Source organism: Centroberyx affinis, unplaced genomic scaffold, assembly GCF_046629955.1.
Source record: "Centroberyx affinis isolate AG114_WGS23_722 - 3 ecotype Tasmania unplaced genomic scaffold, CSIRO-AGI_Caff_v1 ptg005006l_1, whole genome shotgun sequence".
NCBI classification, from domain to species: Eukaryota; Metazoa; Chordata; class Actinopteri; order Beryciformes; family Berycidae; genus Centroberyx; species Centroberyx affinis.
Window position 1 is genome coordinate 94048 of NW_027282466.1, and position 59978 is coordinate 154025.

General features: G+C 41.3%; 2 protein-coding genes across 2 annotated transcripts; both read right to left on the reverse strand.

Moving 5' to 3' along the window:
• Positions 1–44223: 44223 nt before the first annotated feature.
• On the reverse strand, positions 44224–52588 carry LOC139666434 (alpha-N-acetylgalactosaminidase-like). Its single transcript, XM_071545648.1, has 9 exons — positions 52468–52588; positions 51933–52089; positions 50184–50324; positions 48460–48671; positions 48216–48310; positions 47825–47986; positions 47109–47306; positions 45980–46120; positions 44224–44611 (listed from the first exon to the last, which is right to left on the reverse strand). Exons 2-9 carry the CDS (start codon positions 52085–52087, stop codon positions 44384–44386), a joined length of 1332 nt encoding a protein of 443 aa, XP_071401749.1. The 5' UTR covers positions 52088–52089; positions 52468–52588; the 3' UTR covers positions 44224–44383.
• Positions 52589–53836: 1248 nt separating this feature from the next.
• Positions 53837–59671, reverse strand: LOC139666432 (uncharacterized). Its single transcript, XM_071545637.1, has 2 exons — positions 59494–59671; positions 53837–57406 (listed from the first exon to the last, which is right to left on the reverse strand). Exons 1-2 carry the CDS (start codon positions 59510–59512, stop codon positions 55905–55907), a joined length of 1521 nt encoding a protein of 506 aa, XP_071401738.1. The 5' UTR covers positions 59513–59671; the 3' UTR covers positions 53837–55904.
• Between the last annotated feature and the right edge of the window lie 307 nt (positions 59672–59978).

Sequence of the window (59978 nt, forward strand, 5' to 3'; positions counted from 1 at the left end):
GTTATTTTGATCATAGTTTCTCTATTATCTCACTTCCTACAATACAGATAGTCATGGAATTCTGGACAAAATCATCTAACAATAAAAAATATTCTCAGATTTGGGTCCAAGAGTCCAATTTGGGTCCTTGAAAAAAGTTGAGAACCACTGCACTAGACCAGTGATTCTCAACCTTTTTCATATCAAGGACCCCTAATTTAGTCCACATTAGGGCCACGGACCCCCATTTGATTGTCTTTCACACCCAAATCTGACAATATTTTTTATTGTTAGATATGATTTTGTTCAGAATTCCATGACTGTCTGTATTGCGGGTAGAGAGATAACAGTGAAACTATGATCAAAATAGTCATTCTTCTACATTCTCTAATTGTGTTCACTTCTTGTAAAGGAAATGATGGTGAAGTTTTCAATGACCCCTGGTGGTCCCCGGACCCCACGTTGAGAACCACTGCACTAGGAAGCCCAAACTGCAGTAATTTGAATTTTAAAATTGAAATGTCTCAGCTTTCAAAAAAAGTTTCAAAGTCATGCAAGGATATAATATTTATAATTGCATAACTATTATTGTCACATTTAAAGAAATAGAATATTAAGTGGAAAATAAAGTCTATTGACAGCTCCAGTCCAAAAAATATCAATATCAACTGTCAAAAACCCATATTGGTTGATCCCTCATTTCAATAATTAACTTGGTTTTCAACAATGGTTTTCCTCCAGTTTGAGACACACATAACCCATCATAGGCATTTGAACCACAGTAACATGATACTGCACAAAAGATCATATGATTGCATTTTCTAGTATGTTCCATGAAACACCTGATGATGGAACGGACACCCCGTCTAGAGGTGTAAAATGTCAGCCACTGGAGTAGTGCATGCTGCCAGACAGAGATAAACTATCCTTCTCCGATCTCACACACACACACACACACACACACACACACGTTTTGTAGAAGGGTCAACAGGCTTAGATTGCTTCTCTTACGTCTTAAGGAAGTTCAGGACTGGAGGATTCGAGGGTGGAAGTAAAGAATTACACTTATTCTCGTTACTGTGATTGAGTAGATTTTTTGTATTTCCTGATATCAATAATTTTATTTTTACTTCCACTTCTCTACATTTTAAAAATGTTAGTAAAAATTCTGTAGGCTCTCCATAAGGATTGCAGAAGACATTGCCCAACTGTAATTGTGTTGATTTGTACAGTGATGTCACAGTGGGAAAAAAATATAGGCTCAGTATCTCGTTATAACAAGATATTTTCACGTTATAATGACATCTTTCCTCGTTATTACAACATACCAACTTATCTCATAACGAGAAACATTTCTCATTACAATGACATACCAACATATCTCGTTATAACGAGAAACGTTTCTCGTTATAACGAGATATCAACTTGATTGTGTCTGAGTCAGGATGAGTTGAGTGAGTCTGATTGTTGTTGCTGAGTTGTCTCAGTCCATGAGTCTGAGTCAACTTGATTAAATTGTGTAAACGAGCCATTCTCAATGTCTCTGATGTCCATAGGCTGTTTTCTCATTAGGCTAATGGTCTTTTTCTCATTATAACAACATTTGAAAGTTTCTTGGTATCATACTATAAAGCAAGGAATCTCTGTCTGTAAGTGTGTCCTTCGCATATCTCGAGAACCGTTCGTCCGATCTACTTCACACTTGGTGGGTATATTGCTGGGGACCCAAGGATGTGCAGTGTTGCATTGGACATACTAATAAGTTCAATATTAATAAACTTTGAATAAACAAGCGAACAGTGCTCTGTGCAGCAGCGGGGCTCAAAGCAAACGGGCACTGCACTAGTTTAAATGAGAAAAGCTTCTCATTATAACGAGATATGTTGGTATGTCATAGCGAGAAACATTTCTCGTTATAATGAGATAAGTTGGTGTGTTGTAATAACAACAAAAGATGTCATTATAACGTGAAAATATCTTGTTATAACAAGAAAAAGACCTCAATATAACGAGATACTGAGCTGATTTTTTTTCACTGTGACATCAATACGCTGCCGTAGATTTGTGCTTTACTTGGTTTATAATATTTTGATAAAAAAAACAAAACAAAAAAAAAACACAAAAACTTAAAGAGTTCAAAATTTTTGTCTTTTTGGTCTTTTTTTGCATTGCAGGGGAAAAAACAGTATGTGTCTAAACTAAAAGCGAGATAAATTAATATTTGAATTTGACAATTTGAATTTGATAATTTCAATATTAGCTAAAAAGACAACAACAACAACAGTTCCAGCAATAGAAATCGCCATGGCCTTTGGAAACGATTTTGCCGACAATTAAGAGCTTATTAATAAGTGAACAAACTATGGGGTCATATTTGTCTATAAAATAAATAAATGCACAAAACAAGTTTCACAAAGTAAATAACTCATAAATAAACAAGAATGATCACAAATGTATTTTCCTGTTCACAAACAAATGCCACCCAACTTGAATAAATATCAAACAATTCGACGACAATACAGTATAATTCCAAGTTGGAAGTCAATTTTTTCAAAGTTATATATCAATATCATAAATATTGCATTTGAAGTAAAAAAAAATGTTTTTTTTTAAAATCACCACATCCCATGTGGATTCAGTTGCATTTTAATCTATTAAAGTATTACTCATTGTCTTTTCAGTAGTAAATCATTTAAATATTACGCATTGTCTTTTCACAGGTAAATCATTTAAATATTACTCATTGTCTCATTAATTTGTATATATATTATGAGAGAAAGAAGACTACTAAGGCAATACAGTGTTACATTATTTGTACATTTTATTAGTTTTATTTCTATTATAAGTATAATTAACATACTTAGGGACATTGCAAAATGGTTCAATTTCAATCAAAAAAACTGGTAAACAGAATACACTCTCACGTAATACAAATTGTGGTTTATTAAATGAAATATGTAATTATTTAGAACAAGCATTTTGAATGTAGTTTTGGTAAACATTTTACACAAATTATATTGAAATATATGTCAGAGATGCACCGTTTTGGAGGAATGACCTTCTCCAATCAATGGCTGCAGCTCCGGCTTCCAAACTACTATGCAGGAGCAGATGTTGGGCAAATGAAAGTTAATTGTGTATTGTGCTTTAGTGTTTTATTTGTTGGTGTATGTGCAGAACAGTCTCTATGGTGAGCTGCCAATCTTAAGACCTCCAGAAACAGTTATGCCCGGCGTTTCTCGTGCTTGGTGTTTGCTTACTGAAACATTATCACCCTCAAAAATATGACTGCCCTCCTGCCACTGTGAAACGGTATATTTAGCCCTGCATCTGTCTGTGTTTCTTTGTTTGCTTTCCTACCTCTATGCGTTTCCTGTTAGACATCAGTTTACTTGCTGTTCTTGAATGAAGATGTTGCTTGTGATATAATAAAGATAGTATTATATATGTGATTTTTGCATTAAAATTGCTGGCTCTGACAGAAAGTGAAATGTGGACATTCATTGTTTTTCTGAGAAAAAGAACCCTGCCACGTTATGCACTGGATATGGTGGAAGGTACAAAGTCATAAATACTGAGTGGCTATGTTTACATGCCCAAAATAATGTGGCTATTGTCAACAGTCCCATTAAGACAACAGAGCGATTAAGCCGCTTACATAATTCTGTAAAGTGATGCCTCCCCTTAATAGCCTGGTTTACAGGTGACATGTGACAAAAAAACTGACAGAACAATGTGAGCTATGCCACCAAGTACACATGAGCAACTTAATGACACTTAAAGGTATAATATGTAACATTTCCGCATTAAAATATCTAAAAGTCCTATGTTATATATTTTTTTTGAGTTGTGTACTTACATTATCCCAAATAATAATGTTCAAACAAGTTCGAACAATGTTCAAACCCAGAGAAATCGGTAATTTTATTCAAGGTAACGGTGCGTTTCATTTGGTCGCCTGTCAATGGCGTCATATCCCCTTTACCCCCTAACTTCAGGGGAAACACAGGAAACACCAGATGATACGTCAGAGAGTGAGGAAGGAAGTCGACCAAGAATGGAGAATGGAGTTGGAGTTGAGAGACGACGTCTCATATGCAGATATCTGTTTATAGAGATTAGCCGAAATGTCGTCTGGACCTAAAAAACTTGTGAAACAATCCAGTCGTAGACGTCGTCTCTCAACTCCAACTCCATTCTCGCGTCTCAAGTTGCTAATCGGACTGTAAACAATAACCGGCGGATGGAAGAGGAAGTCTTGGCCCGGATGTCCACTGGCTCCACCGGAAACCCCGAAATATTGGCCGTCGCCCCCAGAGTCTAATCGTCGTCAGACGGATAGACGATGGGTTCCAAGATTGACAGCGACCAAACGATCGGCTTTGCAAGACACCTCTGCAAACAAAGCCTAAAAAGCCTCATTCTCAAGCTAAAAAGGCCAATGACAAAGCCTGCTCCAAAACCCGAGTGAACATTCCTGCAGCATTTCAAAGGTGGAGGTAGCTTAGGACTCTGGAAAACTTCAAGACCGATGCAGAGTAAGTCTTACATTTATTGGACAGGTAAGCAACCTATGTAGCCAACGTTAGCCACACAAGCTAGCTAGTTAACGATTCTTGTTGATGCGACATAGCAAACGTTAGCTCGCCACAGCTTCACTGCGCTTAAATATCTGTCAATTAATATGCTCACAAACAACCTGTTGCTAGTAAGTGGTAAGTTCTGTAACTCTGTGGGATGTTCTTAACATTTATAACAGTTTGCAGCGGGATATGTTTCCTCTTCACTTGACATTTCTGAACTGTAACGCTACTTGGCTAGGTGGTGTCTGTTGTTTAAAGTCACAATGAAATGAATGATGAGTTTTTCCCCTTGATAACTAATTCTCCATATCATAACGTACATCTATTTAAAGGAAAATTCCACCCTGAAACACTTTAGCACTGTTAAAAAAAACAGCTATGGGCGATGTACCTTGCATCCCTGCAGGTCCATTCTGTTGTTTGGTGGTGTATTTGTATTATTCCTGTGTATAAGTGGTCAAACATAGATGACATGAGATTATGTTGCAGTGCAACTACAATGGAGTGTAATAGGAAAAAGAGAGAAAAGTTTCAAAGGTTTAAAACATCAATGGTAAACGTCAGGTTCTCACTTTTTCTCGACTGGAAAATCTCTCTTGATGTTACTAACGCTATCATTATCATTATTGCTCTCTCTACCGACACATAAAACCCACGACTGGATGCAACTAATCCAGGAGAGTTGACTTTGGGCTGTCGAAAGGCATTCTGGGAAATGTAGGAAATCACTAACTGAAGCGGAAGTAGACAAGGCAGGATGAGGGAAAGAGGATACAACATAACAAAAGTTAATTACAATACTTCATCACAAAATAACTCCTGAAATGCATTGAACATCACAGATTTACAATATATAACATATATATCATATGTCTGAGGGTGAAGTTTTCCTTTAACAATAAATGCCAAAAAAGTTACAACTGTTTTTATTTTCTCACATTTTTGAATACAAATCTTTTACTTTTACTTCCTGGAAAACCTGGAATGAAAACCTGCACACTCAAAAATCCCAAGAGCAACTTTAAAGAAATGCGATTAAGGTGTGTACATGTACGTATACCTGTACTCACTGGTGTCTATTAATGCCAGTAAATTCAAAGTACTTCACATACTGTAGTGTATGTTACTGACATTGCTCTTACTCCAACTAAGAACATTTACATGGGTCCCGCTTTACTCACATTTTTGCTTTAATCGCATTTACAATCAAATTTTTTGTGTGCATGTAAACACGGTTGTGAAAGAACACAGTAGCACCTTAAGGCCCAGTCTCTGCTGGACAGTTTATTGATCACGTGGATGATGACTGGATAGTCTGTGGCCTGAGGTTTGCTCAGGGACGTCCCGTCTCACAAATCAAACATGCTTCATTTCCACCTTATTAGGGGCTATTAGTGGCCCAGGCCATTTGTTGCCAGGGACAGCAGGAAGATCGATGTGCATCTCATGTTGATCCAGAGAGACTAATGCCTCCCATTAACATCGAGACCCGTTTGCTCCATAGGACACCACTGCCAAAGTACACAGTACTGTAGGAACAGGTGGAGGAGAGAGGCTTACTAAAATGGAAAAGGAGAATCAGATCAGATCAGGACTGAAAAGAGGTCTGCCAGTTAGGGATGCTCTTTTCAGCTGCTAATTTTAGAATAATCGCAATGTGGAGAATTTGGACAGCTTGGGGGGGGGGAAAGGTTTGATTCGAGTTACAGTACACAGACCTGCAGTGTTCATGATACAATAGCCTTCGCACAGAGATCAAATTCCCAAAGGTTGCTTGTCTGATAATTTACTGTTCACCAGAAAGCCCCACGTGAGTGATCAGGAGTTCAGTTCCTGGAAAGGATTAGCTCCATTAATAGGTAAGTGATGTAGTGATAAATGAAAAGTTGGGTGAACTCCAGTCAGTGATCACCATAAGGCAAACAATCACCAATGTGAACGAAAACTAAAGGATACATTTATGCTTTCCTCATATAACTCATATCATTGTGATACTACTTAATATGAATTTATCTCATGAGGATGTCAGCCTACAAAGTTTAACCTCTATTCCTGATAACAAAACCCATCATTGTTTTTTCTGGTCTCCTACCTCCCTCTTTTGTCTCTCCCCATGTTTGATTTGTCGAAACTAGGGCTGCAACTAACGATTATTTTCATTGTCGATTATTTTCTCTATTAATCGATTAGTTGTTTGGTCTATAAAATGTCAGAAAATGGTGAAAAATGTTGATCAGTGTTTCTTACTTACAACCCAAATATATTCAGTTTACTGTCATAGAGGAGTAAAGAAACCAGAAAATATTCACATTTAAGAAGCTGGAATTAGAGAATTTTGACTTATTTTTCTTAAAAAATTACTCAAACCGATTAATCGATTATCAAAATAGTTGCCGATTAATTTAATAGTTGACAACTAATCGATTAATTGATTAATCATTGCAGCTCTAGTCGAAACCTCTCCCAGCTCTATATAGACACACCTACCTTTCTCAGCCTGTACAAAGTTCTAGAAACCTACAATTGTTGTAATAAATAAAAAAATTTTGAAGGATTTCGGCAAGGAAAGAGGAAAATTGTAAAACCTCTGCTTATCAATATCTCTACTGTATTGATGTATGTCTTTGGTACTTTAAATCCCTGTTATCCCTAAATAAGGAATAAAAAAAAAATAACCTCTACTCCTGAAAACAGAGTAATTGAAAATTGAGTTTAAGTGGGTTTACCCTCCATTACATCCCTTGGTAAGTAAATCATAAAGCACGACCTCATGGTGCGTGCATGTTTTTGTGTCTTTGTGTGTGTGTGTGTGTGTGTGTGTGTGTGTGTGTGTGTGTGTATGGAGTGCACTGCATTTTCTCGGAACGGGCCGCCCCCTGAGGTCAAGTACGACCCCTGGATGAGACCCCGATCAAAGCGTCACTCATCGCATCCCGCGGGACCGTAAAACGCGAGCTGCGTCGTAAAGTCCCTCGTCTTCATCACTTCGCTCTTCACGTCAGTCATCAATCTTCCCGCGGAGGGGGGTTTTTCTCTCGGCGCGGTGTCGTCACTTTATCGCGGCCGCCTTGTCCTCGCGTTACAGAAGCCTTAAGAGAGAGCCTCGAGGATCATTTGCACAACCGATCTGGAGTCATTTGTAGCCGGTATGTTCTTGTGTTGCTACATCGTCATCGGGGAGGAAGGGGGGGGGGGGGGGGGGGAGAGCAGATGACACGGTTTTGTAACCGACCTGGCATCCAGCGTCCACGTGAGGCGTCACCGTGGGTGGCATGGCCGTCGGCCCTTTTAACCCATATTTCACCGAGGTTATGTAACCCCCGCCGAGGAGCGAGCGGGACGAGCTGAAGTTCTGACTGTCTGTGGCTGAAGCCTGTGTGGTCCGAAAGGGCCACGGACCAGGATGAGACTGTCTCCCTAACCAGGGATTCATTACACTGTCGCTGCAGTACAGCCCCGAGGCGGTAAAGTGGAGCCGGGCAGCAGGGCACGCACCAACTGACCTACACACCCAAACCAAGTCAAACACAAACAGTCACACGCCATTGAGTTCTGTGTGTTATTTAGTAGTGTTGGTTGCGGGCAATGTTTTAAAGGTCTGATTATTACGGAGTCATTCCTATGTTCCCAGGGTCCTATGTTCCCAGGGTCCTATGTTCCCCAGATTTATATGGCACATAATGGGAACATGAAAAAGGGTCTTATGTTCCCAGGGTCCTATGTTACCAGGGTCCTATGTTCCCCAGATTTATATGGCACATAATGGGAACATGACAAAGGGTCCTATGTTCCCCAGTTCTACATATGTGCTCTCCCAGGGTCCTATGTTCCCAGGGTCCTATGTTCCCCAGATTTATATGGCACATAATGGGAACATGACAAAGGGTCCTATGTTCCCCAGTTCTACATATATGCTCTCCCAGGGTCCTATGTTCCCAGGGTCCTATGTTCCCCAGATTTATATGGCACATAATGGGAACATGACAAAGGGTCTTATGTTCCCAGGGTCCTATGTTACCAGGGTCCTATGTTCCCCAGATTTATATGGCACATAATGGGAACATGACAAAGGGTCCTATGTTCCCCAGTTCTACATATGTGCTCTCCCAGGGTCCTATGTTCCCAGGGTCCTATGTTCCCCAGATTTATATGGCACATAATGGGAACATGACAAAGGGTCCTATGTTCCCCAGTTCTACATATGTGCTCTCCCAGGGTCCTATGTTCCCAGGGTCCTATGTTCCCAGGGTCCTATGTTACCAGGGTCCTATGTTCCCCAGCTCTATATAGCACATAATGGGAACCTGAAAAAGATGTTCCCCAGCTCTGTATTCGCTTAATATGGTTAGTTAGGGTTAGGGGTTAGGGTTAGGGTTAAACATAGGACCCTGGGAACATAGGACCCTGGGAACATAGGACCCTGGGAGAGCACATATGTAGAACAGGGGAACATAGGACCCTGGGAACATAGATATACGCTCCCGATTTTTACTGCCTCATAGCACACATGTGGGGGTTCATAGGGTTGTTTCTTACAATCAAAAATGGCCAAAGAATTGTATATTCAAGCGAACTCATTTCCGGGGGCCACACTCTGTATTAGAACCCTTTGCATTTTCAGCTGCTCAAAGATGGAGAACGGTGCTACAAGCGAGCGAGCGGCCTTGTGTTCATTGTGGTCCAGTATTTTGCATGTTGATATATTACCTCTTCACTAGATGTTGGATCTCTGTTTATAGCTAGCTTCCTCCCCTCTGTTGTGAAAATGTGACTTTGTACATTTGGGTCCAACGCAAGCCGCAGTAAACAGACCCGTCGATGTTGTTGTTGCGATTCCTCGGTCACCGATAGAGGTCGATAAAAAAGTCATAGACTGCTTGAAGCCTCGTTTTCAAGCATCTATGGTGAGTCGCAGTCACAGCTCACCCCCCCCCCCCCACCCCCCCCACCCCCCCCCAAGCGCCTCCGGGGCTAAAACAAGACCCGTGGCTATAAGCGCAAACCATGTAGTTAAAATCTAAATCCGTGGGCCTGTATTTGCGTGGGCGGCATGTTTTATAACAAGAGTGAAAAGTGAAAGCATGGATTTGAGGGGAAAAATGCCTGTGTGTTTTTTTTTTTTTTTGGTCCGCCCGGGGGGGGGAGGGGGGGGGGGGGAACGGGAACGTTAATGATAGGCCCCAGCCGGGCCTTTGGAAGAGGGGAACGCTGTCATCCACGTCGCACGCCAACCTCAGGGACGCCAGCCAGCCAGCCCAAAAAAAAAAGTGCTTGGTCAGATAAATGCGGGGGCCGTGTAACATTGCTTCGCCGTCACAAACTTTTTTTTTTTTTTTTTTTTTTTTTACATGCAATTACAGGCAAATGGGCCTCGCTCGCTTTTTTTTTTTTTAGGGCCTTATAGCGCTCGGTCGAGCGGCTGCCCCTGCTAGACTATTCTCGGGTTGGGAAATGGGCTTTTTTCCCTCACATAGAGCGTGACAAACGACCTCGTAGCGACAGGTCTGCGTGCGGGAGAGAGGAAAAGAGGAGGAAAATATATTGTGCATATATGCTGGCACGGCCGGTAATGTGCTGCGGTTAGAGAAACTTGTTTCCTGTGTCTTTTGTTCCATCAGGCTGTGGGGTTTTTTTTTTTTTTTTGGTTTTTTTTTACAACAATGTATGTCTGCAAATAGCTGCGTAATCTCCTATAGTTGGACATTTGGGCTGTAGGTTTTCCAGCAGGGGGATGTCAGCTCCTTTGGGAGGGAAAAGTAGTATATGATTGTGTAAATTATCGAGGAGTGTATGTTTTACCAGGGTTCAAATTGGTCTTTTTTTTAGGGAATTTGGTCATAGAAATGTAACTGTATCAGTCTGGCCTTGCAGCTACCAGGTGGCCTGATCTCTCAGCTGACTGAGTGTCCCTTTGGATCAGTGTTTGCCTGTTCTCATTGTACCCACTTTAATAAGGAAACATAATACAATCAAACATCGTCCCTCGGGGAGTGGACTGGATTGTTTCATTTATTTACCATTTGACCTTGGCAAAGTCCAGCACAGTTTATCTTAAGTATGAAATCATATTTATAACATAAGCTGTAATGCCAGGGAGAGAACGGGACACAGCCCGGCAAACATTTTCATGTTGAATAGATGTTGATGCAACGGCCCGCACCGGCGTTGAAAACCTGTGTAAATATAGCACCAATATGAAAGTTGAGACAACGTATTATTATTAATAATAATAATAATAAAATGTATTTGTATAGCACCTTTCATACAAGAAATGCAGCTCAGAGTGCTTTACAACAAAGAAATTACATTCACTAAGTGCTTCACATAAAACTTGATAATAATAGAATAATAGAATACATAGAATGCATCTTCACATGAAAATAGACCTAGAATGAGCATAAAAACAGGGATAGAATGCCATAATTCAGTGATTCTCAACCTTTTTCATATCAAGGACCCCTAATTGAGTCCACATTAGAGCCACGGACCCCCATTTGATGAGATTTTGTCTCTCAGACCCGAATCTGACGATATCTTTTATTGCTAGATATGATTCTGTCCAGAATTCCATGACTATCTGTATTGTAGGTAGAGAGATAACAGAGAAACTATGATCAAAACAGTCATTCTTCTACATTCTCTAATCATGTTAACTTCTTGTAAATGAAATAATGGTGAAGTTTAACAATTCATCAATTCGCTGGGGACCCCCTGGAACCCCCTCAAGGACCCCTGGTGGTCTCCGGACCCCCACGTTGAGAACCACTTCCATAATTAATGTAACATAAGATGGAGAATAAAAAAATAAATAAAGTAAAAAAATAGTACATAGAATAGTACATAGAATGCATAAAATCAAGTAAAATACAACATTTTAAAAGAAGTGCAGCAGTGCATATGTGCGAAGCAAAGTGCAAGAAAAGATTTTCAGGCCTGTATCAGGAAAGTCAGAGCTAGAGATAAGTTTTTAGCTTTCTTTTAAAAATATTTAACAAGCTGGCTTCCCTGATATCTATAGGTAGTGTGTTCCATAGCTTTGGGGCATAATTGACAAATTGTTTTATGAAACCGGGACCTCAATATCTTTCTGATAACAGTTGCCAAAGCCATTTTAATATTCATTTTTTACCCTGCCATAATGAAAATTTTGTGGTCATTTGGGTTGACGTTGAACTTGCCCACCTCCTGCACCGTCACCGTCCGTCAAATGCTTCCTGGCGGTCAATCATTATCAACGTTTCCCTCAAATGGAACATTTAGTTTAACTCGGTTAAACATTCTTTGTCCCTTTCTTGACTTCTTTCTGTATAAAGCCGTGTTCAGTTTGCCCTTTGTTTGGCGTGGGCCCGGGCTGGGATCATGGGCTCTGTCAATCACTGCTCTCATGACTGCGCTGAAATGCACCGGTTATTTTTGGTATTGAAGTTTTCATACCGTTTTGAGAGTCACCGCAATGTGGGTGTAGGCCCTGAAAGTGGATGGACAGTCGGACAATCTCCCAAAATGAACCACACCCCCTTTTCCATGGCCTTATATGACCCAACGACCTCATCTGAGCCATCTTCAGGCATGCACACACGCAGGCACACACACTTCCCCACTCTCTCTTGCTCTTCCACAATGTAACACACACCCACTGACCTCTAAGCAGTTGTCCACGTCAGTCCTTGATTGTAGCCAGGGTTCACTTCAGTTTAGCTCACAAAATACACGTAGCTGAGATTCAACTGTAAGGAGAATCTAGCAAAAGCAAGATCAAATGACTTTAATGGATATCAAATGATACAAGGAAAGTGATATCTGCAGAAATCTGTATGGCAGGAGTTGGGAGAACAGGTGTGCTGCTGAGGGTTGTTTACCATTATAGCCCCATTTACACTTGGTAGGGTATTAAAATGCGATCCAGATATGCAGAATATCACATAATGAACAATCCGATCATGGTCTTTGCATTTACCCTTCGATGATTTTGGCTGACATCTGATCGCAATGCGAGCCAGATCACCTATGGGGAGTCATTCCTATGTTCCCAGGGTCCTATGTTCCCAGGGTCCTATGTTCCCAAGGTCCTATGTTCCCAGGGTCCTATGTTCCCCAGATTTATATGGCACATAATGGGAAGATGACAAAGGGTGCTATGTTCTAAGGGTCCTATGTTCCCAGGGTCCTATGTTCCCCAGTTCTACATATGTGCTCTCCCAGGGTCCTATGTTCCCAGGGTCCTATGTTCCCAAGGTCCTATGTTCCCCAGCTCTATATAGCACATAATGGGAACCTGAAAAAGATGTTCCCCAGCTCTGCATTTGCTTAATATGTTAAGTTAGGGTTAGGGTTAGGGTTAAACATAGGACCCTGGGAACATAGGACCCTGGGAGAGCACATATGTAGAACTGAGGAACATAGGAAACCTTTGTCATTTTCCCATTATGTGCCATATAAATCTGGGGAACATAGGACCCTGGGAACATAGATACGCTCCCACCTATGGAGGTGGTTTGGCAGATACAATCAGATTCCAATCACAATGCGTACTGTGTGTTTAAACCTTACATCAACATGCGTTGTCCTTGACATAAGTTATCCAGATACAGATCACATTTCAATAACTGGTTTAAACAGGGTCTTAGTTTAACAAACGTTTCTCAGAGACAGAGCTAATAATCTTGAGTTACACCTCAGTGGCTAAGTAACGTTAGACTTAAGGCCAGTGGAAAAAGCAACAGGCAAAGAGAGGAGGAAGCTAATATTATGACACCTAGCGCTCTGCTACAAACTGAAAAAATGCAATCTAGCCATACTAAGTTATCTAGGTCAGTGGTTCTCAACATGGGGTCTGGGGACCACGAGGGGTCCTTGAGGGGATTCCAGGCGGTCCCCAGCAACTTGATGAATTGTTAAACTTCAGCATTATTTCATTTACAAGAAGTTAACACAGTTAGAGAATGTAGAAGAATGACTATTTTGATCATAGTTTCTATGTTATCTCTCTACCTACAATACAGATAGTCATGGGATTCTGGTCAAAATCATATCTAACAATAAAAATATTCTCAGATTTGGGTCCAAGGGACAAAATCTCATCAAATGGGGGTCCGTGGCCCTAATGTGGACTAAATTAGGCGTCCTCGATATGAAAAAGGTTGAGAATCACTGATCTAGGTTAGCTATTAGCCTAGCTAACCTTCCAAGTTCAAACTAGCCATACTAGCCTATAGCTAGGCTCTCTAGGTAAGCTAGTTAGCTAGCTGCTGGCCTTCCAACATCATGAATGAATGGAAAAAGATGTAATTGCCATTTTTATTTTTTATTCATATTTCTATTTTATATTTCTAGAGTTTCTTTGCCATTCAAAATTGCCAGTTAGCTAAATTGCCTCTGAAAATCGGTGGTTCTTTGGCTCCGCCCACTGAGGTGTAACTCAACCAATAAGATTATTTCAGTTCCAGAGCAACTCTGCCTCTGAGAAATGTTTGTAGCGCTAAAATTCCAACCAGCTTGAAAAGACTGGTTTTGGGGGGCACCGCAGCCACCTGCATATAGTATGATTTGTTTTCCTCAGCTGCATACAAGTTTTATCATAACACAGTCTGTATTGCAGCTGTGTGGAGACCAGACTGAGGCACAATTCTCTACATCAGCAGTGCCAGTGATCAAGGCTAACTTAGCACTGACACGATGATATTTGTTGCAGGTATTGCTTACAGCCCAGCACTAAGACAAGAGATTTCTTTGACTGAAGCCAAGCCCCATACTGTTGCTTTCTGTAACAGGGAACACTTGGATCAGCCTCATCCTCATATAGTAGCTCCAGTAGTCTCTCTGCAAGTAGACACCTCCGTGTTATTGTAGCTGAGGTGTTAATTGCATGACTTTAATTATGTGTCATGCAGCATCTAGCCATAGTCAGATGTGAGGCCCTCAGCTCCTGGGTCCCTCAGCTGTGTAGATAGCATTGGGAGCTACAATAAACAGAATGTGACATTCAGTAGGCCCACAGCTCCTCCTTCTGGTCAACACATCAACTTAGACAGGATGGAGTTGCTGTTGACAGGGATTTCATTGGATTTAATTACCCTCATGTTTACTGCAGTTAATTTAAACTGAAAGCAACAAGAGAGCTCCAGAGTCACCAACAGTTAGTTACAAAACCTCACCCATAATTAGTGCAGAGTATTCTGCTTTTATTGGCTGCTGGCCAGGGTTGGCATCTACAGAGAGTGCCCTATTCTGATCAGAGTCCTTTTGGTTGGATATGTGGCTCCAAGAGTCCAATTTAGGAGGCATGGATAACAATCCAAGGTGGAGCCTTTATGGGGAACACAGAGGCTTTGTTCACACTGCAGCTGAAAGTGTCCAAATTCAGATTTTTTTTTTTTCTCACGATGCAGATTTAATGGCTTCTAATTAAGTGTGAAGAGCAAAAAGCTGCATGGATTCATTTTTTCAATTCTGATCTGAACCAGATGGATATGTGGTACAAAACTGAATACCAATGATTGCAACCTACATGCGACTTGTGTCTGAATGCTCAAATCAGAATTTAAGTAAATCTTACATCGTTCACCTGAGACAGTTGTCAAATATTTTGTCAGCTTGGCTGAGCCAGCGTTAGCATGGAGGACAATGATACACAACAATTGGAAAAGTATTAGTATTTGGGTAGACACCACAATTCAGTCAAAACTTGACGGTAGATATGAACAGTCATCCAACAACATCAGATCTGAGCAGCAACTGGGAGTTGAGCATGAAAGCCTGCAGTGTGAACAGTGCCTTAGACTCGGTTTGCACATAATGCTCCAATCTCATTGAGAGAGATGATACAGTTACATTATGAATGACGGGACATAAGGCAGCATTATGAAGGCAGTCTCCACAGTGAGACTTGTTGGAAATGGAGCATGACTAGCGGAAACATCTTGTTGATGTTAAGGAGGTGAGGATCAGCAGGGTGGACAGTTGGTTCCAGGAGTGGCGGTGGGAAGCGAGGGGGGGCGGGAGGGTAGAATGTAATGGGATGAGAGTGTATATATGCTGGGGTCCTCTGCAGGATTACTTCAGCAAACGCACACTTTCATCAGCAAGTAATCCAGCGCTGGGTACTGTTTCTCTGAAATCCACCGCAAACAGATCCAAAGGATGTTCTGAGAGGCTACGATTTCAGAGGGATACAGAGGTATGGCGCTAGGAAGAAAGAGAAAGATCAAGAGAAAGACATGGACAGAACTTCTTCATTTGTTGGTTACTCAGTCTACCTATTCCCTTCAGAAGATTTTCAGATGTTTATCTCATCTACACCTGTGGATTCTACATCTTTATTTTCCTTAGTTATGCTAGGTGATGAATGTGTCATGCATGGAATAATTTACACAACTTACATCCCAAATCCATGAGAGATGAAAAGTTATTTAGGCAATATCTTCCCCAACCGGCATCTATAATTAGCATGGTCAGATCCCTGTAGTTCCTTTATCTAGAGATTAGAGAGAACCAACCGATGTCAATGGAAACTGAATGATCGGAAAATGATCGGAAACTTCCGCTCACGGAAATAGCAAGCAAAACTTGGAAAGGTTTCTTCTTCTTCTATTTATCATCGGATGTTTTGCGCTGAGGACAGCACTACCTGGAAAATTAGAGGTTTCCTTCTCATAATCACATGGGTTTTTGACATGAATCCAGTTTCTGGGTCTAGTGGGCCGAGCTATATGACAAAGGAGTCATTGTAGTATTATGTGGAATGGTGATGACAGGTCAGCAGGCCTATGGACAGAATTAGCAAGGTATTATGTATGTTCTAAAATGACTTTTGCTGTTACATGTAAAAGGGCTACATGTATTAACATCAGTAAATCATTAATGTATTAATTTTGAGACGAATACAGCTAACAAATGAGACCACTGCATTTTACATTGTGTGTTTACGGTAATTATACCAGGAATCACAATTAATTTAATTAATTAATTTTCCTTAATTTTACTATGAGATCATGCTGGCACATACAGTATAGCACCTTTAAAGTAATAATCCATTACATTTTCCAATAAATAACTGTCCATTTTGCTACGTTCTATCACTCATTGATATAACAAAGTAGTAATTCAACCTATATCCAGTTCATGAAAACTTTTCCATTTGCTGTTCTACACAGCCGGTGTCTGGTAGCTCTTTCCTGGGAAAAAGTGATGAGTCTCATGTTTCCGGTGTGTTTGGAATAAACAGAGGAGGAACTGGGTAGTTAGCATGAGCAGCGATAGCCACCATGGCTGAACAGACAAAGAAAAGAGCGCCACCTACAGAAACTCAAACCTCATCAACAGAAAACCCAAGCTCCGCCCACAATGTTTGATTGACAAGTGATCTCTTGGGAAGTGCAGTGCAGAAACACCACCGCAATGAGCGCTGAGCACGAAAGATGGGGACCAAAATATAAAAAAACCAAGGATCTTGCAGCTTACCACTTGGCTTCACTAGGCCCACAAGCTAGCATGTGCATATTCAACAAGATATAGACTGACACTCACACTGTGGTTGGACACAAATGGCAACATGCACCCATTTGGTCCCAGTCATTCTTGGACAGGACCGAGCGGAAGGTGTGAGGCAGGCGAATGAGCAGATGACAACACATAAGAGATGACTGCCTGGCCACTAATGTCAGCTGCCTCTCAATGACTTATTTTAGATGTTGTTTATCAAGGTTGGTTATTCTTGTCTCTCTCTCTCTCTCTGTCTCTCTCTCTCTCTCTCTCTCTCTCTCTCTCTCACCCCCTCCCCCCTCTCGTCTTCCTGTCAACCCTCATTGCCATGTGTCTCCACCTAGGATCTTCCTTCGACTGAGAACGTCAGAGCGCTGTCCTCTGTGGTGACATTGCCACAGCTCCTGCATAACATTCACTTGGACTGGATGTTATTAAAATGGTAGGCAGTGGTGCAAGAGAATGTCTGGGTCATGAATGAAATGTTGCTGAAAAATGTTGCTGCATTAACAGCCGCACCTGCAGCTTTGAAAAGCAACAATAACGAGTAACGGAAAGTAATGTGGTGTTATTAATTAGGGTTAGACCGATATATGGAGCCGATATTGGAATGTAGTAAAAATGAGATCTGGCCAAGTCAGTGTGGTCCATCTCTTATACAATGGATATGATGCGGTTTGATTGATTATATACAGTGTTTGTTGTAGAATTGATTAATTCTACACTGGTTGTCTATGGCAGTGATTCTCAACCTTTTTCATATCAAGGACCCCTAATTTAGTCCACATCAGAGCCACAGACCCCATTTGATGAGATCAAACCCAAATCTGAGAATATTTGTATTGTTAGATATGATTTTGTCCAGAATCTGTATTGTAGGTAGAGAGATAACAGTGAAACTATGATCAAAACATTCTTCTACATTCTCTAATTCTTATAAATGGAATAATGGTGAAGTTTAACAATTCATCATTTTGCTGGGGACCCCCTGGAACACCCTCAAGGACCCCTGGTGGTCCCCAGACCCCACGTTGAGAACCATGGGTCTATGGGAAGCCCTTAATCTAAATTGATTCTAATTAATTGATCCCAGATCATCCCAGATGGATTGAGTGTGATTGGATTCCACACAAGCATGCATGAATATGTTATTATCCTTACTAGTAGTAGCAGTAGAAGTAGTAGTAGTAGTGCTAGTAGTAGTAGTATTAATCTGAGTTTCAATGGACAATTTTAGTGTCCCATGATAGGTCAAAATGCTGATCCAGAGGGTTCTCCACCCTGACACGAATACATTTCTAGAATTTCTAGTTCATTACATCTAAAGCTGCAGTGGATATCGCTGCAATCAACAGAGTTAGGCGACTGGATATAATGTCTTGTCTTTTAATTGTCCACAGGACCCTAATGACCGCTTGGCTGCAGTCGAGGTTGGGGAGATTATTTGAAATGTGAGTCGCGCTAGATGGAAGCCAGATGGAGAGAGAAGGGGGAAAGTGCCTCTTGAAAGGACAGAGGGAACACCTTCTCCCACTGAGTTCTAACATGGATTACGTAAGACCTGTGTTTTTCCATAACAGGTCAAGTGTTGATTTATTAGCCATGATTAAACTCTGCCACACCAGAGAGATTTCAGGCTCTATAAGAATCATGTGACACCCCTCTTCAGAAGTGTTTGATCTGTGGTGAAACAAGCCAAGGAATGCCCTTGGTAGGCCTAATTGACAGAAACTCAACTCTCCCATATTATATGCATATGCACGCTTTAAATGTTCTACCACATGCATTTAATGCTCAATGCTTTTCACATTCCAGCTGAATGCCTTTGAAGTACGTATGTAGAGGAAAAACATAATTTTAGCAATTTGTTACAAAGTTAACATGACACAATTATTACTTGGCAGTTAACCAGGCAATAAATACCTTTCCCACAACCGGTTTGCGATCATGTTAGTCTGACAAACATGACCTTCAAGCGCCACAATGGAAGGAGGTGGAAGAGGAACATGTGTAGTACTGTAAAATTACCTGCAGTCTTTAAAGGAGCACACTGGTGTTTTTGCATGTTTTAGCCCATGTATTACAATTCACCTATATACTGGACATTACTACTGACCATTTTCCAAAGCGTCCCATACTTGTTTATATGTTTGAATGTGTTTTTCCTACCTTCCAGGCAGCCATTTGTTTCCACTCATTTCAGTAATATGTAATCCATCCTGCCTGGGTTTATTTTTGTCTAAGTCACTTTATCGTTGTATGGTAACTTAGTTTAATGCCTGCATTAATTTGAAAAGTCTACACGTCTACTGGTGCGTTCACTTGCTGACGGGAAGCTCCAACAGTCCAATCCGACACTTCAAAGTCAGTCAAACAGCATTGCATTAATGTGCTGTTTGGTTTCAAAATCAAACCCAGAAGACAAACGATAAGCAAACATAGGCATCATGAAAAGGATGATGTGGATTTGTCTTCTTCTTGCACCAAAAAAGTTATGATAGTCTGGCTAACTACTAACTACTATCTAGACTTTCTATGTATTTTGGAGCGCAGATACCATAGTCCTCAGAGATTTTTTACAGAATTGTAGGGATGGGACAATATATCAAAATTCAATATATCGCAATACAAAAATGTGACAATACGTATTATTAAGCAGAGAAATTAATTGCGATATTAGCTCCATTTTATTCTGCTGTAGTAATCACAAATGAGACAGCTTGCCTATCACAATTTCACAAGATCTCCCTCAAAAATACATTATTTGCACTTTGTAATGACAATTTTAAATTGTTTGCATTCTAGCGAGCCAATGCCATTGCTAGAAAGATGTCGTCATTGAACCTTTATTCTTACATTGTGTCGTGAACCCCGTATCGCGTATTGAATCGTATTGTGAGATAAGCTTATTGTCCCATCCCTAAGAGATAAGACTTTGAACCCTATTACATTCCTTCTAAAGAGCCGCTGAGTAGGACTGGAACGATGGGACCAGACCGGGGGTTGCTGGTCCCATGGTGGTGTGGTGACCTGATTCTCTGTGGCTCTTAGGTTTCTTGTCATCAAGAGTTAAGAGTTCATGACAACCCTTTAGGTTGGCCAGGGGGACACATCATCCTAATGGCGCTAAAGGTGACGCATATCAGAGGTGTTAATGTGCCTACTCTTCCTTGAGACGCTTCCCTAGGACTTGGCATTCCCAGGCTGTCTGCGATGGTTGTGGCCGGCAACGTTGCCAGATTAGGGATCTATGGGGGCCAGACAGCGCTCAAGTGTCAGCTATTAAATATATCATTCTACGGTCATGCCAAAGCCTTGAACTTTAGGAGAGTCAATTGTGTGTGTGTGAGTGTCTGGTGCGCAAAGTGACTTTGGGGTGAAGGGATTGTTGGGTGGAGAGTGTGTGTGTGGAGCAGAGTTTCCCCTATCGTTGAATAGGTCTGGTGGGTCACCCTGCCTTAAGGAGCTGCTAACCCTAAAAGAATTTCATGAGTCTGGGTTCCAATGGAGAGTCCTAGTGTCCCATGATGGTCTGAATGCTGCTTCAGAGGCTTTTCCACCCTGACAAGAACACAATTCTGGGGGAAACACTCTTTATCACCAGTGAGTGGCCCTACTGGCTCTCATTGCACTCCATGTACACAGACGGACAGGTTGTAGAGGACATGGGTGCTTGTTGCCCTCTCCAGTAATATCATGCGTATCAGTCCTCAGTTGATACCCCCTCCATTTAAACATTAACCAAGCAGCAGCTGCCTTTATCTCAAAGCCCTGTGAGGAATGTGTTGAGCGGAGTACAGTTCAATAAAGCTCCGACGTTAGGACAACGTTAGGGCCGCCGGCCTCAGGACTATGTGACACTGGAGGGTATCCAAAGAGGCTCGCGCCAAGCAAAATGCTCCCCTGGCTGCACCGTTTCCCACTGCAGCGAGTGTTGTTTTCTATCTTACATGGTAACACAGACATCCAATCAACACCTCCCCTTTCCAGCACCTCTGAACCAATCCCTGACTTTTCGAGCTGCCTGTCGGGGAAGGTCGGCCAATTAGAAAGAGGTGAGACGGTTTGTTAGCGGATGACCTTTATGCGCCTCGGCTGGAATCAATGGCATTCCCGCTCCTCTTTAAGCCACAGAGAACAGACGTGGTTGAAATTTCAAGTGACTGACAGTTGGCGCTGTGTTGTGGCCAAGTGTCCAAAATCACAGCTGACTTTTGAAGCCAATAAGGAAGCAATCTGGGAACCCATCGTCTATCGGTCTGATGACGATTAGACTCTGGGGGCGACGGACAATATTTCGGGGTTTCCAGTGTAGCCAGCGGATATCCGGGCCAAGACTTCCTCTTCCATGCGCCGGTCATTGTTTACAGTCCAATTAGCAACTTGAAATGCCAGAATGGAGTTTGAGTTGAGAGACGACATCTCATATGCAGATATCTCTTTATAGAGATTAGCCGAAATGTCGTCTGGACCTAAAACACCTACAAAAAGTATCAATGTTTGTGTATTGTGTGGAGAAACATTTGACTCTCGCGTCTCAAGTTGCTAATCGCACTGTAAACAATGACTGGCGCACAGAAGAGGAAGTCTTGGCCCGGATGTCCGCTGGCTACACCGGAAACCCCTAAATATTGGCCACCACCCCCAGAGTCTAATCGTTGTCAGACCGATAGACGATGGGTTCCGAGATTGATAAGGAAGTGGTGGCAGGCGGCAGTTCCTCTAACGTCCGCTATGCTGGCTCCAAAAAGACTCCAAACCCAGCCCAACTCCATACAGGTCAATAGGACCACAACCCAAATTCTCACTCAAAATATAAAATCAATACATTTTTTCGACATGAGGTTTTGGTCTCAGTAGCTAATTTCACTTCTTCTAATGTGTGTCCTTATTGCAATTTTCAAAATAATTACATCATTAACGGGATATAACAGATGTAAAACGGGGTTGTTTTCCAGGTGATTGACAGGTTGCCTGTCCAGTTATCCATAGTTCGCCAATTATGGGCCAATTGACCTTATTCACATGCCATCTTGAATACTCAGGGTGGTAAACTCTACCGCCCAGCCCTGTTCTATTGTTGTGTACCAAGATACATCATACAAACATTAATCATTTCACAGATTCCCCACTGAAAAACATATTTGAAACTAATGGAATTCAAGAATCCAGAAGGATATATAATTTTTATATATTTAGTCCATTATCACTAGCTACCAGAGTCTAGCCTACGTAGCTAGCTAGTAGCTTACGAACTAGCTAGTAAGCTAACTATCTTCCCTGTCAAATTCAAAAAGTTGTGATTGTTCTCAAGATTGCCAGCTAATTTGGTAACTGTTAGGTTTATCAGTATTTTGTCCTCACTGATGTGTTTAAGTAATGCTACTTTTATAGGCTATAGGCCATATGCGAATCTTCCGGGTCGACTTTCCCACCAAGTGTTCAAAATGGCCGCCGTGTGAATAAGGTCTGTCACTTCCCGATCTGAGTCACTACCCAATCTGAGTTGCGCATGCGTACTGTCGCTGGCCGATCTAAATCAAGTGAGTCGCGCATGCGCCATTTTACGACATTTTACCATGTAAATTTGATAAGTAAGTAATCATATATACATCAGTTAACTAGCCAACTCGGTAACATTAGCGATTAATATAAAATGGCCATGGCAACATAAAAGCTATAGCTGGCTACTGAGTCCGCATCAACCTTAATGCTATTCAAGTGCGAGACGATAACATTTGTCTTTCCAATTGAAGATACACATTGATCTGTGGTAGTGACAGAGCTAATGGCCGAAATTTGCCGTAAACCGTTTACGCTCACATCTACGGTTGACTTAGATCGGGCAGTGACAGTGCGCATGCGTAACTCAGATCTGGTAGTGACTCAGATCGGGTAGTGACAAGGTCAATAGCAGGCTGCGCTGCGGCTCTGTGAACAACCTTCGGCCTCACCTCAGCTGTGCTGGCTCCAAAAAATATCAACATGGCGGGGATTGTAAACCCAATCTTTAGGCTTCAAAACAGCCCTTCAGAAGCCTATGGGTGATGTAACACTCACTACATCCATCTTTTTTTTACAGTCTATGGTTGTGGCTGAGGGGAAAGTCGTTAAAAGCCGGGGCTGTTGCAGTTACATGGGGCCCATACCGTTTAACTGCAACACCCCCTGGGTTTGAAACTGTCCTGGGACCTTTGTTAGTCTTTCTCTGCTCTCTTTCCTGTCTCCATAGTGATGTGTGGCTCAGCTTTCACATCACCCACAACTGCCTGACATGATAACTATAGAAATCACATACCTGCATCCACACAATGAACCCAACCACCAAACACTGAAAGGAAAAAGATTTTTTTTTCAATGGTAAGCATCAACGGTTTCATTGGTCAGCCCTTCAATCAAAGAGCAGGGGCTTCTTTCCAGACTCACCATTTTGCACCAATGTTCAACCATCATATAAGGAGAAATCTATTGTAGAAGAGGCAGAGAGACCAATTTCTCCACCGACAGCAGCCTCAATGGACCAGAATGCAATGCAGCCACAAGACACATTGGGATTTGAGTGAGGGGAACGTTTTCTCAAATCTTTCTGGAAAAACTCTCGCTCTTTTGCTCTTACTGCACTATTGCTTTTGCTCTTGCCACCTACTAGATATTATTGATGACTTTTAAGGCCCGTTCTGGACTCGCACCCAAGTACATCTCAGATCTCTTGACACCATACGTGCCCGGTCGCATCCTGGGGTCCTCAGCCAAGGCTCTGCTAGCCATTCCACAATCTCGGCTGAGGACCAAGGGTGACCGGGCCTTTTCTGTCAGGGCCCCCATTCTCTGGAACAACCTCCCTGAGGAGATCAGACTGGCGAGCTCTTTATCCTCTTTTAAATCCCTCTTAAAGACATATTTTTATAAGTGTGCCTATAATTCACTTTCACCTTTTAAGTCACTTCTTAAAACCTATTATTATACAAAGTCATTCTCTTGTTCCTTATTTTATTATTTTAATTATTTGATAATGTTTTATTTTACTTATTATACTCTTCCTCATATTTAGCTCTTTGTTGTATAACCTTTAAACTGTTTTTACTATTGTTGTTTTACCATTTTTATTTTGTCTTGTGAAGCACTTTGTAACTTTGTTTTGAAAGGTGCTATATAAATAAAGTTTATCATCATTATTATTATTATTACACAATTAGTATAACCCACAAGTGAATGCAACGAGTTCAGACCTGTTGTTTGCGGGTTGTCAAAAGGCATTCTGGGAAATGTAGGAAATCACTAACTGAGGCAGAAGTAGACGAGGCAGCTTGAGGGAAAGTGGGTTCACCAAAAGAAGTAAATTACAGCACATGGAGTACAAAATTACGTTACAAAATAACCCCTGGAATGCATTGCACATCACAGACTGATGATATATAACAGTGTCTGAGGGAAGAAATGTTTGCTGCTGCCTAACGTGAGATGACATGTTGTTTTGCTCCGGCTGGTCGGATTCTCTTTGCCCACACAGTATGCTGTGTCACGTTTGAGGTTCTCGTTTTATGGCTGTCACACTTGTAGATTGTCTCACATTCATTACCGATGACATCACCAGCACCAGCACCATCATCTTGAACCACTTCACAACATTTCTATCTCCTTCCTATCTCTTGATTTTTTTCCCCATTTTGCATTTTTTCCTCAAATCTTTTCCAAGTGTTTTGACTTTTTTTCCCCCAGTTTTATCTTTGCCAGCTAATTTCATACTTTGCAACAATTGCTGGAGGTTAGCCGAAGGAACACAAGGCAAGGTGCTGTCACACATGCCAAAAAGGAAAAATACAGAAAATAAGCTAATATAGCCATGAATATATGGTACTTTTCGTTATTATATTCCTTTCTCCTGCCAGCAACCTATCAGCAATTATTTCTAAAGGTTTTTTCTCACCCTAACCGCACGACCTGAGCATCACTACTGCCAAAAAATAATCATAAACAAAAAACAATTGGATTTAAGATTTTAGATATGCACAAACTTCGCAGACAAGCTGTTTAGGACAGTGGTTCTCAACGAGGAGTCCGCGGACCACTAGGGGTCCTTGAGGGGGTTCCAGGGGGTCCCCAGCAAACTGATGAATTGTTAAACTTCACCATTTCATTTACAAGAAGTTAACACAATTAGAGAATGTAGAAGAATGACTGTTCTGATCGTAGTTGCACTGTTATCTCTCTACCTACAATACAGATAGTCATGGAATTCTGGACAAAATCATATCTAACAATAAAAATATTCTCAGATTTGGGTTGGAGAGACAAAATCGCATCAAATGGGGGCCTGTGGCTCTAATGTGGACTAAACTAGGGTCCTTGATTTGAAAAAGGTTGAGAATCACTGGTTTAGGAGACAGCAAGAATGTATAGCAATGTGTAGATTCTCCTTATAAACAATGCAACCAATGTCAGCATTCAGACAACACCACTAACACAGTCTGGAGCCAAAAAAGCACTTCTGCTCCTCCCATGTTTATACATGTCAACAGTGAGAGTTGTATTTTGAGTGTGTAAAGTGTTCCCCCCCCGTAGTTGGCAGCGGGGCCAGCTTTCCTATACCGACTCTGTCATCATGCAGACTCGTCGGACAACAAAAGTAGACGCAGACACACTGTGGGAAGCTTTGGCCTCGGTCCACGGGCTCCTCAGGCAGACGTCCCGTCACTCAGGAACCTTCGCTCTCCACTCCGGGTCTCTTACTACATGGGGGAGTCATTTGAGGCTCGCACAGGCTTACATTGTAGCAAGCTTTCCCAACGGCAGTCTTTTCCCAAAAGAGCTCCGTTTGTCTGTGTTTGACATGGAGAATTTGTGGCTACCCGGAGAAAAAATAAATGTGTTTGGCCGTTTTTTTTTACAGCAGGTGTTCGAAAAATAAATCCTGTCCTGTTATTTTTAAGATTGAATAGATGTTGAAAACCCGAAATGAAAGTTGAGATGTAGTGGTCCATAGCTGCTACCTACATCATTTTATGAAATCAGGACCTAAATATCTTTCCGATATCAGTTCAGAACAGTTTTCATATGTTTTAATATGAGTTTTTACCATTGTATAATATCACACTGTGAAAACTTTCTGCTTCTTTGCGTTGAGGTTGAACACTGCTTCTCCCGCACATCCCCGTCCGTCACATGCTTGCTGAGATAGTATGAGGTGCCGTGTAGGACATAATCCAAACTTTGGCTTACACATACAACTGCTTTACCTCTCACATGCATGTATTGTGAGATCCTCTCATTTCACCTACTGAAACACTCACACACATTTTACTGAAAACCTCTCACATTCCCTGCTAAACTACTCTCATATATGCTATTGAAATTGAAAATGTTCACACACACAACAGTAAGACCTTTCACATTCACCACTGAAATATTCTCATAAACACGACTGAAATATTATATGATCATACATACTATGTAAAAATGATCATATACACTATTGAAATGCTCACACAGGTGGTTTTCAGTAGTGTATATAAGAGGTTAAATTTCAGTAGTATATATAAGAGGTTATATTTCAGTAGTATATGTGTCAGGTGGTTTTCAGTGGTGTATGTAAAAGGTTAAATTTCAGTAGTTTATGAGAATATTTCAGTGGTGAATGTGAAAGTTGTTACCAGTGTGTGTGTGTGAACATTTTCAATTTCAATAGCATATATGAGAGTAGTTTAGTAGGGAATGTGAGAGGTTTTCAGTAAAGTGTGTGTGAGTGTTTCAGTAGGTTAAATGAGAGGATCTCACAATACATGCATGTGAGAGGTAGTAGTAGTTGTATGTGCAAGCCAAAGTTTGGATTATGTCCTATACGGCACCTCATATAATTACACCACTCTTTCATTGCAATGGTTCTGTGTCTGTTTGACCCCAAGTGACCCTTTTCAGTTGGTCTGAAAATAGCGATAGTTTTTTGCTGGTCTGGTCTCTCTTGAGTCACGATTGCATGACGAGTGGTTGCTTTGTAGACTGGTTCCTGTCTTGTGGTGCCAGTCGTGGGCGGAGAATGACGGCAAGAGGAAAACATCAGTTCAAAAAAAAAAATTCTAAACGTCTGCACACACTCACATCGGCACGTACTCACATACTATAAAGCACATGCAAACAGGTATATTTCATACATAAAAAGGTGGGAAAACTGAGTCTAGGTGGGTTTTGTGGGTTTTTCTCTCTAACATCCCTGCTTACTGAAGGTGAAGCCAGTTAGTCCACTTACTTTGGCCTAGAAATGATGAGCAATGACTTCCCATAACAGTACTGGTGATAAGGGCAGTGTGACATAGCAGTTTTCATCGGTGAGATAGGGCAATGCATGCTGGGAGAACACCCCTGCCTGGACCAGACAATAAGCATAGTCTAGTCCAGTGATTCTCAGCCTTTTTCATATCAAGGACCCCTAATTTAGTCCACATTAGGGCCACGGACCCCCATTTGATGAGACATTGTCTCTCGGACCCAAATCTGAGAATATTTTTATCGTTAGATTTGATTTTGTCCAGAACTCCATGACTATCTGTATTGCATTTAGAGAGATAACAGAGAAACTATGATCAAAACAGTCATTCTTCTACATTCTCTAATTGTGTTAACTTCTTGTAAATGAAATAATGCTGAAGTTTAACAATTCATCAGTTTGCTGGGGACCCCCTGGAACCCCCTCAAGGGGGTTGAGAACCACTGGTCTAATCAGCCTGTAAGAGGCTATGAGGAGAAGGACAATGTTTTCATGTCATGGACCCTAAATAGAAAAACGTTAATCCACAGACCTCCAATTGATTATAATTTAGGCCCAGGGATCCATATGGGAAAATGTAATATGAACTGTAGTACTGTGAGGAGATAACAGTGGTGAGAGTCAAGCCTATGATTGCAATAGTTATTCTTATATATTCTCAATTTATAGTGAATTATATTACAGTGAAATTAAACTATTTTTCATTTTGCTGGGACCCCCTTCTGATGCCCCTCTCTCTCCCCTTGTCTTTCCTGTCTCTCTCTACTGTGACTGTTCAGATTCCACACAAGTATGCGCAAATGTGAGCAAACTGTGAGCGCACACACACACTCACACATCAAGGACTGTGACACACACACACACACACACACACACACATATCAAAGCCTGTGACATACACACCTCCACCCTCAGAGACTGCTACCACAGACACAATTTATGAAGACAAGGATTTAACATCTATTTATTAATATTTATAACATTCAACCTTTGTAAATTTGTAAATGTGTAAATTTAATTTAACTAGTGCCTTTTATTTTTAAGTTGTACTTGCACAAGTCTTTCGTAACATTATGCTGCTATTACTGCTTTTACTACTGCTTTTATTTTATTTGTTTTATTTTAACTACACCGAGAGCCAGGCGAAATTTCAGTGTACCTGAGTATAATGACAATAAAGATCATTCTATTCTATTCTATTCCATTCTATGTTGTTGTTGTTGTTGTTGTTGTCAGTTTTTGTTGTTGTTGTTGGTAGTTGTTGTTGTCAGTTGTTGTTGTTGTTGTTGTTGTTGGTAGTTGTTGTTGTCAGTTGTTGTTGTTGTTGGTAGTTGTTGTTGTTGTCAGTTGTTGTTGTTGGTAGTTGTTGTCGGTTTTTGTTGTTGTTGTTGGTAGTTGTTGTTGTTGGTTGTTGTTGTTGTCAGTTGTTGTTGTCGGTAGTTGTTGTTGTCAGTTGTTGTTGTTGATAGTTGTTGTTGTTGTCAGTTGTTGTTGTTGGTAGTTGTTGTTGTTGTCAGTTGTTGTTGTTGTTGGTTGTTGTTGTTGGTTGTTGTTGTCAGTTGTTGTTGTTGTTGTCGGTTTTTGTTGTTGTCGGTAGTTGTTGCTGTCAGTTGTTGTTGTTGGTAGTTGTTGTCAGCTGTTGTTGTCGGTTTTTGTTGGTAGTTGTTGTTGTTGGTAGTTGTTGTTGTCAGTTGTTGTTGTCGGTTTTTGTTATTGTTGGTTGTTGGTGGTGTTGTTTTCAATTTAAAATGTTACTGTCCCATGGTCACTTGTCATTTTTTGGCATGAAAATGTTCAAATTTAAAGACATTGAATATCGGCACAAAATATAATCTATTGGCACCTTCAGTCCACACATTGGCATCAGTATCAGCCTTCAAAAACCCATATTATATTAGTGGAACCCTGCATGACTGAGCTCTCTCCATGGCACACCAGAGGAGAACGGCTGCAGGCTGGATCCACTGCTGTAGGCTCTGTGGTTTCTTAATAGGCTCTGTGCGGTTCAGCCTGCATGCTCTATACTTTTCCCCGGGGCCGGGTAGAGGCAGGTGGCTCTGACTTTGACCTACTCTCTCCTGCCAGCAGGCAGCTGACGGCTTGGCCCGGAGCCACCCAGGAACTTAAGCTGCTGCAACGTGCAGCCGGCCATGTAGTCGCCTGGCCGCCGTCCAGGCAGAGGGGCTCGGCTGGCAGAGAGAGGAAGGGGCGGTGGTGGTGGGAGGCTACCTGAGGCTGTCGACACTGGTCTGCATCACAGGTGAACCTATTGCCTTTAAGGGTAAATAGCCTGATTTTATAATTATTTTATATATCATTTTTTATAATGATTTTATAATCTTGACTTGAGATGGCCTGTGTTACGGATATTGATGGTATGGCCTGTATGATTCTCTTCCCTTACTTTTTCCCTTGTGTAGCTTTTATGTATTATATGTGTTCTACCATGTGAGCTTGTTTTTTTTTTATGTGAAACAGTTTTTTACGTGAAACAGTTTTTTTTCTTTTTTATGTGAAACTGTTTAAGCTGCCATCTTGACCAGGACTCCCTGGAAGAAGAGAGCCTGTATCTCAATGGGACCTTCCTGGCTAAATAAAGGATACATTTTTATTTTTTTTTGTGAGCATTTATTTATTCATTCCAAACAGACAAAAAAATAAAAAAATAAAAAATTAGGGACCGTTGAATGTGACAGCACAGGACCAGTGGGCAAGTGTTGTGCTATGAGCACCATGTAGCTTAGCTCCAGTTGTAAAATGTCATTATAAGATATGATCCAAGAAGTAAATAGTTCAAGACTGGGTTGGAGCCAACTTTTCAGGATGACCTTTTCAGCAGCAGTTGAGGCTACAAAGAGAATTCTCTTTTCAATATATTTAAGATTAACTGCAGGGTTATAACCAAGGAGGAATAAAGCAGGTCCTAGAGGAAGAGTTTTGTCAAGCAATGTGCTTACAGTGTCAGAGACAGTAGACCAAAGAGTGGATACAGCATCACAGTCCCAGATATGCATGTAGGAACCAGTTACAGAGGAACAATTATTACATATGTCAGTATCTGAAAGATTCTAAAGATCTAAAAGCCTTATGAAAAAGAACAGAAGAATGCCAATATAGAGAAAAAGATACTATTTCAATGATTAAATGCCATAACAAAAAAAGTGCAGTAAAAAAAAAAGAAAATAATATTTACAAAAAGACGTTTTAATCTCACGTGATCACCATCAGTGTCAAAACACAAAATCAATCTCTGGACATTTCTATAAACAAGACAGAGGATGAAGCAATATTGCACGTGTACCAAATGATGCATTACAGCGGGTGTGGACAACGTGAAGGTACTAGTCTATAAGAGTCAAACCTAATCATAAGTCTATGGATTTGCAAGGCGCCCAGGGCACCCACTGCAAGTTTTGCCTCATATGAATTTGGGAAGATGGCTTTTAGTTATTATGCTCCATGGTCCTGGAATCAGCTCCAGAGAGATGCAAACCTGGATCACTTCATCCCTCTGGGTGATTTTAAAAGTCTGTTGCGGTCTTTAAAAACTGAAGTTTGTAGCTGTTTTACTTGAGATTGTATACTGTGTAATTTGTATATTTGTATGTATTCCTTGTAATTTTATACTGTGGTTTTGTGTTGTATTTTTATAACATCTGTTTGCTGCTCTCTCAATGGGACACCTGGTTAAATAGAGGAGAAATAAAATAAAATAAATAAAAAAATATGAGGAGATGGTGGAGATGGTAATGGTGCTACTGGGCATTTCATGTGGGGTGGAGTTATGTCTAGTTAAGCGTGTAACTGTATTGTGCGACCTAATTGCTTATATAATAGGTCAGTTAGATGGTTAATTGGTTTGGTTGTACGTGCCGACAGTCAAGTGCCAAGTGTTAGTTTGTGTCAGTGGGTTCTCCTGTCAGGCGGAAGTGCTGAGAGAGCAACAGAAGGATTATGAAACATCACCACTATCTGTTTCTGGTCCAAGACTACCCACTGGTTCCCAACCTGGGGGTCCCGACCCCCACTAGGGGTCGCCAAAGCTTCACGGGGTGTCGCAAGGCCTTCTTGGTTTTAAGGGGTGTAAGAAAACTTAAAAAAGTATATATACAGTATATCTCAGCATTTCATTAATTTCTGTGACTAAATGTAGTTGTTATTTTTAAAGTTTAGATGTTTTTTTTAAGATAGAAATGAGGATAAGGGCACTGTGAAGACATGAACACAAGCTATATTCATCCTGCATTAGAAAAGTACACAGTTAAAACAACCAAAGAGCTAAGAGAATTTGTCCGAAATAAGCATAATAAATATGTATGATAGTTAAAAATAAATAATATTATTATAAAAATATCAGGAAAACTAATCTCTGATGCAATATTCACATAATCTGCTCAATATTCATCCAAATTGCTCGTTTTACACAAACATCCTGCAGTTATTGCGTTCACTATTTTTGGGTTAATTGGACAGTTATCAGTTGTTCTGTGCTGTTATTGTTATGCATTGAATATAATATGAATATCCATAAAATATGTCACTTTTCAGGGGGTCCCCAGGAAATGTATGAATTGTTAAACTCATTTACAAGAAGCACAATTAGAGAATGTAGAACAAATATAGGCTATTTTGATCATAGTTTCACTGTTATCTCTTTACCTACAACACAGCTTGTCATGGGATTCTGGACAAAATCATATCGAACAATAAAAATCTTCTCAGATTTGGGTCTGAGAGACAAAATCTCATCAGTTTGGGGGTCCATGACCCTAATGTGGACTAAGTTAGGGGTCCTTGATATGGAAAAGGTTGAGAACCACTGCCTTAAGGAAAAAGGTTGGGAAGCACTGGCCTAAACCAACCCTGCCGCATCGCGAGTTCCAAAAAGATATGTACGCATTAGCATCCGACATCTTCTCCATCGTCTCCATCTCCAGGAGCCGTCCCTGTCTCACCCCTCACCCTTGCTATGGTGGATAACCAGTCTCCAGCAGGGCCAACCGAGATACCTTGACATCTTTAAAGTCTTCTTGCGGGACGGCGGTCGGGGCCCTTACACGGGACCGTATGTCACGTCCGCAGCGGTGGGTCCCTTGGAAAAGAGCCTTTCATCTTTGCCGGTACGCTCTCTCTCACGGATGGTGAATTTGACCCCTCAACCCCCCATCCCCGGGCCCCCTCCCCTGCCCCCCCGAGACGGCGGGTCAGCGGGGTCGGAGGGGGGGGGGGGGGGTCACAGGGTATTTGGGAGTCGCTGTATTAAGGGCAGTAAGTCAAAATAATAGGCCGGATTAGCGCGGGGACGGGCGAGGTCACCCCCGGTTAATCTCCCGCGGGAAGTTTTGGATCAGAACTCCATGATCCGGGAATCGACATTCAGCCGAGGGAAGAGCAGACAGAGGCAGAAATGCATTAGAGCGCAAAAACAAACAACCGCCAAGCAGAAAAAGAAATGTCACTGCTGTCATATAAACACCTGAGCCCCTGCTTAGGGCCCCCCAAGAGCGCTTGAAATCGTGATATATTATATGATGTCAGTGGTAATCATACTTTTGATGCGAGCACAGTCAGTCAGCAAAAAAAGTAATGTCGCAAAAAAAAGGACCTATCCTTCTGGAGCGGAGAAAAGAAAGAAGAAGAAAACAGAAGATGAGGAAAAAAACAGAAAGATAAAGGTATGTTTGCATTACAGGTATGGCAAAGATATCATATCGCGATTTTTTTTCAGGCAGGATCACGTTATCTTGTTACAGGTTCCTCTGTTCATCTTATGTCATTATTTGAGTATTTATTTAATTTATTTAATACTGTCTGTTTTTTACATTTGCATTTATTTTTCATATAAGAAGGAAACCTTACTGAAGGAGGTACTGTTTATCTAAGTCTTTTGATTTTAATTGTAGTTGATTGTTGTTCTGCACTTTTGCACGTTGCAAATTTTTTAAACCAAAAGCAATTAAAGTGGTTAACTTGTTTACAGTAAATGCATTGTCTGCTGGTTTATTGTGTTACTTTTCAGTACACCACGTTCAGTATGCCACTTAGTACTGTATCACTTTGAATATTAAAGTGCAAATTAACACCAGACCACTCTTGTGAGTTTGCTACCTTTTAAGATTAAAAACCATAGAAGGGTAAAAACATGCCAGGCTGATATTGGTATGATGTAAGAACACAGCTACAACAAATAAAATTGATAATGGGTGTGTTAGATTTACAGTAGGTGTGCCAATGATCAAGCATTGACAATAGTCAGTAGTATTGGCGGTGCCGAGGCGGTGAGGGGCCCCCAAATCAAATTCTGCTTAGGGCCCCATAAAGGCTTGGGCCGGCTCTGTCTCCATCAATCTGGGTCCTGTTCAGAAGCCTATCTGTGGCAACGCTGCACCCTGTAGGGAGTCGGGGGTATTGCATCCTGACACTGTATTCTCACTGCATTTAATGGAAGGCACACTCTCTGCATCGAAACCCCCTTGTGTCTTGAGAAACACAGTAAACCACATGAGAAGAGGGTATTTCATTTACGATGGAGATGACAGTCTTTGAAGTATACTGGATGTCATATGGAATCTCGGATGCTATGGGGATGAGATGAAATTGCGCTCAACCCCAGAAAGAAGACGTGTTTATTTTCTCAAGGGGAGATTCTTTATGGAATTTGCCATCCTTCAAAAAAAAAAAACATAACACTTTAAAGGCCAAGCAGTGGTCACTTGACTTGCTGTTTTAAATTTAGAAATAAAATGGTTCAGCTTTCAAAAAATATCCCTCCATGACCTTTCCTGAACCCAATTTCTGTCCAAACCAGTGTTGGTAGATTTGCAGAATCATGCAAGAAAATAGTCATCATAATTATCTTTACCCAACCACTGGCCTTTCTATTCCTCCACACACATGCACATACACACACACACACACACACACACACACACACACACACACACACATTTACCCACTGTCTGCATAGACATTTTGCACAAACATTTGCACAGGACTTTTGTCACAGACATTTCGTCACTTAATATTACTCTGTATATTGTACATAGTGTTCTCTGGATATTTATTATTATTATTATTATTATATATTACTATCTTATCTCTACTTTTTTATACCTTGTGTTTCTTGATAAATGCCATTCAGAGTGGAGGGCAAAGGAAGAATTTAATTGTACTTGTTGAGAAACTTGTTTGTAACTGTGCCTATGACAATAAACGCTTTGACTTGGACTTATTTAGTTGACAAATTCATGCATGCACACACACACACACACACACACACACACACACACACACACATGCACATGCTCAGAAACACCCATGCATATTCCCACATAGCTATTCCCTGACTCCGGCTAAACAGCAGGTTTACCCAACAGGCTACAGGAATTCCAGTAAAAACAGCAGAAAGTCTCAGAAACACCCAAAGTCCTATTTGCGGAACAGTCTCCTGGTTTATTTGAACAGATGACTTTCCTTTAGGGCTCTAAATAAACGCAGCGCAGCGTGGAGGGCCGAGGTGCCAGACATCTGCGGGTAGCTACTAGCAGAGGAGAGGGTCAGACATGAGATAACTAGGTGGACTCATCCGGCCTGAGTGTCTGTTGACAGCAGCTGGCAGGCCATCTCGCTTCTATCACGCCACCATCATGCGAGAATGGAAAACGGGCAGATGTTTTTGTTTTCACCACCATTGGAGGCCATGATTCACACGAGCTGCTCCATTGGTTTTGTGTAGGACAGTGGTTCTCAACCTTTTTCATATCAAGGACCCCTAATTTAGTCCACATTAGAGCCACGGACCCCCCATTTGATGCGATTTTTTCCAAATCTGAGAATATTTTTATTGTTAGATATGATTTTGTCCAGAATTCCATGACTATCTGTATTGTAGGGAAAGAGATAACAGTGAAACTATGATCAAAATAGTCAGTCTCCCACATTCTTGTAAATGAAATAATAAGGTTTAACGACTCATCAATTTGCTGGGGACCCCCTGGGATGCCCTCAAGGACCCCTTGGTGGTCCCCGGACCCCACGTTGAGAACCACTGGTGCAGGAGACATCGCAGGTTTGCTTTTATAGCTGTATTTCCTTTTTATCTTTTGTCAAGCCCCTAGCTTTTTTATTGCCCGTTTCGTACACCTGGCGCAGGATGAAAAAGAGAAAATGAAAAGAGCAACGGGAGGGAGAAAGGGAGAGAGGGAGAGAGAGAGAGAGAGAGAGAGAGAGGCAGACAAAGTGAGAGAGAGAGCCTACGTGATAGCAGTCATGGATGCGTCTCTCAGTCCCGCTCTGGCTGTCTCCCGGTTCTCTCTTTCCTCTCTCTCTCTCTCTCTCTCTGCAACAATGACTACTATTGACGGACTATTGGATTCCAGCAAGAGGGGATTGATTGCCATGTGATCGCTCATCAGATGCCGCACGTGCTGAAATCCGCTGGTGTCAATACGAGTTACGGGTGGGAGTGTGCGCCCCCCCACCCCCCCCCACCCCACCACCCCACCCCCCCCCGATCCGGCATCAAAGCCTCTTTATGACCCTTAACAATAGCAAGTGAACGAGGATGCAAAGATGACGCCACCGATGGGCAATCCGTCTTTGAACACAATGGGAACCTCAAAGTCAAAGAAACTGCTCACAGGGTTCGGTATTGCGGAGCAGCTGCATTTTGCCAAGCTCCAGTAGCTTTCTGCAGAACGACAATCGGCCCCTTCATCTGATCAGATGGGGCAGGAGGGACCGGTCCTGCTTCGCCAACAACAAAGCGTTTCCACACCAAGTCCTCCAAGCCAAATTATGTGCCCTCCCTCTCCTGCGACACCAACAAAATAGCTGCTCTATATTCCAGTCATTATCCAAATGCTTCTCAAGACACTACTCTACTGTGCCTGTCCCTGTCATAACTCTTTTGGCCTCTGCTTCGATTTTTCTTGCCGCATGGTTGGTGGACTGGGGCCGATGTGCTTTCCTTTGATCTGGTCTGATGCATATCAATGCCGGCGTACAGCGATCCGCCGTCTGTGCGATTGAGATTTCGCGATCGATAAAATCATCAATGCCGTCGCGGTTTGGTGCGGTGGGAGCCTGGATGTTAGAGGAACTTGCAAGGCTCGTGACTGGTTGCTGGTTTAAAGGAATAGTTCGCCCAAAAATGTTGTCATCATCTACTCAGCCTCATGCCAAATGAAACTCAGGTGAAATTTGTTAGTCCATATAACACACAGGGAGGTCGCCAGCACAACTTGGTAGCAGCCTTCTCCAAAACAACTGAAGTCAATGGGGACCTGTTCTTTAGAGTTCCAAAACAAAAACAGCCAAACAATCACACTGTGAATAGAAAGACCTATACACCATTATTTGTTGCAAATCAATCAGCTGTAGTTAGGATTTGCACTAAATGATGGTGTAAATATACTGTAGGTCTTTTTGGAACTCTGAAGAACTGGTCCCCACTGACTTCAGTTGTTTTGGAGAAGGCTGCTTTGGAGTTGTGCTGGCAGCCTCCCTGTGTGTTATATGGACAAACTTCACCTGTGTTTCAACTGGCATGAGGGGGAGGAGATGATGACAGAATTTTCATTTTTGGGTGAACTATTCCTTTAAATCTCTGGCTCACCTGGGAAACTCTGGGGGACAGTGACTCTCTCCCTTCCCTCAACAACTACAGTCAAGTTGCACTTCAGCAAGGCACTGAACCCCCCAACTGCCCCAGTAGAGCTGCTCATTGGCCAAGAGTAGAAGTACTGGGCAGCTTCTAGAGTGAATGTGTAGAACCGTTTGAATGTGAAGCAGGGAGTTGCTGGAAAAGATCACGAAGCTCAGCTGACTTCCCCTGGATAAACAAAGGTGTGCAGAAAAAAGGAAATACCCTCGGACCTTACTCTTTCTTACTCCTCTTCACCTTGTCACCTTGTTTCTTCCTCTTGGGTTTTCTCCTCTCCTTGCGGGGCCCTCGTCGTCCCACACAGGAACACCTTCGTGACTTCCTCGCTGCAACATGAGACGTGGGAACCGCACGGCTTTTGGTTTTATGGCGCAATAAAGAGCGGGCCGAGCGCGGCGGGGGTTTTGGCCGCATGACGTTTGCTGTCATATGCTACGCAGTGGCCCCCGCGGCCCTGCGAGAGCCGGTCCTGCTGGGAGGCATCTGCTGCGTGACCTGCCGGTTGCCGCTTCCTGCCAAGTTCAGGAGGATCTTTGCGCTGATGTATGGAGGAGCGTCCGAAGGTCTTGTGTCAGATCTGTGGTGCTGTGTACTGCAGACGGCCCGTAAAAACTCCACATCTCATTATTGGAACAGACATCGAGGAAAGACGGGGAAATATCACGGAAGAGCTGCACATGGTGTACTGGAGAGATATCTGCGCATATTCAGACATAGTGGAACTGTGGCCAATTCCGGACAACATTCGGCAATCCTGTCTGGTCTTTTTTGGGAGAATGTTTCAATGACTTCCCGACACGCATTCATACATATTTGAGAAGCTAAATACCAAAAATCATAAATATCTCTAGATATTTAGACATACAAAGACAATCAGCTATGAACAACTGAATGGGTGGTGATATTCGTTGATAAATGGAAAAATAAAAAGATCTCACGATCTAGCCTGCAATTTCTACAGCTATTTGTGACATTGTGAAGGTACAGGAAGGCAGGAAGGTTAAAGCAATTTGATGATTCAAATGTGTCTATTAAGCTCTATGAAACTATTTCTCTGCACCCTGGTAGTGCTATTTCCTTTGATGATCCCTTAAAGCATGACTCCTGCCATTCTCAACCTGGATCCTATTTTCTCATCTTTCTCCATCGTACCGATCGGTTCTGACCAAAAGCTCATCAACTGCTTCAATGCTGTCTTACTTGCCAGGGTGTGTCTCTCCAATCCAGTCCTAACAGGCCAATGGACTCTCCAAAAATCCGGCTTCTCCTAAGAGGAAACTGATGCCTTTGTCTGGGAGGTGCAGAGTCGCAAAGACCAGAATGTATGGCACCCCAGATATGCTGCCAAGGGCAGATGGTGTCCCTGTTTAAGCTGAATTCATGTTTCTGGAGATACTGAAAGCCCTGCCACCATGTTTTCTGTGTGTAATGATGCACACCAACAGTTCCATGTTGGAAGACAATTATTCACTCAATAACAACATGCATAACAGCAGTTACACCTAACTGTAGTGCAATAAAATTTGTTTCCATTATTTTGAGAGTTGCCAGTAGTTTGCTTTACTTAAGTGATTAAAAAGACTGCATTAGTCTTATTTGGCTATGTTTACATACACACATCAATGCCAATACTGCAGGTAATGCTGTTTAAGCCAGTGGCATGATTGCAGAAACTCCCCATAATAATCCTATTTACATGACTAAACTACTGATTTCACTTAACCAGAGAGAATTGGCAAAATCTTGCTTCCTGTACTGCCACTATCACATTCAACCAAAACACTTCCACCCATGATTCTGTTCTACCACATTGTGTTGTTCATCGCAGCCATAAGTATGGAAGCCTGTTTCCGCCACCTGTTAAAAACATCTGCCGCATTTTTTTTTATCAAGTGAGATTTTTTTCTCAATAGTATAACTTTGTATCTCATAATTATGAGATGCTAAGTCATAATTATGAGATGCTATGTCATATTTATGAGATACTATCTCATAATTATGAGATGCTAAGTCATTATTATGAGATACTATCTCATTATTATGAGATAAGATACTAAGTCATAATTATGAGATGCTAAGTCATATTTATGAGATGCTATCTCATAATTATGAGATGCTAAGTCATATTTATGAGATACTATCTCATAATTATGAGATGCTAAGTCATTATTATGAGATACTATCTCATAATTATGACGTATCTCAAAAAATTATGAGAAAGCTTCTCACAAGTTATAATTATCAGATACTATTTTATAATAATGACTTAGCATCTCATAATTATGACTTAGCATCTCATAATTATGAATTAGCATCTCATACTTATGAGATGCTAAATCATACTATTGAGAAAAAAATCTCACTTGATGATGAAAAAAAAAAAAATGCGCCAGATTTTTTTTAACAGGTGGCGGAAATGGGCTTCCATACATAAGCCTTTCTCTATCGCTGTTAAAAAATGCAACTACTTTGGGAGACCCATTGGAAAGAAGGAGCGATGAGCCAGTGTTTTTGAACGAGGCTGCAGTGTGAGGACTGGTGGTGAGCGCTCCTGAGGGAGTTCAGTGATGTAGAGTGAAGAGAGAAGTTTTAAATGGAGCTGTGTGAGCTACTGTGTCCAAAGCGTCTGCAGGATGTCCAAGTCCAACAGCCTGGTGTTAGCTGGGCAAGAATAAAGGTGCCCACATTGGATGAGGCGTTCATAATTGCACAGTGCTGTGAACATGCACACTGCATGCTTCAAATTAGAGGCTGCAGATGGAACGCACATACCTGTCCTGCTGCCTTCAGATGGCTATAGGGATTTAATCAACTGAAAGGGAAAGACCTCATTCATCCTACAAGCAGTTATGGAAGACAGATATTGGTAAGAATCAGCTCCTACCCCAGTACTCTGCCTTATTCACTTTATTGCCTTAATGGTCCCATATTCTACACTTTCCAGTGTTTTATTTTGAGGTCCATTCAAAGCTGTGTGTGGTGTCATGAACCAAAAACACTCTCAATCCATTTTTACACGTTCATTTTCCAGCATGTCTCTGAGCCTTACCAAGAACAGGCTGTTTCTGTTGCTATCTCTTTAAGGCTCATTAATATTAACAACCCCTCTGTTCCGATTGGCTAATTGTTTCAAGAGTGAAATGTGAGACGCCGCGGCCCGACGACTACAGATAGGGAAAACTCTCCGGTAATAAACAATGACAACCGCTCAACCGCTTTGAAAAAAACACTTTGTTAGTCTATTATTTCTTACAAAAATGATAATGAGGGAACCTTTGTGACGCCACAAAGTTACGGAAGTCCAAACAGCTCGTTTAGAGGCTCGCTTTTCTAATATGGATTGTGTGGATTTAGTTGGCGACCGTGTGTTTTGATACTTTCACCATGTTTAGATAGACCTTCCAACTCCTTTATCATCACAGAGGCAAGGGGAATCCTGTTTGACACAATATGAGACCTTTAATCACATTATAATTGCACATTTGAGGTGCATGTATGTCTACTAGTTGAGTTTTCATTAAAGTGAAAGAGGCAAGAAGTAGAGCCACAAAACCCAACGGTTGCTCTAAAGTATGGCCCTTTACCTAATTGTTGTAATATGCCCAGTATGTTTGATTGTTGCAAATAGTTGTATTATCTTCAGTACTCTGCATTTGTCTTATTCTAAATCCTGCTGCTACGATGACCCAGTTTCACTGAAAGCTCCATCTAATCTAATAGCAGTCTGCTTTTCCACTTTGTTCTACTGTTTATTTATAGTTTTCCTGAAAAATAATGGCTATTCCATGACATATAGTGATATTTGGCAAAATGATAGACAGGTGTGGTATACGCTCAGTTTCATCGAAGTTCCGTTACCTATAGGCTCGTTCTACTGAAATGAAAAATGGGCAATAATTCTGCTCAAAAATCTCTGTGGAGACATGTTGCCCCATTTATTGTTGAACAAAATACAAGTATGAAGCTTTGGCTGTTTCTACATTGGGAAAGGAGAAGTATTAGTTTGTTTTCCTTTCTTTAAAAAAAAAAAAAAAAAAAAAAAAAAGTCAGAGCCACACATCCTCTTGTGTGCCTTCCGTCTTCGGCCTGGACATCATCCTCACCCTCTTCACCCCTCCTCATCTCCATTTCCCTGTCTGTTCTGTCAGTCATATCCCTCTGTCCATTTTTGTGCTCTAAAACTGCCTCAAAATGCATATGAATTATGAAACTAATTCTGCACTCCTGCTCCTTCCACATTTTAGACTCAAAATGCTTTTCTTACTGCAAAATGCTTGCACGTCTGGTCATTTGAGCAGACTTTTTTTTTTTTTTTTGGACGAGTGCAGAAGAGCCGGAGCAGATCTGGGCCTCCGTGTTGTAAATATTTTTGCGTGTGTGTGTGTGTGTGTGTTTTGCGAGCACATACTACATCTAAAAGGACACGTGTACGACTCCCAGCATGTTCGGTGTCTTCCTGGTGGATTCATCCGTGAGTGATGGCAGCTGGCAGAGGGGGCGCTGACCCACACCGACCCCTGGCTGACCGAACGGGGGGGCGCGTGGGAAAGACGTGGGTGGATACGGGCCGCTTCCCCCATCGGGCTCAGCGGAGCTTGGGACCGGAGCGGAGGAAGCCCCGGGGGCCAGCCGGGGCCGCGGAGCAAAGCACCCGGCACCCGCAAAGAGGCACCGATGACAAATGCCAACAACAAATAAATAGGATACAATATCAGTCTGTCTGTCTGTGACCCTGTGTTCAGGCTGCAATCCCCCCTGTTTGCCTGAACTTGGCTTTTCAATGATGTTTTGGGGCGTGGACCCTTTCCTGTGGGTGTGTCTTATGGGCGGGGCCAGTGGTGAGCTGGTTGTGGCTATCAAGTTGAAGAGGCTAGAAGCCACAGAGCAGGATGTCATAACGACAATGGAAGGAAAGCAGGAAGGAATACAATTTACTACTTTTACATAACACAACATAAATCTCTATGTCACTAAATTCATAGTATACAGTAGTGATTCCCAACCTTTTTCATATCAAGGACCCCCATTTGATTTAGATATGATTTTGCCCAGAATTCCAAGACTATCTGTATTGTAGGTAGAGAGATAACAGTGAAAGTATGATCAAAATAGTCATTGTTCTACATTCTCTAATTGTGTTAACTTCTTGTAAATGAAATAACGCTGAAGTAAAATTCATCAATTTGCTGGGGACCCCCCTTAGAGCCCCTCAAGGACCCCTGGTGGTCCCCGGACCCCACGTTGAGAACCACTATACAGCATAGAATGTAGCATCAAACTGTTGTAAGTTCTATGATGATAGGGTCTTTTTCACTTTACAATAAGGGTCACTAAGTTAAGGGTTAGTTAATGCTTAATAAGCATTAACTAACCCTTAACTAACAGTTAACTAATGTGTAATTTACTAATGGTGTTCATGTTAACTAAGGTATTAATTTATACATTATTTAATAGTTTATAAAGATGACTATTAAATAATGTATAAATTAATACCTTAGTTAACATGAACCCCATTAGTAAATGATTACCAGACACATTAGTTAACTGTTATTTAAGGGTTAGTTCCTTATTAAGCATTAACTAACCCTTAATTAATGTACCCTTATTGTAAAGTGTTACCAAAAAAAGAAAATGATGAATGCTTTTCTGAAAACATAATTGATTTTTGTTTCTATTGTGGTATACTGGAGGTTATGGCTTACCCACCTCTTCATTTACCACGACATCAGTGAATCAGGTTAATCTTACACTAATACCAATTTACAATGCAACTAATCTGCAATCCCTGTAACACACACACACACGCACACAGTATAGATTTAGAAGACTCAGCTCACGCTCCATCTTTAAACAAGCTTATCCCCGACACCGTGCAAACACACTTGACCCGACCCGCACCGTGACCTTGCACCGGCCCGCGCTGAAGGTGGAGGCGGCTGAGCTGGTCCTGTCTGTGCTGGAGTCTCCAGAGGGAAAGGAACAGGTCAGGTCTGAGGATTACTTTTCAGTCTGCACTGCCCCCCGGTGGTGGGCCGCAGTAACACGTCACAGTCCCGGTCAGCACTATCATCAGGGTTCAAACAATTCTGCCCATTCTCTGAGTAGTTTTAAAAAAAAAACAACTGAAAAAATGGATGCTGAGTAAGTTAGTATAGTGAAACATCTTTTCTAGGACAGTTCTAGGTTTGGACTGGTTTCTGAACTTGATTGTATGATTGTATAATATTGATGTTCTTATTAGGAGTTTTACAGTAAAAATGGGATATTAGTAGCATATACATGTCACTCCCTTTTCCTGCCTGCCTCCTAGCCTAGACCTCAGGACCGCAATGGAAATAAGTCATGTGACTTTATTGTGATATCCTGATTAATTTTAGTACTGTATGTACATTTGTATATGGTATTTTAATTTATCGAATATAGTCAATCAATCAATCAATCAGCAATCATCATCAGGTGAAAGGTGATATGTTGTGTTAAGAATCAAAGTCTCTTAATTTGTCCATTTTCACATTTTAATTTCCCCCAGAATTAAATTTTTGTGGAATAATAATATGAATAATACGTGGAAAAGCCTCTGAAACAGCATTTAGACCGTAGGACAGTTTCGACTAAAAGGCTAAACTGAAGCCCAGGATAACAATAATCATAATTATATATTAATGAATACAAACTGCATCATATCAACGGAATAAGGTGCCCATTTATGTAAAATTGTGTTTTAAAAAGAGGTTAAAAATTTTGTTTTGTTGTGATAAAAAGGTAAATAATTGTTGATTTCTGTTTGTATGTACACTGATATTCCTTTTATTATAGTACTTTTGCATTTTACTTTGTTTTCTTCTGGTTAAATGGACCCCAGCTTTTGACTCCCTCCAATGGATAGTTAATAGCTTCCTACAAAGAAATGTTATCAATCTTAAAAAGGGAAATGTTTCATAACCCCAATTATGGGACACACAACATGATACGGCTTCTGATGACTGGTTACCCTAAACCTACATATAAATACAGTGGATTGAAAACAATATGTTAATTAATTTCATATGATTAATTAACATACTTCTTTGATGCCTATTTAGGTTTAATTCTGTGCCTTTTTTAAATTTATTTTTATTTTATTTTTTATTAATTCATCTTGTGTAACTATGTCTCTGTGTAGTATTTAAAAAAAAAAGAAAAAAAAAAAAGGGAAATGTTACCCTCCTCTGAACAATAATAAAAAAAACCCACTGGCAACATTATAAGATAATAGCTTTATATTTGGCGTCATGATAAAATACATCAGTGCAAAAACATCCAAATATCTTTGGAACGACAAGAACAAATTAAATATCAACATAATTTCAATTGGACTTGTCGCAGGTTAAAAAAAATTCAGTAAAATCACAGCATCTTTGATCCAAAACGGTTCATTCAGAGCACGATGGGAGGCACAGCTTTAGCCTCATGCAGATGAAATGCAGATACAGTGTATTTGTATTTCTTGCGTGTGTAGGGGTATCTGCCCGTCTCTTCGGGTTGTTTGTGCTGTTTGGTCGGATAGACGTACCACATGACAGCACCGGACGGGTTGATGGAGACTTCAAACTCTGTCGTGTCGGTCAACCCGGTCACCGTCTTCCCTGTAAACACGTCATACGCCTGACAGAAAAAAAAAAAAAAAAAGGTGATATAACACTGCTCACAACTCTATTACTAGGGTTTGACTGATATGGGTTTTGAAGACTGAAACAAATATTTTTTGCATTGAAGCTGACAATGTTATTTTGTGCTGATATTGAATATACTGACCATTTTCATAACTAAAAAATCCCTAAATTTCCGCTCAAATTTTGTTCTGGAAAAGCCTCTGAAATGGCACACTAAAACAAAAAAATTAACATTAAAGGAGAAATGCAGCCTATTGTCAATGGCTCACTTGGATGGAGATACTCAAGCTCTCAGTTTTCTTTCAAGTTGCCAGTTTCAGGTCTTAGATCCAAACTCCCATTGACATTGCATTGGACTGAAAAGGGGGCATGCCAAATTAGCATCAGAGCGACGTAAGCTGGTCATGTGACCTGACCCACATGGGTCTGGCAATTCTGACTCTGGAACCGACTTGATCCCACTACTCTCTGAGGGGTAGAGAAAGACATATTTTACTACTGAAAATGTGCGGCATTCCCCTTTAACTAATACTTGTGTATAAGATACTCGTATATATGTACACAGTCATATGTGCATATATGTGTGTCTATGTAGATTTATGTGTTTGCTTGTAGATACATATGTATACACATGTATTAATCTGGGGGGTATATGGGGTTAGGAAAAAAAAAAGGGGGGTAAAGTGTTGTGTGGAATCTGATCAAAATGTTACATTAGAGTTTATTGAGGTTAAGGGCTTTCCATAGATAACCAGTGTAGTATTGATCAATTCTACAATAAATATGTAAATCAAACGGCATCATATCCATCATATTAGGGCTGAACAATTAATTGAAATTTTATCGAAATCGCAATATGGCCTACTGCTATTTTCAAATCGCAGGAGGCGCAATATTTGTTAAAAGGTGAAATGTGTCTAAATACCATTTTAAAGTAAATATTGTGGTGCTGCAGAGATGTCCTGGCCTACACATCATATTCTACAGACTTAAGAAAACATCTTTGTTTGGTACTGATCCCCGCAAAAATCACACCATAATTGAATACGTTTTTCAATGACAATGAGAATAATGATGTAAAAAATTATCATTCCCTCTAATATCGCAAATCATATCGCAATTGCAATATCAGTCAAAATAATCCTAATTAGATCTTTTTTCAAAATCCTTCAGCCCTACATCATATCTGAGGTGGACGACAGTGACTGGCTGATATCGACCCTATGTAGCGGTCTAACCCCAACACTTACCATTCATAACTAATATCTATGAGAAATGTTCCTCCGTAATAAGCTTTGATAAGATTACACAGGGCAAGGTGAGGAGGGGGTGAGGAGGGGGGGGGTTGGCGGGTGCAAACCTCATAGCTGCCAGTATCGTAGTGGAGCGTAGCCAGAGAGGTGTGGTAGAGGTATGGCATGTCCTGGCGACGACTGAGGAACACTAGGGCGCTGGCCGAGTCAGACAGAGGCCTCCAGTACACCTCAATACGACTCTTCTCCTGTCCAGCAAGAGACACAAACATGAAAATATGATGGATAAGAGAGAATTGGAAGGAGACTGGGAAGAGAGAGAACAGTAAATTAGCTGCTAGCCAAAATGCTAGGTGTAGCATTTTGAAACATCAGTATATCATGGTCAAATTAATCATGGTAGCTGTTGGTATAATTACTGTAAGCAAATGAGTCCATAGTGGAAACGATTGGCGGCCTCTATATTGTACATTAGCTCCATTTTGCTCTGGAAGAACAGCGCCCTCTTCGTTGTTTGTGCCGTAAAGCAATCCAGCAGATTTCCCGCCAAATCTGACACAATGTAAAATTCAGTGGTGGAAGAAGTACTCTGATCCTTTACTTAAGTAAAAGTACCAATACAGCAATGTAAAAATACTCCATTACAAGTAAAAGTCCTGCATGAAAAATCCCACTGAAGTAAAAGTACATAAGTATTAGCAGCAAAATGTAGTTAAAGTATTAAAGTAAAAGTAGTGGTTTGGTCCCTCTGACTGATATTTTATTATATATGACATCATTAGATTATTAATACTGAAGCATCAGTGTGTAAGCAGCATGTTACTGTTGTAGCTGCTGGAGGTGGAGCTAGTTTGAACTACTTTATATACAGTTAGCTAGTTTAGTCCAGTGGTTCCCAACCTAGGGGTCGGGCCCCTCCAAAGGGTCACCAGATAAATCTGAGGGGTCATGAGATGATTAATGGGAGAGGAAAGAAGAAAAAACAAAGTTCTGATACACAAATCTGCTTTCAGTGGAAGTATAAAGTAGCATCAAATGGAAATACTCAAGTAAAGTACAAGTATCTCAAAATTGTACTTAAGTACAGTACTTGAGTAAATGTACTTAGTTACTTTCCACCACTGGTAAAATGCAGTGTAGAGGCTGATAGAGACTGCCAATGTTCTGGGCAATGGTCTTGTTTGGTTATGGGTTATTATACCAATGTCTCAAAATGAATCTAGTAATGATGGTCACCTGCAGCAGGCGTCTTCCTTGGACACCTCGAGGGTCCTGATTGATGGTGATGGCAACTTTGTTTTGCAGGATGGCCCTTGCGTCGTTGCTCAGGGTGCGAAGGTCATTAGACATGATAAGAGGTGAGGCCATTATAGCCCACAGAGCCATCTGAGAGCGTGCCTGGTCGAGGCTGAGGCCAAAGTTTCCAATGATAAGCTGAGGACAGATATCAGAGGAAATGGGTTATACATCTGCCAGGAATATAAGGTGTATAAAGAGTAAAGAATGGTTTGGGCCTTAGTGGGTCGAGCATGTTAATGTGTGTTCATACCAAGCGTGTTTGGACCAGTTCATTTGAACTCTGGAGTGTTTACTCCTTTTGTTCGGTTCATTTGGCCAGGTGACAACAATGGCATTCAAATAACTGCACCGAGATGCCTGGAAATATGACTCTCTGTCCTCTTCCAGGAGGAGTGCTGTGCAATTTGCTTTTCGTTTTACCGGATTTTGCTTAGCTGAAGTTACAGGGACGGGAATCAGACTTGTTTAGACTCTCCCCACCAACAAACTCTCTAACCTGGCCGGATGACACATTACAAAAATTCCAGTAACCAGCTGTAGGTTTGATTGCATCCCGAGTAACAACTGCAAAGATTGAGGCTTTGATGCCCGCTACAATCACATATAGTGCTGTAAGGTGGATAGACAGTGAAGCATAAGCAAATCCTTCATACCATGTCAGGATCATTCCAGCGTCCAGGCCCCGCTGCCGGCTGCAGATCATCCTGGTTGGTAGAGAACCAGTCAAGAATGCCTAGCACACTGTCCCATGAGTCCTGAATATCATAGTAGTTCCTCCACAAGTGGCAAATATCCCCAAGCAGAGAGTAGTTCACCTGTTTGGCACAAGGAAATGGACTGTAAAGGTGTAAGCAAAAATAATAATCACAGAAATATTCTCTGGAGATGATCCATAGATAGTTCTCTGCCTTCATGTCTCAGTGTAAATTTCCTTGATACAGCTATGGGACCATAAGACAAGACAGAGCTCATTTAGATTTGAAATTAAACCAAGCTATTACACTCTGATTTGGGGTTAGTAAATGATGTAATGATGACACTCACATTAGGTGGAAGTCCTCCCACATAGACAGGCCAACTACAGGAGTAGGCTATAGGTCTACCTGTAGCATTCAAAGCCTTGGACATCAGAGGGTAACCTGTGTAGAAAAAAAAAATGGCTAGAGCAATGTCTTGATTTCCATACATAAACTCTTTCCTCGTACAAAGATTATTTGCAAATTACTACCCTCCATGCAAATGACTGTAAACAACAAGGTGTTCAACAGGTTAGAAGATGTACTCTTACCTAGCATTTGTTCTATGGCGTTTGAGCTACAGCCATCAAACTTCAAGTAGTCTACACCCCAGCTAGCAAAGGTCTGGGCATCGATCTCAATTTTATCCAGGGTGGTGCCGGGGTAGCCCATACATGTGCGAGTGCCCATGTCCGCATAGATGCCAAGCTTCAGCCCACGGTCATGCACATAGCTCGCCAGCTTTGCAATGCCCCCTGGGAACCTGGAGAAAAAGGTGACGCGGTTACAATGATAGCCTACAAGTCACATTTCAGGTGCTCAGCCTGTGGCAGCCATATTGGAGGTCCTCAGGTGTCGGCAACAATGGTAACAGAATGAATGCAATCATTGAATGCAGTTATTAAACAACTTATTGTGTGTCTAAACATGACTTGGCTGTAATAGACATGGTTCATTTCTGTGCCATTTTTTATATTCACCGCTGATACTTTTGATTCAGTTTTGTGTTTAGCTAATGCCCACTTATTAGTTAGCTAGCTAACCACAGCATCTGGTCAGTTAGCCATCACTGTCTTGTTGTAAATGCATCTAATTTGCACAATAGCTAACGGAATTGTATCCAATTCCGGACACTCGGTCACTCGCATAATTTCCAGTGTTTACCAGAGTTCCCAACCGAAAGCTAAGTGACGTAAATTCATACACATTTCAGAAGCTAGGTATCAAATTTCATAAATATCTATACACATTTAAAACACTAAGTTACCAACTTAGTCACGAACAAGAAGCGGGAAGCCTTAAATCCCACTTTGGGTGACAGTTACTTCATGTAGAGAATCGGTATTGGCTGATTGGCCTGCACTTCTTACAAGTATCTGTAACATTGTAAAGGTACAGGAAGGGTTAATAAAGGGTTAATATCGAGTATATGAATACACCGACACAGACGAAAGTAAGTGTCCGGAATTGGATACGAATTTTGAATCTCAAAAATAGGTGCTCTATCATCCATTTGCAGGGACTGGAAGAATATCAATTACAAGTTAAAGTAAAAGTGATATTAAACTTTAAAAAAAGACAGATGGAGGATTGTTAGTTTATGAGAAACTTCAGCGAAAACAGTACAGGATGAAATATATTGGTATATGATTGTGATTTTTTTGGTCATATGCTGTCCGGAATTGGATGCCCTGATGTTAACACTGTATAAGGCTAGTAGAAGCTAACATGTTAACATTAACTTTGGTTGCTTTGCTAAATGAGCCTGCTAGCTAGCTAGCCAACAGTTTGTTCAGGTTAACTGAGCTGACTCTTCTCAAGCTACAACTCAGAGTGTTTTGGAGTAGAGACTAGAGCTAAAGACAAGACAGTTTACTGTGTCACAGTAACCTACATTTGGAAACAAATCCATCTTATCACACTATTAATGTTACTGAACTGACCTACACCGTGTGGCCTGCAGACGTCTGGGGCCTCATCACTAGATCTCAAGAACCCAACACCGATACTTTTTTTTGAAATCTCTGCTTTTCTTGTCCATTTGTTATTTAACTATTTGCACAAAGCTAATTCTCATATGGACCTCCATGAAGGGGCCAAACATGGGTCATAAGATATTATATAGCAAATAATATGTCGTAAGTAAAATGTATATGCACAGTGATATGTACTCTCTGTTGTATGTCCTGGCACCATGTGCATCAATGTAATGTGAAACTCTCAGCCCCAATGCCTCCAAAGACATTCTGGCTCTGGAAAAGAGAAATAAAACAACCTGAAGGGATCAGGCTGCAGCCTCCCATGTTCATCTCTCAGCATGGACATCCAGCAATCGTCTATGATTACATATTCATATCCCAGCTCCCTCCAGCCGTCCTCAGCCAGTCGGTCAGCCATGTCTCTGAACAGCTTCTCACTGTTGAAAGGATGGACAGAGAGACAGGCAGATAGAGTCTGTCAGCCATGCACCAGACACATTAATACAGTGCTTGTGGAAAAAGTCAGATTTTCTGCATTTTTGTATAGTTTAGCATAGTTTTGACTCTTTAGATCTTCAACCAAAGCCTGTTATTGGATACAATGACCCCAAGGTCAACAAACAAATTTTGCAACTTTTTTTCTTTGTTTATTAAAGAAAGTTATGCAAAGCCAATACCCTTTGTGAAAAGACATCATCCCCTTAGACTCAGTAACTTGTAAAAAAAATCTATCTATCTAATTGCGATTATTTTGACTGATATTGCAATTGCAATATGATTTGCGATATTAGAGGGAATGATCATTTTTACATCATTATTCCCATTTTCATTGAAAAACTTATTAAAATGATTATGGTGTGATTTTTGCGGGGATCTGTACCAAACAAAGATGTTTTCTTAAGTCTGTAGAATATGATGTGTAGGCCAGGACATCTCTGCAGCATGACAATATTTCATTTAAAATGCTATTTTGACACACATTTTGCCTTTAACAAATATTGCGCCTCCTGCCATTTGAAAATTGCAGTAGACCATATTGCGATTTCGATAAAATTTCAATTAATTGTTCAGCCCTAGTCTTTAGTGGCAATAACTGCAACCAAAAACTTGCTGTAGCAATTCATCAGCCTCTTACAGTACTATGTAGGAATTTCACACAGTGACATTTGTGGGTGTGTATACTGCATGTTGTCTGGTGTAAAATAACCTTGCACACCAAGCAAATGAAAGAGGCACCGGACTTTGGTGTCATCTTTTTTTGCTTAGGCTACCTCTAGCCACTACAAAAAGAAAAATCTGACCAAATTCAATGGGAACAATGTGCAATAATGTGGAAAATCAAATTTGAGAATGTGCCTTTTCACTGGGTACACAATCATATAGTATGCCAATAGAGAATACTAATACAAATCAGTCTTTCACAAGTCATTCACAAGGAGATTAATTCCCTAACTTATTCAGAAAAACACAACATGTAGGATGTTGTCACAGCAATCGAGTACAGATTCACAGAACTCCTTTTCGGCTACTGTATGTTTTTGGCATTTTTTCATGGATGAGGCCGGGACTGATGGCGTTCAGCTCGGAGTGTCATGTCCAGAGAACTGAAGGGATCTGGAATTTTCGGGTCAAAAACTTGAAAAGGAGTTCTGTGAATCTGCACTCGATTGCTCTTCCTCAACGACCAGGATGTGTGTCTCAGTAAACTTGAAATTGAATTGCAAGGACTGAATTTGAATTACGAGAACTGAATTTGAATTGTGAGAACTGAACACAGTTTCAGAGCAAATGAATTCAATTTCATAATATTACATTCAGTTTCAAGTTTATTGGAATTCAGTTTCAAACTAATAAATTCAATTTCAAATTATGCTATTCAGATTCAGTTTTTCAATGCAATTGTTCAAGGTAAACAATACAAATTCAAATTATGTGATTCACATTCAGTTTTTTAATGCAATTATTCAAGTTGAGCAACTCAAATTCAAATAGAAATAATTCAATTTCAGTTTCTAGTGACACATATTTCTGCCCATAATATGTACCTGATGCAGTTCTCGGGGTCATCTTTACAGTCAACATCACAGCGAAAGCGTTCCCAAGCCATCCAGCCCATGGGTGGAGTCCTCAGCAATCCATTGTCTAAGGCCAAGCTCACTGCGATGAGGGCCAGCAGCCGACTCACTGCTAACAACTCCATTTCTGAGAGGAAATGACAGATTTGGTAAATGAACACATACACATACACACACTTACGCAAGCACGCATGCACAGTGCACCAGTGTTTCCCGCAGAGTGTTTATGTCTTCAAGCAAAAAGTGCATTTTTTTAATGTTACTTTGAAACTGCAAAGACAAAGAAGAGAAGTGGGAAGTATTATCCTACTAATTATGTGTAGACTTAAAAATAAATGCCTTCAAGTTGAGAAGAAATAAATGAAATTAAGCAGTATGGCTGTGAAAATGTTAGTGAAGCAGCTTAATAGAAAGCACTTGTAGTTCTAGGTTACTAAACACACACAACTAACACTGTGATTATTCCTTCTGGGTAACATGTCGAAGTACAATGACATTTTCTCACCTGTTTACCTGAAGGTCCAGCTTGCAGACGGCTGACCTAGATCAGTTTGTTTCTATTGCAGGCGCATGACTGCTGCTTCTTCTTCTTCTTCCTGCTTTTCCTGCAGGCAGCAGCGTTTCTCTCTTCCTGGTAAGGTAAGCTGGTGTCATGTGACTGCTGTGCATCACATGATAAGAAAACAAGGAAATGTAGAAGACTCACAGAGAAGTGATATATATAAATGTATTATAAGTAAAAAATGTAAACACACTTTTTTTGTTTGTTTGTTGTTGTTTTTGTGTTTTGTTTGTTTTTATGTGCTTATTTAATATTTTTGAGTATTTGGAGATTTGTCATACACCATTCAAATATTTTATTTATGTGTATAGGTGTGAATATGAGCGTGTGTATGTGTGTGTGTGTGTATATATATGTATGTATGCATGTGCATATGTGTGTACATGTGTGTGTGTATATATACTGTATGTGTATATGTGTGTGGGTATTTGTATGTATAGCCATATATGTAGCCTATATATTTTCTTATGTTTTGGAGGTAATCTTTAGAGATGGTGTATGTTTTGTACCAAAAACCCCAATAGTAAAAAAAAAAAAAGAGAAGTGATATATTGCTATCTCTTTCATACTGCTTAGATTTCATATTGTTGGTAGTTTTTCTTTGTCTCAGTATGTTCTACTGCTGTTGTTGTTGTACTGTAGTTTGTACTGTAGTTTATTTTTACTTTCTGTTGCTACCATAACATGTTTATGACCAGTTATGTCCCACTGAGATGAAAAGGTCATCTGACAACCTCTGATCAGTCATAAACTTGTAACTTGTATTGTGCACTGTTTTGTGTTATGTGCTGTTCCTTGTTTAAAACTCAATAAAAAGTATTTAAAAAAAAAAAAAACAACAACTTGTAACTTGTAAGACGCTTGTACTTATGATTCATTCTAACTATTAATGCGTGCTGATGTAATGCATTTTCTCTGTAAGAAAACCACAAGACATAAAAGAACTAATGCTACACATCATGGCCACCGCCACAGCATAACTATTATGTGTTAGATCCCTTTAGTATAGTACAATTTGATGGGTTTTTTTTTAATTTATTTATTTATTTATTTTGTTATAAGAACCACTGCCCTAGTAGATGTTAGAGGAATTGCCGCCTGCCACCACTTCCTTATTGGCTTCAAAATTCACCTGTGGTTTTGGCTGCTCGTATCAGGCATAACTGACAAGAGCTGTTATGAAAACAGGCCTTGCTGCATTTGTCTGTCACAAATACCACACATCACGTGCAGGTACAGCCTACGTTCCACAGTTAACTGAAAAAACTGGCAGGTAAATGAGAGGACATATTAGTCAAAGATAATTAAAACAAGTTAGAAAATGTTTATTTGTTGAAAAATTGTTCAGACATTGTTTTTGTTCTCACATCATTTTCTCTCTATATTCGTGTCTTGACAGTTGATACATAAAAACATTGTTTGCTCAAGATACTGTACAGTAGTTAATACATTTTCTTTGCACCTCTTGTGGGGCACACTTAAAGCATAACTAAACTTGGACCCTGTTTTTCCATCTTTTTCCATTAAACTGATCAATTCTGATCAAAAACTCTTCAGTTGCTTCACTATAGAGCTACTTACATCTTTCTTGCCTGGGTGCAGATCTCCAGTAGTCAGTAATTGGACACTCCAAAAATCAACCGCAAAAGCACCCAAAGCATGTCTTTTTCAACACACTGATGCTCACTCTGTAAATAGACATGCATATATTGTATATAATGTTCAGTTTATCCATGACCTGACAACTTTTACTATATATTTTGCACTATTTTACATAGTGGTGCATGTAGACAGGCAGCCACAGCCGGCCGGCAAAGACAAATATTTTTTATTTACATCTTTTAGTGACATGTCTCATTACACAGTGAGTGTGGGTTTGAAGTGTCGGCATGGTAGGACTATATGGATGTAAGTAGATGCAAGTACCTCTATAGTGAAGCAACTGATAAGATTTTCTTTCAAATATTTTTTTACTGAGCCAAAGAATATTATACATACAGTATATTATTGTGTCAATGCTCATTTTCATTTATATGAAAAAAAATGTAAAATGATATTTACGTATTCACAGATACAAAACATGATACAAAAAATATAGGATTGTTTCTTGAGATTTGGAACCATATCAAAAACAAACAAACCAAAAAGAGAAAGGGAAATTAAAAGTAAAGAAATAACTGACAAGATTTTAATCAGAACCAAACGGTATAATTGAAAAAGATGGAAAAACAGGGTTCAGGTCGAAAATGGACAGAGTTATCCTTCAAATTAGAATGGCTCATACCAAGTGGCATGGCTTCCATACCAACGTGCAAACCAGCAAGTGGCAATTCTTGACACCTTGACAACATGCTTTCTCAGGACGCCTAAAGGCTCAATTATGCTCAACGTTAAATATGTATACGGATACGGACGGAGCCTTCTGTCCGTACTCTGCGTTCATTTCGTCCGTATTTGTGCACGTTTTCTGAAAGCTTACAAATACGGACGAAATGGAGCAGTACCACCGCAGTACCACCGGAAATCGTGGGGGCAGTGTAGCCAATAGTTCAAGCGAGACCAGCGAGACACAACGAAGACATGGGGTGCATCCCAAGTCTCTTATTTGATATTTCCTCGCTCCTCGCTCCTCGCTTGAACCGGAAGTCGTTCTGGTCCGTCATTTTGAAGGTCGTCCCAAAGCTCTTATTTCTGCTCCGAGGAGCGAGGATCAAGGAGCGAGGAGGGATCTCTGAGGAGCTGAGCGAGGAGACATGAGAGCAGCCTTCCCGGAAGACTTTCAGCTGAACGCCATGACGTCAATTCTCCGCCCCTATATCTGGCAAATTTGAACGAGATGGCGGAGAAACAGTACGAGTGTAAATGCCCGTTATTTTATGCTTTTTGATATATAATGTTAATGAAAGAACATTGGGAACCTAAATTACGTTTATTTCATCCACAACCCGTTTTGTCATGCAGAAACGGACGTCGCTTCACATGACGCTTCAGAGGAAAGGACGTCTCATTTCTCTAAAAACATATTTCCTTGTTTCCTCTCTCCTCGCATGGTTTCCTTGCGTCTCTCCATGCATCCTCTGTGGGAGGGACTAAGACACAAGGAAAAGACGCAAGTGAGGGAAACGTGGATGCAATTTAAGAGACTTGGGATGCACCCATGTTGTTTGTTGTTCACAACAAACATGGCGACGGTGGACAGAAACTTTTGACTCTCTACTGCCCTCTAGTGGATGTATTGCTTAACATCCATGCCAACGTAAAGGACGCATGGAAGTATGTGGGCAGTGATGGTTACATCGTTTGAAACGGACATATTTATTTTCGTACGCAAAGGGAGCATAAATGAGCCTTAAGGGCCGCTGAAACCGCCGAGTGCTCTGTCAAAATGGATTGGTCATAGCAAAGACATAGGCCACAGGCACCTGCAGTCCGATGTTGACAAAATGCCATTTCCCCATGCCGAGTGCTCCTACAACCAACCCCGCTACAGTTCCCAAGGTGCCCGGCCACGAGGACCACCCTCCCGCCACGGCTGCTGCACCCCCGACCGACACCCCCGCTGCTCCTACGACCCCTAGCAACGCCCCGGCTTTCCCCCCTTCCCCCAGCACCGGGGCTACGGCCTCCACCCCTGCCAGTAAAACCCCTGCCACTAAAGCTGCCCCCACTATGACTTTCCCCTGTCCGGCTCCTCGCCTCACCAATGGTCCCCCCACCGTCGCTCCTAAACCCAACTGGCACAGCTTGGCCACGAAAAACCCTGCGTTCAAGGCCTCCAGAGACGCCCGGTAGTTCATGCGAGCACTGATGACGTCTCTGGGCCGATTCCGCCCCGCCGCCTGCATTCTCATGGCCGCCGTTACGACCTCCTGTTCAGCGTGTAACGTGAGCATGGCGATGACGAAAGTGGCGAGCATTCCTACGCACCCTGCCATCATCCAGAACTTAAAGTCGGGCGATTTCAACAGTAAATAGGGTATGATCATGACCAAAGCCAAAAGGGCTATAAACACAGATTGGTGGCCCGCGTAACCGTAAACCCCGAACCCTGACGTAACGATGGCCAGCATGGTCATGGGTATCCCTGAAAATGCCAGGAAGTCCACGTGTTTCAGCACCACATTGTTGATCCAGTCTTGGATGGTCCTTTGCTCCATCTCGGCCTCCTCTCTCTCTCTCCTCTCCCTCTCCATCTCCTCCCTCTGCCTTCGCTCGGCCTCCCAGGCGGTCCTGTGCTCCGTCCCGTCCGCTTTCCCTCCCTTCTCCAACATGAGGATCCTGTGCTCCATCTGCGTAGCCACTCTCTCTCTCTGCTGCGTCTCTTTGGCCTCCGTCTCTTTCTGCTCTCTCTCCCTGGCCGAGGCCACCGGTCCCTGGCTGCAACAGACCTCTCCTTGCTGCCAGATGAACTTGAGCAAGAAGTGCAGCGGCGGTTTGAGCATGGTGAAGATGCTCAGCGCCCACAGCAGTGCTACCATGCCTAAATTCGTCACGATCCATTCGATAGTGACCCCAAGTGTGGCTCCACTGAGCGTGGTCCCGAACGCGCCTGCCAGTCCGGCTGATGCCCACAAGCCGACGCAGTCTGTGTGGGAGGTACCGCAGCTCCTCGTGGCCACGAATATCGAAGCTGCCGCTGCTGCCAGGATCACGCCGGCCACCGCTGAGGTCATCGCCGTGGTGATTGCAGTGGCTCCAACCAGGGTGCCCAGTCCTAGAGCACCCACCGTCCTGACTTCATCCATCACCGGCTTCATCAGCCCCTCGGAGGTCATCACTGACAGGGTCTTGTCCACTGGGTCCTCTGTGGCTCCCAGTATATAGCCTCCCACAGCTCCCAGCGCAAATCCCAGAGCCGCCTCCATGACAGGGGTCCTAGCTCCTGAAACATGTCGAGAACAAAACTGTTAACTGCTGAATAAGTCAAAGAAAATTAATTTTGTGCAACTGCTATTTGGTATTGTGCAATATCAGATGGTATGGAGGGAGGTATGGATCAGAGATGCATCAATATTTTGACTTCCATAGGAAAAAAAATATGTTTTTCCACTTGTGAGGGATATTATTAAGGTGGATACAGACAACTTTTCAACTTTCCCCCCGTTGTGCCCCTAGTGTTTCCAAGTGGTATTGTTGTTTGCGCCGTTGTCGCAAAGACAACCGGATAGCTTTCCGTTAGAGCCTAGCTCTGTGCAATAGAACAAACCATCGGCCTGCTTATCAACTCCTTGATCATAACACAATATAGTAACTTTCACCACTGCTCATTTTAAGGCCACTGCAAGAAAACGTGTTCTTTGTTTAGATTATCAAACGGACAATGGATCATTTGTTTGTCTCCAGCTGCTAGTGTAGCTAGCGTTAGCAACATGGCTAACTTTGCTAACGCTAGCTAACGCTAGCAGCCAGAAACAAACATAGTTAGATGTTTGTTTCTTTTGTTCTTTTGTTCCAGAAACAAACATAGATGGTTGTCCAGAAACAATGGACCTGGCTTCCTTGTAGCTCCTAGTTCATTTTCTGGCTGCTAGCGATAGCGTTAGCAACATGGCTAACACTACTGCCAGCAGCCTGGCTACTGTCCAAAGCAAGAAACAACCGTAGCTACCAATAGCTACTGGTGAAAACCTATCCTATTCCTCTTTTGGTTGCCCAATGGATGACACACTTCCTTTGTGCCGTAAATGGAGCCTCATTCTCCCGGGAGATCGTACCCGGTGGCAGACAGAATTGCAAAGTGAAAGCGAGGCTTATAGGGAACCAATCTAAACGCCGATGGTGTCATTATTCTATAGCCGTTACACTGTGCAATCAACATTTACTTCATAATGATAAGTTAAAGCAAAAAAGTTGTCCATAGGGTATTAATCTGTGGTTTGCGAAGCCCTCATTGCTGTGGTGTTTCTGTACTGCACTTCCCAGATATCACCTGTCAATCAAACAGTGTGGGCGGTACTATGACATCTTTTTCCTTGGATTTCTGTTGATGAAGTTTGAGTTTCAGTAGATGGCGCTCTTGTCTGTTCAGCCATGGTGGCTATCGTGCCAACTACCCAGTTCTTCTTTTATTTATTCCAAACAAACTGAAAATGTAAAACGCCTCACTTCCTGTGCGCCAGAGGACTTTTCCCAGGAAGGTGCTACAAGACATCGAGGGTTTAGAACAGCAAATATGAAAATTTTGATGAACTGGCTATAGGTTGAATCACTATTGTGTTATATCAGTTGGTGATAAAGAGTAGCAAAACAGACTTTTATTCATATGAAAATTTTGTGGATTATTACTTTAACAACTCTCTTGTATCCTTTGACAGTGTGTTCTGAGTGAAGCCACCATGTGTCATTTAATGTGTAAAGTGCCTGCAGCCAGAGATTCTCAACAGACTGGCTGATCAGGTTTAACCAGCAGAAACAGCACGCTGCCATGAGTCCTACCTGTTCACACTCCTCACATGACACTTGTTGGCATTACACTATGACTAAGTGATCTTAAGTAGAGAGAGGGAACAGAGTACTAAGAGTAAATAAAAGTTAAAAAGTGAATATTTTTCATCCTATTATTCCAATACACCCCAATACACCATCACTCCATATCTGTCCACTGCACCTTTACTGCACTTTTGCTGCTGATGATTTTGCTGTTGATGCTTGTATATTGCTTAGATTCTTTACTTTTTATTCTTTGTAAATGGGAAGTCTTTGTATATATGTGAAGTTTTAATTTAATGCACCATTTGAGGTTGACATAACTGCAATTTCGTTGTACTTGCTTCGTGTCTTGTGGTTTATGAAAATAAATAGGTTGAAAAGCATTTAAATGTATGAAAGTAAAGCTCTCCATTCTTACAAGTGAAGCACACTGCAAAAGCAAAGCAAAGCAATGAAAAACAAACCCACCTCACATCATAACCATCAATCATTCCCATATAGATGAATGTAAACAGTTTTAGAAAGTGGAGATGACTTTACCCAGTTTTGACCGTGCCATGATAGTCTGTGGAGAACAAACGGACTGAAGACTCCTCTTCCTCTGCAGATTTGTTCCCAAGTGACTCAACAAGACAGCGGCAAGTCTTTTGCTTTATATTAGGCAGCAGCCCAAACCGGTCACACCCTATCCTCCTTTCAGGTCGTAATAATCTCCAGGATCTCTGCACCCTGTCAGGTGTTTAGTGTCTCTTGAGGAGCAGCGTTCCTCTATTATCTGTCACCTGTCCCGGTTCCTCCCTGTCCCGCCTTGTCAGTCCCGTCCTATCCATCACTCTCTTCCACTAATGTATGTGAGAACCGGTTTGGGGCAGGTAACAGGTTGATGAACGATTTTCTCAGACAGCATTAGATATTGAGTCATATTCTCGAGGTGTATGGTCACAAATGGTGTTTTTTCCATAAAAAAAACATAATTTACTGTATAATCATCGATAATCATGTACTTTTTGTATAGAACTATTTTG

Excerpts from the sequence above, each read along its gene's own strand:
- LOC139666434 (XM_071545648.1), bottom strand. The coding sequence starts at position 52,087 with ATGGAGTTGTTAGCAGTGAGTCGGCTGCTGGCCCTCATCGCAGTGAGC. Across the intron at positions 50,325-51,932 it reads GACCCCGAGAACTGCATCAG|TGAGAAGCTGTTCAGAGACA; the intron begins GTACATATTATG and ends TCCTTTCAACAG. Across the intron at positions 44,612-45,979 it reads ACGATACTGGCAGCTATGAG|GCGTATGACGTGTTTACAGG; the intron begins GTTTGCACCCGC and ends TTTTTCTGTCAG.